Source organism: Mercenaria mercenaria, chromosome 16, assembly GCF_021730395.1.
Source record: "Mercenaria mercenaria strain notata chromosome 16, MADL_Memer_1, whole genome shotgun sequence".
NCBI lineage: Eukaryota > Metazoa > Mollusca > Bivalvia > Venerida > Veneridae > Mercenaria > Mercenaria mercenaria.
The window spans coordinates 34,765,810-34,837,898 of record NC_069376.1 but is presented as its reverse complement, the minus strand read 5'-3'; the positions used below and the strand labels follow the sequence as shown (position 1 = coordinate 34,837,898).

Sequence of the window (72,089 nt, the reverse complement as noted above, 5' to 3'; positions counted from 1 at the left end):
GTGGTCTCTATCGTGTTCACAAGGAAATTGTGACGGACGAACGACGGGCGGAGTAACATCAAAGAAAAAGTACAGTTACCTATTGTTCCTATAGCCACTTAAGTATGCAAATGTGGGCTCGGACGGACGGACGGACGACGAACGGACGACGGACGACAGACGACGGGTGATCACAAATTAAAGCTCCCCCTGTCACTACGTGACAGGTGAACTAATATAAAAAAAAGCTGTGTTGTTTTCACTTCATAAACACTAATATAAAAGCTAGTTAAACTTGATGAAGCCGTGCATCTCTCCATTATTATTATTATTTTTATTTTGGTGGAGGGGTAGGGGTAGCAGAATATATACAAGCATGTTACACGAAGATACATTCGAAAGAGTGTACGCCAGTAAATTTACTTATACATATAGAACCAGGGTTGAATGGTATAATAATACATTCCGAAAATTGATAAAACTTAAATATGAAAAGATTTGTTAAGGCATCGCCACAGTGGCAGCCAATTTACCCAAACTTTTACATGTAAATTTCCATAAAAATAAAAGATGACTAAGTGGTAACAATAGGGTCAATAATTTTGTGGTAATTATGTTCTAATTACCTATGTGAACATATGCAAGTAAACGGATTTGCATTTCACTACCTGTATTATGCCTTTATTCGATATTTTTCTCTGGCCAAAATGACAAAATTTTGCAATTTTACATGTAATCAAACTCAATATATATTCAATCATGTAAACAAAATAATTACAGCCAATTGTAAAGCAGACCGTGAAGAACACAATCTTAGGGAATTTATTTTGAAATTTTACCTGGTTGCTGAATTATACAAAAACACCATCAATTTATCCAATTTGTTTCACATAATTTACAGTTATATTAAGGTGTCGCCTACAACATAACGTGGGTGGGTGGGGGGGGGGGGTGAAAAATAAAAAGGTTAATTTTTCAAATACATCCTTTTTGTTTGATGAAATTTGTGATTGTGCCATTCACTATATTTATAAACTATACACTCCTGTACAAAATGTGTAGATTTGGCATAAAATAATGATAAAAAGTTACTATTTACATCTTCATCTTGTGCTCGTTACACACAAAATACTATATTGTCTTGTCTCAAAAGAAATACATCTATATAGAGTTCATATCTTAATTAACAACATCAGAAAGAGAAAATAAGTATAAAGTCAAACACTAGACTGAAAACACTTACTATATTATCCTAATACCATCCAAAAATAGAAAAAATATCAATAACATTGTGTACAAGAAAGTAGTAAGATTTTAGGTTCAGCGGGCATAATGTGCCACCATGGCCAAAAATTGAGAAAATTATGAAATTTAAAAAAAAGAAGGTAAAAATGCCCTTGCTTAAAAAGTGAACAGATATCTCTCTATATATATAGAATATGAGACAAGTGCATCATTTCAAGTAATTATCAATTTAAATTAAGTAATGAGAAATTACTTCCATTTAACAACCTGAGCTTTGGATACTTGGTCATTCTGATATTTAAAAATTCATACTGAGGAATAAGCATAATGCATAAAAACATCACTTGGTACACTGTTTAATCTTAAAGTATCCTATTAAGTCTACTTGTGCATCCAAGATAAAATTTTAAATGTTGCTTGAAACAGGATGAAAGTATTTACATTGAGAATTAAGCTTTTTTTATAGATTTATACTACACTGCTCATAAGACTTTTTACTATACGGTTCATAAAATTCAATGAAAAATAATGTTCTGATTGAAAACTGTAAAATATAAAAATTTAGTATGGAGTTGTAATTACCTCCCTTTTATTTTTCAAAACAAAAATGTTTTGAAATTTTAGACAAATAAAAATCAGTTTTAATGTAACAGAATTCTTCTTAAGTACAAAATACCTGATATAACTTAAAACCTTTGAAAAAAGTGGACATACAAATAATGTTGAATGTTTTTACAATGGAAAGTAATACACAAAAATGATGTCATAAATAATAAGCACAACCTTGATGTAGGATTACAACTGTAAACAATAACCACAACATGTGTTAAAATTGTTAAAAGACATCTTGAACAATTGAAATTGTCAGAAAATGAAATATTTTTTAAGATAATTTAATTCTATAAAAACACTATGCATCAAACAAATAAAAAATATGCAGCCTTACTTTATATAACAGTGCTAGATGGCAACTTGCAGGTGATTCATTCACTATTTCAGAGATAAATCCCATATTTTATTCTATCAGCAAGTAAAAGTCTAAAGTAAGACAATGAAAGTCTGTGTGTAGGAGAACATATCTGACAGTCACTAATGGTCTGTGTTCACTTATAAAAACTTAGCAGTTTAAATGTAGTAAAAACCTATGTAAAACAACATCTTTTGAAACTACTGATATGCACTGATGTGGAGTCTATATTCTTGATGTGGACTATAGCGTAGAGTCTATACAGTAACTCCTGATGTGGACTAGTGTTGTCTATACTCCTGATATGGACTGTTCCTGAACTGGAATAATGTAAAGTTCATACTCCTGATGTAGACTAGTGTAGTTGATACACCTGATGTGGACTAGTGTAGTTGATACTCCTGATATGGACTGCTCCTGAACTGGAATAATGTAAAGTTCATACTTCTGATGTGGACTAGTGTAAAGTTTATACTAATGGTTTGGACTGGTAGAGTATCAGTATATCTCAGAGATTATCTGAACATCAGTCTGAAATCAAATTATCAACAGTTTGTAAATTGTGTTTGTTGAAATAAGTATTAATAATACATACTGCTATTACATTTGAATTTATAACTTTTAATGTTGAAAATAATAAAAGTTGATAACAAAAGTGGAAAAAATTCTGTAAAATAGAGCCATTCTTTTGCTTGCTTTATACATAACAAAATCAAAATAATTTTACAACTGTTCTTTTATTATATAAAATTTCTTACATTTATTAAAGAGGAATGAAGTAAAATGGTTCAAGCTGAGTATAAAGTCACTTTTCCTTCAATGCAGTGTGTCTGAGCCCTGTTGTAATAATTGATAGTGGCGTAAGGAGGTTATAAAACTAGACTGCTGAATGATGGTGGCTGTACAAAAGGTGCTCATTCTTGTATCAGAAATATGCGAAGTCATTGTGGAGCTTTCTTCTACAGAAACAAGCTCAAAGTGGCTGTATGAACTTAACTGTGAAGGCTACATTAATAGTATCTACCACACTTCTGTCATTTCTAATTTTAGTAAGCATTGTAACTATATCACATACAATTAGGTGCATAGTTTCTTTTCCACAAAAATAGCAGAATAACTGAGCTAAAACTTAACAGGAAGTTGTAAGCACATATCGATGAAGGAGATACAAAAGTTTACTATGTAATTAAGTTACATAAGCTAATTACCACCCAAGAACTTTAATGAACCATCCTTCAGGTCAGCTATCAAATTGTCTACTTCAGTCGCATTTTCTTCATTATCGTACTTCACATCATACACAGCCTTTGGTGATCCATCTTTTCCTAAAAAATATTTAAGCAATGGAATATTTATAATACTGATGTTTGTAGTTTTCTGTATTGCCCATTACTTACTAATTTTAAATAAAAAGTGTTTGTGTCATATACAATGAAAACTACTTTATCATAACCTAAATGAAAAATGGGTTATAAGTTAAGGCTTAAAGCGTAATTCATACAATTGAATGTGTTACTCTGAGCCAGTATCTCATACTAAAACATTGATTAACTATTCTTATATGGAATTGTTTGTAATAATTCTATACTTCCATAACGGAGATTTTATTTCAGGAAGAAAGACTGCATTATAACATGTTATATACGTATCATTTTTACATACAACAATTACCTTTAACTATTCTGAGAACAGTTAAATTGTACCACTGCTTTTCCCCAGTATCCTCATTCACTACCCATTCATGCTGAATTCGTTTTCCAACAAATTTCTGTTTTCTTTTAAACTTCAATCCTTGAGAAGTTGTAGCAGTGTCAACTGTTTTACTGGTACTTGCAGCAGTGTCAACAGATTTACTGGTATCTCTAGTAGTGTCAACAGATTTACTGGTAGTTCCAGTAGTGTCAACAGATTTATGGGAACATCTAGCAGTGTCTACAGTTTTACAGACAGATTTACTGGTAGTTCTAGCGGTATCAACAGATTCACCAGTAGTTCCAGCAATTTCAACAGATTTAGCACTATACTTCTTCTGTCGCTCGGACCGACGAATTCCATGTTCTTCTTTATGTGACTATATCAACTATAGTAAATAAAAAATGTGAAAATTAACAAACAAAAAATCATACTACAGTGAAACACCGGTCGCAAGGGGATGAGCAAAATGCTCGAGTTATCCATGGTTTCGAGCGACCCAAACATTGGCCAACATACGAAGAAAATTGAAGTTCGTTTTACCAACTGTCATCGAGACCATTTGCAGAGGAAATGGTGACACGTAATCATAACACACTCGTGACGTTTTCAAAAAAAACATATTGCAAACGTTATTTATGATAGATCGTAAATGGCACATGTGAAGAAACAGCTAAGACATTTTATTTTCATGTTGTTTTTTATTTTTTTATTTTAAATACTGTAATCGAATTCGCAATTTTCTTTTCCAAACTAAGATCTCATAATTATTGTCTCAATTTTATGAAAAGGCTATCTTATTTCCTTTATTTGCGTGCAAACAACTGTTGAATAAAATATTAAGACCTCATAATTATCTCCTCGATCCCGCAGAAAAAAGTAATAATTAATAACAATTTTGATCAGTAAAATTTTTCTTCCACCTTTCATCAATAATTAATCTCATTATTAGGTCAAATATACCGACAAACATACATTTAAGATAGTCGGGGAATAGACAATGCAATTCTCACGGCGTGCGAAAATTTTAAATTAACCGATACATTCTGACCGCCGAAGGTGTGAAAAATTTTTACACCTCTGCTCGAGTTTGCCATAAGCAACACAGAGTAAATTAATACAGAGGGACCAGGTGTCATGCTCGAGCGATCGAGTTATCGATGCTCGACCCAGCCATGGTAATTTCACACAGAAAATAGAAGGAAATCGGCCGGGACCACATGAATTGCTCGAGCGAGCCCGGGTGCTCGAGTCATCGATGCTCGAGCGAGCGGTGTTTCACTGTATTATAAAGAGCACAAAAATACTCCATATTTCATACCAAAAATAGCAGGCACAGTTTTTCACAAATATTTAAATATTAATATTTAAGTCATAATCACTGTAATGTAGTACTTTAATCCAAATTCAAAAATATAACATGAATGTATCTTTATCATTTTCATTTTCAGGCACATAATGTTTACTGTATTTATTGTATGCAAGAAGGTAATGTTAAGATCTAAATTTGAAGCAGAACAAAATACTAAAATATACTATGGAACATCATGTTCAGTCTACTGTTACAAGCTTTTATTGCAAATTCTAATTTATTAGTAAAACTGGTAATTTTCTATAGAGAAATTGCCAATTAAATTACAAATGAAGAACTAGATAGTTACCTTATAATGTACATTCTAATATGACTGGTTTGATGTCCATTTAAACAAATAAGGAAATCAAACGCTATATTCTGTGATAAACAACAGCTGACGCACCGGTAAGAGTGCATTATTACGTCAATCATGATGTCAAATTGCCACATGATGTCCGATAAATTACTCTTCTGGTAAATGAAATCAGAATAAAAACAATGAAGGTCTTCTTGTAATTTATTTCTAATTTACAATGGTTCATCGTTCAGATGCTTCAGCATTAAACCACTTGGGCTAATGCCCTCATGGTCTAATGCCTACGCATGTGAACTCTGATCCGTGGTAAATCAGACGATAAACCACTCGAAGCTCTACATTAGTTGTTTTAAAAAGTATAAACACTACATAGCTTACCTGGAGGTGATTTGTTTCTGGTGAACTGAATATAGTAATATCTTTGTCCACGTTTCTTGATGAGTGGGCAACTGTAGCACTAGCCAAAGGTGGTACAGTCTGAAATAAAAAATGATGGTATTAAACATTAAAGTTTTCTTAAATAAGGGTAAAGATATAATCATAGTAAGTGACTATAGTATTAATCAGTTCACATTCTGCATTGCATGATTAACTACATGTGTGTCTATAAGACACAGGTGCCCCCCACCCCCTCCTGCCACTGTAACATGGTTTTATGACTCAGGTTCAATAATTTTTAAGATGTTTGCAACACAAACTTTTAAGAACCTTATGTGTATTTTTCACTTAGTTAGCCATAACTCTGGCCTAGCTGAGTAAAATCTTAAAGAGACACTTCACAGGCTATTAAACAATCGTCTAATGTTTTATGATTCTAGTTAAAGTATATTTTAACATACATGTTTCACAAACTTTTCTTTTCTGAGTAAGTCTGGACAAGAAGTCTGGACTTGTGTAATGAAAAAACTTAAAAAACGAAATAAGTCAGGGGCCATAACTCATACACAACTGAATGAATGCGGACGCGAAACCCTAGGTGCACAACTGAACATGCTGACCAACATTCATGTAAAGTTTTGTGACTCTACGTCAAATACCTTTGAAGCTAGGCGCGACACAACATTCTCAGAAGGGCGGACAGACAGAGGACGGAAGGACGGAGGACGGACAAGAGCAAATCTATATACCCCCACCACTCATAGGGGGCACGAAAAGGTAATATGTTTATAATTTCCACGTAACAAAGGTGTGACTAAAATGTATAAATGGTACTGAGGATGTTGGAAAAATGACTACGATTTCCAGGATTTATTTCAAAATGAGTATTATCTTATGCAACATTAGCATTTTTGCTGGATGCAAAACAAGTGCAGTAAGAACTTGGTGTAATTACTCTTATTCAAAGTGCAAATAATTTTGTAAGCAACTTTCATTTCATATGGTACGTTTGTTTTGTATCAAAGTGGCCAATAATCTATTAAAACAAAAAGTGAGTCAAACAGGCTATGACCTTTATTTATAAAATTTACCTGCATGGAAGTTGTCTGAAGAACAAGAAGCTTTCTTTCCACGTGTGCTAACTTTTGGATGACATCGTGATGCCTTGCTACTCACAGAACTGGCCAAGGGTGCTACATACTGAAATTGAAATATTTTCATATAGTACTATGTACACTTCTCAATTTCATATATAACAGGAAATGTTTATTTGTGAAAATCCTTGCTTACTGCTATCTCCATCATATGATGGTGTTAACTTGCAGTTCCAGCTTATTTTCATCATTGATATTAAATATTATAAAGTTACATTTGATAATTTCTACAAATTAAAAAGCTGATCTCATTAAGGTAGTTCTGCACGTTTGGATCGAAATTATTTCTACAATGTAGAATTTGATTAAACACTGATTTTTCAAAACTTCAGAATATACCTAGAAAATTAAGGAAATAAAAAAGATAGGGTCGTGTGCTTGATTTTTTGCTAGACTGATTTGAAAAATAGGGACCTCACGCAATATTTCATAATGGGAGTCTATGGGAAAATCATAACTTTCATAACATTTTCGCGAATAGAAATTTTTCTACAATGTAGATTTTGATGAAACTTCTCACAGTTGTAAATAAAGACATGGCCTATAATTTGATAAATAAAATAAATAGGTCCGTGTTCTAATTTTTGAGATATTTGACCATGATTAAAGTAAACCGGACATTTCACGCTAATTTTAAGACGTTATTTTGAATTATTTAACGAGTGATATGTTTTAATATCATATTTTGACTTTACAATATAGCAACAGTGCCATTGTAATAAATTTACTCACATGTTGCAATTAATTCATAAAATGATTTTCTGTTCCGTACGCCGAATCCAGTCTTTATTCTACGTTTTCCTAAATAATAGCGCTACGCCATCACTTCCGGTTTATCAAACGTGCAGAACTACCTTAACCCTTACCCTGGTAAATTTCTATAATGATTTTATGCAACTTTCAAATTGGACAGTACCACTGACTGTTAAAAGCGGTGCTTACCAAAAAGATACTGAATGAATAGCAAACAGTGCAGATCATGATCAGACTACATGAATGTGTAGACTGATCATGACCTACACTGGTCTTAAAGGCATAATCAATCATGTCCAGAATGTTAAGGGTTAAAAGTAATTTTATACAGATAATTATATTCCAATATTATTATACTATAAAGATCCGGAATAAGATTTATATTCTCCATAATACACGACATATGTTTTCAAATACATATGTCGATAGTTTTAATAATCATTGCGTATAAGTGAAATGAATTAAATCATTTTAAATGTAGATATAATAATGTCAAATTATTCAGTTTGATGTTTTCTCTAAGACTGATCTTCCCCAAAAAGGTCATTTACCTGTTAATAAGGATTTTCTATAAACAAAACTTAGGGGCGAATGATGTTCCTTTATGAGTATCAATAAAACGGCTAATCCTGTACGTCACATGCGGTCTACATATAGCTAAATATATATATCAATCTCCAATAAATATGTGAACAACCTTTGTCACAGGTCATTAAAATGTAAACAAACACTATTAAATTTACTGGTCGGCAAAAAAAGTGAAAACTGTGTTGCTTAAAACATATTCTGATAACAGTGGATCGACCATGTTCTTTTTTGTCTAAACTGACATCTGTCTTTAATAAAATAAGTATCTGCTTTTCTACAAATAAATACCTTTACACCCTTCAGGTGTGGCTTTAAGCTACGAAGAATATATATAACTCTTTTTGACATAACAGCGTAATTCATTTTCCACAGCTATGTCTTCCTTTGCTGTGGCTCACAGATGTTAAAGAAAGATCAATTTAAAAAGTTCTTGTTCATTTAATAGTTAATGATTTATCAAAATGGATCGTTTATTGTTTTCTATAGGTTGAAATATGAAACGTGGATGCGATGCACTGATTAGCTTTATTTGGTTGAGTGCTGTAACATTTGACTGCGGTAAGTTGTTTGCCTTTCAACACTTTGGTTCGAGAGAACAATTAATTGTCAATGATTTGTAATAAACCTGCTCATCAAATATATTATTGGCTTGTATTGAACATGTAAAATATCGTTAATCTATAAAATAGCAAACCTTGTCTATACAAAATCATTAAAATATTCAGGGTCAACATTGATTTGTTTATATCACTGTCGCAGCAATTGGAGGAATAGGATAGATATGTATATATACATGTTGTTGGTTAGAGGCAATATAACATTGATTAATGCTAAACTTACTTAAAATTATTACATATTTGAGTAGGAATAAGCAATATATAAGAACATACATTACTTCTTCTATATAGAAATTGTATAAATTAGTCAATAGCTATTCTCATATTTTATACAGAACTACATTTCGTTCACTCAAGGTAGAAAACAGGTTTCTGGTAAGCACAGTATTCAACAGCAATTCTGTACCAAACACGTTCCATAATTAATTTGTTATATCAATAAAGCAATTAAAATATAAAGGAAGATCATTTGGAAGCATAGAACGCAGGGAAGCAAAACTAAAAGTATCAGACTTGGTTTGATTTAGTCTGTTCATGAGAGGTAATGAAATGTGCAACACCCCTCACGCCCTCCCCACCCACCACTAGCATCGCCCTAAGCGGAACTCTATTATCCATTAACAATGAATGGACTCCGTGATCCCAAGGGTCAGAACATATAACAACACTGAAAGTCGCAAAGTCGCAATCTGTTTACAGAGTCAAACGTGTGCAAATGAAATACGTTTCATGCCAATGAAATGTAAATTGCAATAAAATGCTATAATTAGATCATACACTTCTCTTGAATTTCTAGAAGTGAAATTGTAAAATGAAGTTGTTAGAATCATGTCATTTATAAAGGACCTATTGCAAGACACAAGCTAATTTCTATTGACACCTTATTCTATATATTTTGCCATCGTAATGTAAGTATATGACATTGAACACTTATTGTAGAATAAAAATAACACTTAAAAACAAGGATAAATATCAAACAGGGAATGCCACGTTCCAAAACCGCAGCCTCCCGAAAACGAAACATAAGGTTTTTTTTTGAAAACAATATCTCTAACACAATATTCCAAGTGAGATCATTTCATCTCACATCTCACGCTGTTTGTCTCATACTGGTAACGTAATACTTTTTTTAAATATATCGTTTAAGTTACATTATTGACGCCTTCTTCCTGCTAGCGTTTACTAGAACTAGCATACACAGTGTCAGACAGTCGCGGTTTTACAACGAATAAATCATTATTATGTATAAACCTCATAACTTTCTAAGACAATAGTATTTCGATCTGTTCGATGAATGCCTGTTACATGTTCTTAGTTGAACAATGCAATAATCCGCCTCACAATCTGAGAAAATGTCTAACATCTGGTGTTAAATCATTTTCTTCTCCAAATATCAGAGGCACGGTATATTTTCTTAGTATAAGACGTACAGGCATACAATGGCCGAGCGAGCTTGACAGAAGTTTGGCAAACATCATAATTTATGCACCGTATGCTTAAAGTATTTAACAAACAAAACTGCATTAATTTTTATTTAAAAGCGTTGAAAAAAAATCATTGTATCTTCCCAAGTAGTGAACCATGGTTCATACCGTGCTGGTATTATACACAACTTTCCTCATTTCCCCCTCAATGTCGCGTATGGCAGCCATAAAGTGACATCCCGTACTTGGACTCTGTTTCGTGGTGGCTTTAGAATCAGGGCGCCCATTTGATTTTGCTTTTATGACAATGCCGATGCCAGGGGTGTGTGTGTGTGGGGGGGGTGGGGGGGGGTGCATAGTAGGGGTAGTCTTCGAGATACCGGATCTGTCCGATGTGGTTCTAAGGTAACGTTTATCTGTTCGATCTCGACATACAAATACAAACTAATCTGGTTAATTGACTCTGATAAAGTAGCAGAATGTACAACAACCAGCTGTGTTCAATACCCGCCTTACAAACTCGAAAATATTGAATTTTTCCCTGACACAACCAATTGAGTATTCAGCATGACAGTCAATCCTGTAACATTTAATGCTGATGGACGTGTAATAAAATGTGAAGATGGTTCGGATACTGTGCATGTCACACTGGCAGTGAAAGGTATTTTTTATTTTACATTCAATTTGGTATTTGCCGGGAATTCTTTAAATACGTATTTTCTTCATTTTCTAAGAGTAAACGAACTTACATGTAACTTTATGTATCTCAATTTCCAAACACTTCTTTTCAGTGGTTTCAAAGGCCCCTGAAAAGGCTGTTACCAAGTATGCTGTCAAATATTCAAAGACAGGTCTCAAAGTTTTCTGTATAAATATAAATCATATTGTTTATTTTAGTTTTTCCTAAACAAAGCACAACAACAATTTCCGAATCAAAAGATGACAGCCAGGATATGATCAACATAACAGCGATGTCCGGATGTGTATTTCCTAGTTCAGCAATAACTTTGCAATGGTATTATTACGAGGTAAGAATATATATTGTCCAATAATTGAGTCTTTGCCTACTGGGGTTGTGTAAACATCAAAGCTTTTTCAGATATTACCCATTATTTATTAAAAAACCCTGATTTTCCTCTTACTGTCAATTCAAGTGTAAATATTCATATTCTATAACTTATTTTCCAGATTATATTAACAAAACAAATCATTAGCATGCCTGAATTTAAATAAAAAAGATAATAGACTTTATTAATAACCGCAATAGCAGTCTTAAGAGGCGCGTGGCGATCTTGAAGGCATCCCTGTACTTGGCTCATTTAATATATTTTCGATACTTTTTGATCACTGGGTCTTTATAACAATTGAAGTCTGCTTAAGCCAATGATAGAGGACATGAGGGATGTTGCGCTTGTCATTACTCTTTATGAAAAGACTCGGACAAACAGTGAATGTCTGCTATTAGCTTCTTTGGTTACGTCCTATATTTCGTAAAGATGTAATGATGTTATATTTGGTCATCGTATTTTTAAATTTTATTCTCATAAATAGGTAAATTTTCGTTTTCGCAATTAGTCATTTGGTTGAAGTATCATAAAGAATTTAGATTATTATTTTGTTTTTGGTCGTTTGGCCATGTCCCATCACTCGTGTTTTGGCGTGTTAGAAGACATTTTGATTTCCCAAGATCTCAGAAACTCTTCAAAATTTTCTACTTATTCACTGTGTTTAAGAAAACTGTTATAAATATAAACATACCACATACGGAAAAGACGCAAAGAATGGTTCGTTTTTTAACTACTGAAAATATATAAGCTTATTAAATCTTAACATGTTCCAGACATGTTTAACTGTTTCATTTGTTGTTAGAAAAATAATGTAGAATGATTTCACGAATAATTTGGCCACCACATAACCAATATTTCTTTCCTATGACAGTTTTATTGTGTCCTAAGACATGCTTTATAATGTCTTTTCCATACGGCTACATAAAGCATTTGGCTGCCAAGCCTGTCCTACATCTCGTTGAACTAAACAACTTACTTGTTTCAATAGAACAACCCTTGTGACAAATAAAAATGATAATACTTTTATATATTGTTTTTGACATTTAATCCCAAAAATGACACTGAACCTGGAAGTGACATCACTGTATTAAATGTGTCTATAATTTCTATATTGTACGGACTATTTTTAGTATAGAAGCAATAGGTCAAAGTAGATAACTACTTCTAAATCTTGTACTTATTTGTCCGGGACTGTTTAAGGAAATAAAATGCAAACCTGTACTCTTGTCATTATGTGCAGTCAAATTTCAGTATTACCTTTACTGCTTACTGACAATATACTTTTTTGTAAATATGGCACTTGGTGGCAGTTAGTTAAGTATGAACTAAGATATACCACATATTTAACAGAGATGAATCAGGAATCACGTAAAGTTCATAAAACAAAAGTATTTAATATTATTGAATTAATAACGGGCAAAACCCACTGTTAAATGTATAGTTCAACTATGTATTCAGTACCAAACTTTTGCCATCGTGGACTGCACTGATGTTGTTATGGACCGCTGATTTTACCATAATTGAATTGTTTTAACTTTTTACACAACTAGAGTTAACAATTTTGTAACTATCTTAAATAAACAGGAAACTCAACAACAACACGTGTAGTGTTTGTTTATAGATTATTATTAACTTCCGACGTTTCGGCGTTAAGCCTTCATCAGGGAAGAATAACGATAAAAACAACAGACGTGGTGTCGTTAAAACAACGTCATAAAAAAGGCGGTAAAAGTATACAAGACGGCGATGCGGAGGTCTGCATTATTTACAATGTTAAATGATTCAAAATACGTTTCTATAGCCGAACATGTAAGAATTTAACAAACATAACGAGTAAAAAGTCGGATAGTGTTTATACATAATTTCCTATAGTTATTTATATAAAAAAAAACAGAAATAAGAAAACTCAACGATATACTCTACATTATATTGATTAAAACAAATAGTTAATAGGTCAATTAATACCAAATATAACTTTGGAATTTAAACCATTTGGATAAAGCGTTTTCAGTTTATGTATCCACACAATTTTCTTTACAAAGACGATCAATGTCATTTCTTACAACATCACTAGGCATAAAGGAGAAGTCCTTTAAGCAATGATCTTGTAAATTGAAATGGGATGCAACATTGAGGAAAAAGCAGGGTCAGTAAAACTACTATTATTTTTTGTAACTATATTAAAAAATCTGTGTATTATAGAACTGGTTAATTTATAAAATGTTAGGGTCTAGTTGTAAAAGTCCAAAATTATATATACTATAACAATATTTGTAGATTTTTTGTGTAAATTTTGTAACTATAAACATTCACATTATGACTTAGTCAATCTTATTATGCATACAATCAGGCAGGCCAAACACCTAAACTGTACCAGATGGGTTCGCCAACTGTTAGTGTTTTAACTGTATGCACATCTGGAATTTGCGGCGGAAATGACGTAGTTCAGATGTCAAGTACACTTTCTATACCGGAGGTACAGACTGGCAGGGAATATTATTTTCAAATTGCAATCAATCATGAAGATGCTGACAGTAAAGACATCGTTTTGGTGAACCCAACTCGAAGCTACAAAATAAAACGTAAGTAACATTTAGTAAACAAATGAACAATTTCATTCTTTTCGCTGCTTCCGTCGGTAATATTCATCGATCCGAAGCCAGAATGGCATGAACTTTTCGAAGTTATTTGTCTTCTTGTAAAGCATGTACGCGTTTGAAAGACATTCTGAAGTCTATGATTATATGATTTAAAGAAGTAAATATATAGCAAATCTAGTTTCATTTTCACTTTCATTACTTAGAAATTCCTTCCGAAATCGCCCCGGCGACGGAACTATCAGTCATCGGTACAGTACTTGGAACAGTTGCAGCATTACTAGTCCCGGTTATTTGGTTGTGGTGGTGGCCTTTATAGTAAGGAAAAGTCCGCCTACTTTAAGGTTACTTTACACTTATTTATGTTAAATTCGATAGCCTAACATAATTGAGTAAAATATAAAATGCAATCGATAAAAGTCTTTCAAAATAATTATTACAATGAACTTTACTTACAAGATGTGTGTTGGACTAACAAACTGGACGTCTGAAACAAGCAATGAAAATGGTCAAATGAGGCAGACGTACTTATACGTATTGTTAATTATGTAGTGAAGACATTGCATTGCAAAAGATTTGTCTGAAGGAAAGCTGTGTAATGAACATGGTTATCAAATAGTTATACAGATTGAAATATCTATACGCTCATTTACAAATATAATGCTGCTGTTATGCACAAATATGTAAATATAGTTTATTCATTTTCATCGGTCTTGGATCTGCCTTTTACAAAAGGAACAGGCCGTCTATTACTACCAAAACTTACCATATGGTAAATGAATGTGACAATGCAGAGGAAGCAAGGAATGAGGTGCCGAAATCGCATTGAAAGAAACTGGACAAACACCAGGTAGAGTTTGTTTTCAAATAGTTTACAGACGTTATTTAGTTTTAAATCCGACTGATTTACCTGGACTACAAAGTCATGCATGATTTAACAATTTTCATAAATTAAGGAGTCATCCATTCAACCTTACCTGTATTGTATTTATTTATTTTGTTGGGTTTAACGTCGCACCGACACAATTATTGGTCATATGGCGATGATGGAGGAAAACCCTAAGTGCCCCTCCGTGCATTATTTCATCACGAGCGGGCACCTGGGTAGAACCACCGACCTTCCGTAAGCCAGCTGGAAGGCTTCCTCACATGACGAATTCAACGCCCCGAGTGAGGCTCGGACCCACATCGATGAAGGGCAAGTGATTTGAACTTTATTATAAATCGATATGATTGGGTTTTTAATTGTAGAAAACGAGCCTGCAGATAATCCGGATAAAACAAAAGAAGAGGAAAACAACTAAGATCGCGGTAGCTATTCCTCTTGACATTTTATTTGATTTTAGCAACGAGATAAAGCAGATATGATAAATTTCAAATTATTGGTATGTCAAAGCGTAACAATATCTGTTCGCTCTGACAGTCGGAATTTGTTTCTGACACCATTTTATATGTCATAAAAAAGCAGCAGAAACTAGTAGTAAGCATAAAGTCACTCTTTGTATAACTAAACATAACTACAAGAGAATATATTTAAATCTCATTATTACTCATTTAGTTAACAGCTTGACGCTACGCTTTTCTCTTTAATTGTGTCTGACGGAAAAAGCAGAGGATTCTATGATACGGAGTTCATTAATCCCTCCATGAAGGAGCTATTTTGATATATGTCTAAAAGGTGCCATTAAAACATTTCTGTGTTTTACATACCGTGCCATGTGTTGCCATTGCGGTTACGTGTGTTAGGCATTCATCTGGGGGGCGGGGTTGGGGTTGGGGTTGGGGAAAGGAATGTGACCTTGGAACATGGTGAGCGTAAGAGTGAGATAAGTAGCGCACCATCAACCGGTCTAAACTGATCTAATTTCCACAGACCAGCCCAAGGCAGTATCCCACTCTGTTCTATATTTGTCCGTTTTCTCTTCTTTTTGTTTGTTTTGTCTGAGTGCGTGTGAGGGAGTGTTTGTGTGTAAGCCGTGTGTACGTTCGTATGCTGTGGGTTGCAGTTTGAGGAGGCTGCGTTTTAAGAACGTCGCCTACATTGTTGGATATTCATTCTTGTTTTTTTTTAAACATAATGTTGATGTGTAAGTTCATGATAATCACAAAAAAGAGAAAACTAAGGGCGTTTACACTCAATAAATTAAAAAACGTTCTCACTCATTAATCGTTGGAGTTTTTACATTTTTGGTAAGTAAGATAAAACACTTTTATTTGAAAGCTATGTTGTAGACGCTACAGTAGGCGCGAACTATTATGTATATCGTTTACATATTATCGACATATCATTTAGATAATGATTCGCAGAAAAAAATTAATTGCGTAACTACTTTACTTCACAATAAAATTGTCAAAACATTCAAGCTTTTAGTATGTACACATTAATATTTGTTTCAACATTCCTACATTTTTGGAAACGCTGGGCAGGGGGTGGGGTTGTCAATAACTTACTTTTAAGCTGTATTACAATTGTTGAATAGATTAAAGCTTTGACAAAATGTTTAGGGAATAGTAACTTTCTTTCGAGTTACAGTTTTACATAACAGTTTTCTAAATTATAATGTTTTGCTATAGGCAGTAAAAACGTAACAGGTGCCTTCCGTGCGTACGAGAGAATTGGCGCATACTAAATGTAAGCATGCTTTTACTCTGTTACTTGTTCCAGATGTAAACAATAGTATATTTTACTTCTCTGTATGCATGATTTCAAACAGTGCATAATTTTTTATATATTCGGTTGAACTTCTTTATTCATTCTATTTCAAGTCACAGAACCACATTGAATGTTTATATTTCACACGATTATAAACAGGTTGCAAAAATGGACGCATCGATCATTATTATTATATATCGATTTTGTAGAATTTATATACTTAGAGAAATACATTTATACATTCTTCTTCGAAGCGTAACGTTTGGACTTTAGTGCATTTATTCATGTTATGAAGCATAATTTTTCAAACCTCATCTTAAGTCGAGGACAAACAAAAAAGATAATTATTCTGCTGATTTGATTTTTTTCAAATGAGTCGGATTTTAGATAAAATAACATACTATTAATGCAACGAAACAAACACAAAATAATAGCTCTTTCATATAATATATGTCTTGTCGCGCTGTTTGGTTTAATATATATCAAAGAACTATTGAGCAGCACACTGTTATTAGTTGTTCAAAGATAGATTGTTTGTAAGTAAAAATGCATATAACATGCGATTATTGAAGCCTAATACAGATATAAGAAAACATTTATATAAGTATCTGTCGCTTAGAAATAATCACATTTCTTTATCTTTCAGGCAATAAAACCTAACAAACGTACGAAAACAGGAACTGCAATAAAATAACGTCTACGAGGGAGAATTACGAAAAGATTTAGATAATGGTTATTTAGTGTAACTACTGAATAAAATATTCTATGATAATAAGTTTGCATTTTGCTGTTTGTTTCGGGCTTTAGATCCCTTATGTCTATAATGAACATAGTGAAGCATATTTGTTTGTTTTGGGTTTAACGCCGTTTTCAACAGTATTTCAGTTATGTAACTGCGGGCAGTTAACCTAACCAGTGTTCATGGATTCTGTACCAGTACAAACCTGTTCACTGCCAACTTTCCCATATGAATCAGAGGTGGAGGACGAATGATTTCAGACACAATGTCTTTTATCAAATCGTCACGGAAAACATACGCCTCGCCCAGGGCTCGAACTCACGACCCCGAGATCCGTAGATCTGCGCTCTCCCTATTGAGCTAAGCGGTTGGGCATAGTGATGCATATAGAATTTCACTACATGTGCATTGGAATGGAAATAAGACTATTATGAACAAGTTTAGCTATTATAATTATTACAAAATTAGATGACATATCATAATTAAAAAGATAAAAAAAAAAAAACAACACTTACCGGATCGAAAGGGAGATTAATGATTCTTTCTATTTTCTTATATTTTCTGGTCCTTTTGGATTATGGAGTCCATTCGATATCTATGTAATAAATACAACTTTAGCCGGTACTAGGGGTCTTGGGTGTGTTGCATATTTCATTACCTGTCATGAACAGACTCAATCAAACCGAGTCCACCATTATTTTGCTTGGATGCATACTATGCTCCCAAAGGATCTTCTTATAGATTTTATCGGGAATAATTTCCTTTTATAATAACCTTTCGATTAACTTTTCCATTAAAGAATCATTGAGCTATATTCAGATTTTCTTTTAATCAAAACGTTTTCAATCACAGATTTATTAAAATGGTCACGATGCGGGGCAAAACGAGCACTCTCTGTGATAAAACGTTTCTGTTTCATAATTAATCTTTATGGCCCTGTTTTAGTAACATTTTCTTTTTCTAAAAAGAACATTAACTCATTCAATTGTTTTGTTTTACAAAAATGTCATACTTGTACGCTGGGTCATTCAGCAAGTGTCTTTTTAACGCTATATGCTTGTTAAAGGATCACATTTTGCTGCACGATTTCTTTTGTTCGTAAACGATTAACAACGCACATGTAGATTAAATTTACCTAATTGTATGCAGTTTACCGTTTAACAAGCTAGTATTAAACTATAACTTAAATTATACTAAACAAGAGCTGTCAGGGGACAGCAAAGCTCAACTGTTCAAAATCAATTTCATTAATATACTTAAAAGAAGCAAATCATATATGTATAAGTAAGTACAAAAGGGGCAATTATTTTGAACTTTCACATAACAGCTCAGTCGACGAAAGGCAATTTCAACGAATAACAGAGAGATTTAACGTTTGATTTTTAGATCATATTATCACAGTAAATGGTGTGAGAACTTCAATCAAACTCCGTAAGGTAGTTGACCCGTAAAGACCATCAGCAAATTACACTTTTACGGAAAATTATGTGCAGTTTGAAATACTTTTGTATGCGAAGAATGACGAATTACCTAGTGAGAATAAGTTATCATATGGAAATTGCCGACAGTTATTAAGGGTCGGAGACCTTACTGTGATATATCAGCTTAAGTACAAAACCTAAGCCAAACCCTCTTAGAGGATAACACGTTCATAACTATGAGAAAAAAAGTAAAATTGACTGATGGACCCATGTCAAATGAGATACCAGCTTCCATACAAAACTCTGACCAAAATTGCTATAATGAAATGGGGGCATTCACTAAAAATACCATTGAGGGCTACATAACCGAAGTAAAATGTGAGAACAGAAATTTATGTCTTGCAAAATTGCATATTTTGTCATTCGTAAAAAATTAAAGAAATATAAATCCAGTGGCAATATTTGTTTTTCTTTCAGCATATTACACTACCTTTTAAAAACAGGTTATCTCTATATATCGTTATTATTATGGTATGTCCAACATATTTCTCCAGGTAATCCAAGTTATGCATTTTTTCTAATGAAAAAGAGAGAGTATGATATGCAGCTTTATCAAGTGTACAATATTCGTTACCCGCAGTACCTATATATATGTATGTCAAACACATAATGATATGACCCAATTAATTGTTTTTAAATTTAACTGATTTTGAAAAAGCTGCTTGTTGGAACAATATAATTTAGGTTAAAAAGGTGCAACAATCAAAAGATTTATCGGAGAAAAAAATGCTGACAATTTTCGCATGCTCTTTAATGACAATGAAGTATACTCCGTTTTGACTGGATTTGTAGAAGCAGCTCAGTACAAAAAGGTACAAATGTTCTTGTAATGTTCTAAATCGAAAACGAGTCATATCGTGGGCTGAAGAGGGGCTTACAATTGTCTTCTGCAATAAAGCGAATTACTCGATATGTTCATACAAGACATGGTGGCTGTGAATTGTATTAAATAACTGGAAGACAAAAGGCCAACGCAAATGATTAATTTTAGTTAATGTCATGACGCTAAGGTTTCATTGGATCTTTTATGATGAGAATTATGTACTCGAAGAAGTGCAGAAATATAATTTAAAGCAAATGTGACTTATAACCGACGTATAAGTAAGCTACAATACTTGTTTCACTTCAGAAGTGTCAGTAAACAGGCATTTAACTGTACGTGTATCGTGGTTTACAAATAGTGGTTATGTACCAGATTATAAAAAAGGAGTTGAATTATGATTTGTTACTATTTACTTGAAGTTTTTTAAAGTAATTTCATTTGTAAGGCAATATTTCAATACAACACATACTACTTAGTACGTCAGGCTATATTTTATGGTTCAGCGTGTGCCAGAAAGACCTCAGCATAAATGACATTACACATTCCTTGCGAAACTGTATTGGGGTCTACAATTTTTTGCTATGGCTTGGCATTACAATGTTTTATAAACAAAAATGCAGTCAGAAAGTACTGACTGTGGGAAGACACAATCAAAAGTAATAGAAAGTTTTATGTTACTTGTGTTTTTTATTACCTATGTTTTATATTACTTACATTTTATGCATTTGTGTAAGTTACAATGCATCATGCACTTTTCTTTATATTTAGTTTCCCTGTATTTTGACGGTAACAGTTTGATTTTCTATCTAATTTATTCAGTTTCTCCGCGTATAGGATGTGCGAGTAAATGAAACTCCCGTCTGATAACATCAGCTCCACTGAGTACAAAATACGATCTTTATTTTTCTATAATTCAGTGTTTTGGTTTCTCTGTGTGCTGGTAGTGCAACATGTTCGAAATTTCTAACTATACATTTAAGTTCTCTATGTTAGGACGTACAAGTAAATTAAACTGTCATCGTTAAGTTCTTCTGAGTACAGACTTTGATTCTGACTATTGTATCCGTCACTCTATCTGCCCTGAAACCCCCTATAAGGTAGGCAAAAGCAGTCTTGAAAAAGTAGTTTTTCATTTAATTGGAAATATATCTATAAATTTGGATAACAAAGCACTGACATGGACTGACAACTATTTGGCATTGACGAATATACAACTTTGACCTACGATACTCATTATTATCTAGATGGTCTGAAGAGTTAGTTAAGTTACAAGTGGTAACTTAGGGTTCACGCGCCTAAGTAGCGGACCACGCGTCTTTTTGCTCTTTTCGGTAATTACTTTACTGTAGTTTCTGTACTTGCGTTAAATTTAACCATATTTTTTAAGTCAGCCATGTTGTAAAATGAAATATTGAATGCGAGAATAAAATTTAGAAGAAAATTGTAGTAATTGTAGCTATAAGTGAAACACTAGATACCTACAAAATCTTTTTAATGTTAATAAAACTTACTTTAAAAAAAATAATTTGGGATGTTCCAAAACTCGTTGTTTTGATCACTATTGTAGCTTGCTTTTATATAAAGTTATATTATGCCTTTAAGTTAATTTTATTTGAAAAATGGACGTTTTTATATGCCATACTCTTACCATAAATAGTAACAAAAAACCCATGGCATACGACCATTAATATAAAGCCGCTGATTACGGATTACTAAGCCTCACGCGCCATAATCATAATGGCCCCGGGATCCCTGAACCTCCGCGCGTTCTGACGTCGACATCATGCAGCAACATCATCATGGCTGGAGAATGGCGTTGAAAAGTTTTCAGATTGATATAAATCTAAATAATTAGATATTCATGTTAAATTTCACATCTAGTGGGATAGATAGATTACAGGAGACAGAAGTCAGGTGATCTTGGGTGTCATATTCCTGCAATTCTAATTTCAAGTAAATGTGTAAATGATATGTATCTCAAGAACTTGTTCAATGTCTTACATAAAAATAGTCGTTGACTTCTGAAGTCGTTCGCGTGAATCAAGATATCTTAAAATTATAACAGAGGGTATATGTATTAAATCAGATTTAAAGCAATTAAAACTTGCTAAAATTGGAAATGTAAAGATATCACCGTAAAATTGGTGTGTCATAATCGACACGCAATTTAAAATCAGAGATGTCTTCAAAAAACAGTTACATCCGAAGATAATCTTAGCTTTATCCCAACCGCTAACTGTAAAAACATACAGTCCGTCATTATCATATCAGGCAATATAGATCTGTATCAAGTTCAACCTCACACGAAAAGCGGTGTAATGTATATAGTACGTGCTACATTTGATATCCAGTACTTTATTTGAAGTGTATAATTATCAAAAAAGTTTATGTCATAATGTCCGTTATGTGGTTGGAAGTCTAACACAATACTTGCTATTTTGCAAGTATGGTTTAAATTGCTAAAACTGCTATATTGCAATTTGTATAACTTCTAAGAAATATGTTGACAGTAGTAGCATATCAAAGTTTCAGTAACATTGAACAATGTAATTATATAAATTAATTGAATTTAAGACCTAATCACATTCATCATTTGCAACCATTGTTCTAAATTAAATTAACCTCAAGAAGTATTTTGGGCATTTTAAAGATACTCAATGTCGAATAACCCATATTTCCATAATTCCGTCTGTCTGTCCGTTTTTAATTTTCTTCTTTTTGGACATTATCATATTATTATATCACACACTTCCCAGGTGCTTGTGTCCTACAACGCTGACATCATTATTGTTTGATTATCAAGAAGTACATTGACATTTATCTACCTATCTATATAAATCACAATGCAATGTTTGACTGGTTTCGAGAGGAATGTATAACATACTTTGGACCTTAATTAGATGACATAATTGTATTTTTTAGCTTAAAGTGAAAGAAAAAACTGTCAGAAATTTTAAAGTTCAAATGAGATACAAGTTTATGATATATGTTTCACCGCCAACACAATCTAGATAAATATGTAAGAAATATAAATGAAATTATAATTTACTTTATATTAATTCAAATTTGTTTTTATTGGCAATACAAAATTACCTGCAATGGTTAAACACACAGTATTGTGTGTTTTGAAAACTTTCACCATAATTTCTCAGTTAAAAAGGGGCAAACCTCTTCTTCAGGTAGAGTTAAACATCTTGTGATACTAATGTACCGTGTCACTATGCGCACGTACAGCAAGTTTTAATTAGATAACTAAAGTAATGAAGAAGATATTGGACTTTTATACAAAGTAATTCAATCAAAATTTCTAAGTTAATAAGGGTATAATTCTGGCAAAACAAACTGCATGCAGAGTTACGTAACTTGTCATCACTCGAATAAACATTGTCGCTATGAGTAAATGCAACAAGCTTCAATTACATATCTTGAGTAATTAGAAAATGTTCGACTTCATAAAACCTTCTGGTACAGGGGTCAGTTTTGGTGACAAAACAATGTAAATTGGCCTTTTATTATGCGTATTTGAATGTTAATTAACTAATTTGAATATTCAGTAACAATTTGAAAGAGTTGGTCCTGTCAAACAATAAGGTATCCATGAAAAAAGTCTGGATGTGGATGGTGGTGGTGGTGGGGAGGGGGCGGGAGTGCATCGTAGACGTTGTTGGACACCACCTATTCAACTTCCCACCCTCACATACGCACATGCGTTGCACGAAAATTAATCTAATGATAAATACATGTACGCAATTTCGCCACATATGATCCTCATAATAACTGTGTAGCATAATGAAATTCATATGATTTTGCAAACATTGTAAAATTGCTCAAACTGCAATATTGCAATTTTGAAGGTCACTAGATTGTGATAGGTCTTTAACTGAGAATGTAACAGAGTTTCTGTACCACCACTTTTCGGTATTTAAATCTCATTTGTTTGCAAGGAGATCACGGAAAGACTTTTAACATGTCGTTGATATGGTATTCGTCTTTGAGCAGGCTTAAGAAAACAAGCAACAATTTTTGTTACACCTTCTACACCTGTGGTAATATAGATAATTCTAACACGATCCGATTCATTTTCCTTTTAAACAAAGAAGGCTGGAAACTGTGAATTATTAAACAACAATTAACTGTTCTGACGTCACAACTATTACGTCATAGCGTCAAGCGGCGTAGCGGCGCGCTGGAAAAGAACCCGACTGAAAACGGGCAAATATTTAATGCACGCCGACAATAGTCCTTGATAACGTGTTAGAATCGAAATAATATATCTCATTTAGTGATTTGCTCTTGAATAAATCACTGTTTGTCGTTCAGATGCGTAGCATTATATCACTCGGGCTACGCCCTCGTGATATAATTCCTTCGCATCTGAACTCCAAACAGTGATTTATTCAGCGACAAATCACCGATGAGATATATTATTTCTTAAACATATCCTATAAAAAATGTAGTAATTCGGTCGATCTAAAGCGATGTTATACAGAAGTACATGTACCTGTAATTATATGTTCATTAAAAATATGTTACAATATCATATATCTATATCGTCGCGTAAAATTTATACTTTTTTATGTCTATAGTTACATTTATTATATAATTATATAGGTTACATTTAATACAGTAATGAAACTTAAATAAATAGTTTGCATGTTAATTTTTTAAAACTATTCCCTGTAGTATGTGTATTTTTTATTTTTTATATATTTTTATATAACATGGTATTTTTCGATGTTACAGTAGAGTATATGTATTTTCTTACTGGAGTAAAAGAACGTAGAAATAATGTTGCTTGAAAGCCTCTGCAATCTGGATAGATGATTTTTTTTGCAGGAATTGTCCTGGAAATTCACACGTTTTTGTTAGAAATACTGTTGCACGCATTTCTCTTGATAGTTGATTTTGCTACATTAAAAGTAGAACTACTGTTGCAGAAACGTCTCTGAAAACTTGATGTTGCTATTTTAAACATATAGATACTGTTGTAAAAACTAAAATTTAGGCGAAATACGGCTGACGGTAATAATCAACCGATTTCGACATTTATAAAAGATTTCTTTCAAATTTTAATATTGCTTTTTGTCTTGTTTTGTTGTAGTTCATTTGATTTAAGAAATAATTTATTGCAAAAGAGTGTTTTAACACTATTTATGCACGATGGGCGGTCATACGTCGGGCGTAATAATTTCACTGGGGCGCAGCCCGAGTGAAATTATTTGTACGACGTATTACCGCCCGAGTGTATAAATACTGTTAAAACACTCTTTTGCTATGAATTATTTCGATTCTAATATGCCCTTAATATAAAACAGTAGATAAAATATAGTAGCGCTCTTTCTTGGTCGCAACAAAAACATTGACGTCACCGCACGTTAACGTGACGTCATTGTAGCGTAAGAGTGTTTTAACAGAGAAAAGCATATTAAAATAAGGTGTAAAACACCAAAGCGTTTGACTAGAAAATTGCGACGTACATCTTTTTTTTTTCCTACCGCCAAACTGAAAGGTATCCAGTTTCAGAATTAAAAGGACTGAAAACCGGATTTCACTGATGATCGTCCTAACTTTTTATTAGTTTTCCATACTGATTTTACATTACTTTAATCAATTTTATGTATCATGTAAAAATGACGCAAATTGATCATGTATAATTATAGTACGGATTGTTTAGATAATAAAAGATAAGATAATTTTTGTCATATAAATACGCTATCCGCAGTTACTTAAATGTCATATATATGCGGACTACCTGAAGAAGTGTATTGACAATTCTTAGACCGCGAATAAAGAAGTATTGACTGTAGCACAAATAAAATGGCTGGTAAGTGTTTGAAGTCGCTTTTAAAATGCATAATCATTTCATACTCAATAAAATAAACATAGGGTATAATATTTTTTCATATTTTAGAAATGATACCGATGCTGCTTTCAATGAGATAATAAAATTCATCGTCGATTTTTTGAAGGAAACGAAATATACGAGGGAATAGCTCTCTGAAAAGTGTATTTGTGAATATTTATTTATGAAACTCACCCAATATTAAGGAAATCATATTGGTCATCAGAAAATTACAACAACAACTAACATCAACAATCTTTCTTTGTTATGTTTACATAAATCAATATTAACGAAATTTCGTGTAAACCGGAGTGACTTTTTCATCTTGAAAATCTATCTATTTTGTTGTCAATCGATCATTGTTATTTGACAAACGTTTACAGTTGGAGCGGAGCAAATGAACCGTTTAAGATATTTTTTGAAAGTCGGGAAAAGATATGTTATTTACAATTTTGTATATTATTGTACAAAAACTGCAGGTATACGCTCTGCTGTTATCAGCTTGTCATAGGTGCACGTTAAGATAATAGCCAAGTTGCTTCAAAGTACATGCTTTTTCAGTTTGTGTTTTCTTCGGTTATTGGCTTTTATCACATATAAATGTAAAAGATAATTATTATCTCTAACACTCACCGAATCTTACAGTCATTTCATTTCCAATTGTCAATATCTGCAACTGCTTTCCCAGTATTACACAAGTCTATAGTTAATGTATACCGTGTTAACGCCATGTCGGCACGAAATGCGTAAACCTATTCTAAATTTCTAAAAGCAAGTTCATACAATTTCGCATTAACATAAGCTCTTCCTGGTACGAAAGCAATATAATTTATATTAAACCGGGGGAAGCATGTTGTCCTTTCCTGAATTACTAGACGGGCATCTTCTAGATTTTGAAATTTAAATAATACAAATGATGGCCTGATTAGCGGTCAGTGGTAGCTCTCTCAGATGTAATAAGGCTTTTGTTTTAAACGATATCAACTCCTTGGCAACAAATGTGAGTTCAACTATCTTTTGCTCAAAGGTTTCTGTTGCCTCGACAGAATCAAAATTGCACGGTACAGAGTTTTTGCTTCTCAATAAAAAAAGCTGTGCATGTTTTTTATAATCATTTCTGCAGGTAACTGTCATCTTCTTGAAATTCAAAAAGTTCTCAAATATGTTGTCATCATTTTAGTTAATGTAAAATCTGTCATACATAATTTCATACGTGTACTAGCACCCGTGCAGTAAATTAATGCTACATAAAAAATGTCTGTTAAACATTGACCGATACATTTAAATGTTTCACAAGTTTGCGTGAACATGCACGTCTTCAGTTTGCGAATTACAGAGGACTGCGAAAGATTTCCGCGATTTCGAGGTACGAGCCGTTATTTGTTCGCAAACCGCTCAGGAAAGACAATTGTGCGAGTTCCTCTTCGATTGTGTCTGACGGAACAGGTGAAGGACTCTATGATAGGTAGTTCTTAAATCCCACCAGGACTGAGCTATTTTGATTTCCGTCTTCTGGCCTGTTTCGTCCGGCCCCTTGTTTCTCTGTCTTCTACAAAGGCATTGAGTACATGCGTTTATGGTTCTTACTGATTGCATATATATATATATATACAAGAGCATTTTTGTGTTTTACATTACATGCCCTCTGTTGCCTTTGCGTATGTTAGGGTTTCACCTGGCGGGGATAACGTTTATTTACACTGTCCTGTGACTTTGGAACATGGTGGGGGTAAGAGTGAGGTTAGGTGCACCATAAACCGGTTTAAGCTTCCCAGTGGTGGTTTTGCCACTGACCGTTCCAAGGCGGTGCCCCACTCTGTTCCTTTATTTGTTTGTTTTGTCCTTGTGTGTTTACTTTGTGTGCGTGTGTGTTGGCCGTGTGCGCGTCCGCGTGCTGGGTTTACGTTCGGGGAGGCTGCATTTTTAGAACGTGGCTTTCCCTGTTGGGGACTCATCCTTGTTTTTATTGCGGATACGCAGCGAGAAAACAACGATATCCGTAAAATATCAGTAACCAATTATCAACAAAAAAACCCGTAACATTCCACACATTTATTAATTAAGGCATAAAAATGTATGGTGTAAGTTTAAGTCCTCGATTTACTATGGACTGCTGAATTAAGGGGAAACAAATTTTATTTAAACAAATACTTAACTTGCCTTTCGTGTAAATCTGTCCTAGGTAATTAGGAAGCGCGAGTTGAATTTACGGTGTTTTACACTTTTCTAAAATAAATAATAGTATAATATTACTGACACAAATTAGCATAATAATCTGAGGAGGGAGAATGTTGTGCAATATAGTAGTTTGCTATCTGCGCGGGGCATGAAATGATTATAGTCAGAAAATTGTTAAACGTACTCAATTTAGGCAATTAATCATTTTAGAAAGCTCAAGAATGTAAAAAAGTTAACATTCGAATTTTATTTATGATTTTTAGATTTTTTTAAAAATCTTTCTTCACAGGATTGATATAAATGCACTCAAGTTCACAAATGTTTCAATACAAGAAACAAAACTTATCGTTCAATAAGATCTCGTATGAAATATTCAACGGAAAACGACGACCCCCACTCATACCCCTGTCTCCCACATAAGGTCCGCCCTCTCTCCATTTAAAATCGCTTGTCAAATATATTTCTTATAATTCATTCCGTTTACAAATTAATTATCATGTCCTTAAAATTGTTGTTTTACAAATTTATCATTGTTTTTGTTGGTATTTTCTAAATCTTACGTTTTTTTTTCTTCATTAAAAATATTTGAGGAGTGGGAAAGGGTTTTGCTCGCCTTAGTCAAATCAAACTAAAAGACGGCGAGGGGGAACTACCGGCTCATCTGTCTGCTAAGGGTCTCGACATTTAAAAGAGAATAAAAAGAAAAACTACAAAGAAATAATGAATAAAAAATTATATGTAGTAGTACACTTAAGAAAATCCAATGATATAAAACACTTAGCCTTTTTTGCAATTTTGCAAGCTCGTTAAATTTCGAACATGCGACAGAGTAATAAATTACAATGGTTGATACGTGACCAATATTCGGTCAAACATACGTTCAAAGTGCTGTGCATTGTGCGGTGTTTGCGATCTACGTACAGTCAGAATCGAGGGTCCCCTAATTAGCACATATTAGGCACTAAATCAAAATCAAGTCAAAAACCTTTTATTTCACTCATTTCATGAATACATAAATCAATGAGGTGATTTTTAACAATATATATGAGGCTCATAAGAAAATAATGAAATGATTCAACAAAATAAGATAAGAGTTCTCACACAAACGCCTTTCATATCTAAATGTAATATGTCAAAAAATACATAAATGATGCCCCAATTTGGGCATCGGAGAGTCACAAAATGTATAATTATGGAGATGAAAATATAAAATATCATTTATCTTAACTGTGACAATATTATTTTAACAAACTTGCACAGTTTTAAAAACTCTTTTTTATTTCCAGTATTTATAAGTTGTTCCAGTTTAAACACATTCGGATTTCTGAAGAAGTATGGTTTGATAATTTTTTTCCCGTTCATTTGAAAACAGGTTACACTCGAAAAGATAATGAAACTCATCTCCTAATTTAGTTTCACAGTTGTTGCATGTTCTTTGGTTTAATAATATTCTTGTTCAGTTTCCGGTTTCTACAGGTAACCTATTGTTTCTCGTGCGAAAGTTTATGAAAGAATGCAATAGAGACTTTGGGGTATTGGATAAATATTTTTCTAGGCCAAATGAAGTTTTGAATAATCTATAGAAAGTGCTATTGCTAGAATTTTCAATCAGCGAGTACCATGCGTTTATAAATAAATCATTTAGCTTGAATTAACTTCCATCTTAAGCTATTTGCTATTTGTGAATGTTTGTTGGTCCCATATGTTGTTAAAACCGCATTTAGTTAAAATAGTTTGGACGGCATACAGCCATGGACATTTTTTCTTAAAAGATTCTTGGTTATAATTTCTGCTAATAGCATACATATATTTATAAATAATGGAGGAGAGTTTGATTGGCAAATTATCATTTTCATCTTTGCTTATTCTTGACCGGAAAGATATAATTATTTTGTTCTATATCGATATCTATAGGCATGTAACCTGTCTCGCCATATGCCAGGTAACCCGGTGTTGACCTTTTAAGTTTTAGAACGTACTTTAGAAATTTCAACTGTACACGTTCGATTACGTCATTATTTCCTGCTCCCCAAATTTCAGCACCGTATAATAAAATAGGCTTGATTGTTCTTGAAGCTTGATCTTATCCTCAATAACGGTACCGGTGTTATTTAGAAAGTATTTATATATGTAGTACGTCTTTTATATATGGAAACGAAAAAAAATAATATATCAAGTTATTCTGGGCAAATATTTGTAATAAACGTACTGTTGTTGTTTTCATCAATTCAAAATTTTGGTTATCCTTCCATTTATATTGATGGGCATAATTTTAAGCAATCTGACGAGAAAATAGGAGAACAGATAAAATCTCCCAGGGGCTAACCCTACCCCCTGTTCAATTTGACTCAGGCTGACAAAATACGCCCTTTTATCTTTATCAGTTATATGCTAATGTTAAATTAAATTTATTTAGAAATGTATAATTATCACTATATTTAATATGTAAAATGGGGGTTCTGGTCCATATTGTAAAATAAGGTAAAACACGCCAAAAATTTGACAATTTTGACAGGTTCTGGACCAACACTCATACGTTTTATTAGGATTCTGGACCAGCATTCAAATCTTTTACTTTAGTTTTCAAAATAAGTCATAAAATGCAAAATGATGACGGGTTGTGGATCAAATTGTAAAACCTAAGGTACACAAGCCAATTGTTCAAAAATTTAAATAACTGATGGATGCTAAAATTAACACAAATTGGATTATTCAATACTCTTTGCCTCAATCTATTACATTTAACAATATAAACGTATCTATGTTTTTATCTTGTTTTATCAGCACCACAACCCACACAGACTTAACATTATGCACATGTACCTTTGCCTCATATTATGCATGGTACAACTTTACTTTGTTGTAATCTGTAAAAAAGCTGATTAAAACCTTCACAATGAGATAGTGTACATAACAGTAAGTCAAGTCACATGTTCAAGTGCATTTAATGTCAGATTGTGAGGTTATTGTTATTAGGAAGGTGGTGAAATGTTTATCATTAAAATGTTTACATAGCTATTAAACTAGTAATACTCTACTATCTTATCAACATCAGTGTCTATACATACTGCACTTTGTTCTATCAGTACACATGACTTCTCTTGTTTTATCTGACTTTCATCTTTATGACAGCTGATAGCACTGAAACAAATTTACAAAAATAGAAAACATATCAGGTAGGAAAATATGAACAAAACAGAACAAAACAAATCATACTTTGACGTGAACCATTGGTGCATGGGTTGGTTAGTATGCAATGTTAAAGTTTACAAAAAGTAGAGTTTAATGTTTTGGAAAAAAACTTATTTACAACTAACAAGGCCTCCATTAGTTCAGTTTCCTCATCAGTTTCATGGGCAGATTGAACCGAGGCTTGTAGTTGTTCTTCGCTTGGATGCCCTTTCACCAACGGTATTATGATATTGCCGGTCTGGATCAAGACTAAACTTTAATTTGATTGTACCAGTAGGCACATTTTTAATGTTTATTAATCTAGAGCCGCCAAGTATTGTCCTCCTTCACTGTTGAGATATTTTATAATCTAATTTTATTTTTTAATATCTGCGCAAAGAATAATCCGCAGGAAGTCAGCCTCAGATATGTTAATATAATTGTGAAGGCCACAATGGAAATAAGAGCTTTGTTTTTCTATTTTTGTGTTATCCGTTATGTGATATGTGGTTGACATTTGTCTATTATTATGCTTAAACTTTTAAGATTCTGTATTCCTTGAAATTAAGTGATTAAATCTTCATTTATACATGTATGTTTTAATACATTTATTTAATGTTTCTTTTAGTCATGTATTTGTTCACCTCTCTACCTACCTACCTACCCGCCTTCTTACCTACCTACCTACCTACTTATCTATCTATCTATCTATCTATCTGTCTATCTAATATTATACACTGTACATTTTTAATTTTCTTCCGTGATCAACTCTTGATGAAGAAAGGTATTGGAGAGACTAAGAGATATATAATCATTGCAGTACCTACGGCATTTCGATTAATTGCAAAATATGGAAATGTTTTCACTAAACCTTTGTATTGAGTATTTCAGAAATAGCATATATTAATCAAGACATTTGCAAATATAGTACTCTAGTTCTAACAAAAACATATATCTTACACACGTGCATGCGTATTTTATGGAATAGCATGTTTGCCTGATTGACCATATCAAATGCACAGCTCCATCATAATCAGGTTTCTCGGTGATATCTGTATAAGGAATAAAGTACCTTCAACTTTTTGACACTTCTTCGCGAGATACCAGTAGGAAATGAATTAAAGATTGATAGTTTGTTAGTCGTTTATATCTGCTTGGTTAAAATATATTTTGCCAATATTTTATATTTTAAATATGGCTGAAATCAGCAAAGCTGAAGAATTAGAGAGAAGGAATCAATGTTAATTTAGCATCAATTTATAGGTATGCAAACAACTCCGTTCTATCTTGCTGTTACAGTATTAATTTGTGTGTAGCTCAGTTTGCAAGGTGTGTCTCTTTTTGCTTTAGATGTTCTTAAAGCTTCAAATGTTTCAACTTTATTGTGAAGTCACACCAATATAATGCACTTTATGTCCTAGGTGACATATTTCCGGTTTATGTATAATTTTGTTCAATTTAATGTACTAAGCACGGGATGAATTTGAACGCCATTTAGGTACCGCTTCATAATATTCCTGGTGTTTATTTGTTTTTAATTTTGTTTAGGCATGATTTTAGACATACGATAATGGGAAATTTCAGACATATTACTTCCCATTAAACTGATATGGAGTATATTTGCCTCTATTGTTTTTTCAACTTGTGGCTTCTCGATTTCAGTCTTGTGGTCTTCTAACTAGCTATCAGGGCGGTTTCTAATATTGCAGATCGTCATTAGCATTTAAGGTGTCCATTTGCTATTTACTATATACTAATTGCATAGACAGGAACACATACTGTGCATACCGTTTAAAGTCCTGTTGTGTTGTGTCAAGCCTTTGTGACTGTTATCTTAATATTCTCTTTGGGTAGGTGTAATGTCAGATTTCTTGGGCTTCATGTCCGAAAATGTTCATCGAGATAATGCTGGTTGGTATATTAGGTTGAGTAATTTATCTATAGTGGATTGTTGAATGGTTAAGGTCACTTGCCCCTCATCGCTGTGGATTCGAAACCTCGTTTAGTGTGTAGCATTTTTTCATGGAAGAAAGCCAACCAGGTGACGGAAATTCGTTGGGTAAAACCAAGAGCCCACTCGTGCTTTTAATAATTCATGAAGTGTTGGCACCAGGGGAGTTCGCCCATCATCAAAAAGCTGAAATGTTGCTATATATACATAATATTGTGCCGGCGTGACGTTAAGTCCATGAAAAATAAAAAAGAAAACTTATATGTAACGATAGAATTACTTTAGTTCAATCTCAAGTCCCAACGAAAACAAGTTATGTATCCCCATACACACCGATCCCTTCTGCCTCCTCTGTACTTGTGTCCCCTCATACCACTTTCTTATGTGATTTTATATATTTTCTTACTACACACATAAAACCTCTTTTTACCTACAAATAATTTACCTGAAAGATTATATCATTTATTTCATTCATCTTTCAATATCTCCTTATCATTTCTAAATAACAACTCCGAACAAAGCCCTATTATTCCTTCGTCCCTTTACTTGTTTTGCTTGTACATCCAAAATGTCTCTAAAATTGTCAATTATTGGTCTTTGTTACCTTTGATTGCCCAAACTCTTTGTCCTTCTATGTATATTGCAGTTAAGGCCAAAACATTTATTTATAAGGTTTCCAGGATGAAAATGTTTGTTGTTACATCTGTCCCTGCTCTCCATTTCAATGGAATTATAGAACAGTGTCTTCAGAATATCGTACACACCCATCCCTTTCTTCCGATCCTCATCGTCTTTCACCACCCCTGTTGTACCCCTATCCACCCATTATAAGACAGTGTCTTCAGGATATCGTATACACCCATCCCTTTCTTCCGTTCCTCTTCGTCTTTCACCACCCCATTGTACACTTATCCGCCTCAGGGGCCTCCGTGGTCGAGTGTTTAAGGTCTCTGATTTAGAATCACTTGCACTTCACCGATATTGGTTCAAGCCTCACATGGGGCGTTGAATTCTTCATGTGAGGCAGCCATCCAGCTGGCTTGCGGAAGGTTCGTGGTTTTACCCAGGTGTCCGCTCGAGAATAAATAATGCACGAATGGGCACCTGGGGTCTTCCTCCACCATCAAAGCTGAAAAGTCGCCATATGACCTATAGTTGTGTCGGTGCGACTTTAACCTACCAAAACAAACAAACCTATCTTCCTCATCCAATCTAAAAGTAATTATTTCCTCTTATCACTTACTTATTAGACTCTATTTATCTTCTGAGTTCCTATATACATACTCTTTTTCTGACACCCAAAGATTGGCTCGCTGCCTCGAAATTTATTAAAAGTTTGTTTTCATTTAATTTGTTTCTCTTTCAATATCTTCTGGTCGAATTCCTTATGATTTCTAAGTAATTAATTCGTCCAAACCATATCATCCCTACTATATTCACTTTTCCTCTTATCATTTCTTGTTTTATTGTATTCCCAATACAATCCCATGCCTTCTGCCTGGCATCCTCCCATACCCTACATTACATATTCATTCTCATTCAATAACTTTAGAAACATATAAAGCAACCAAGTTTAATGATAGTAGACTGAGTTTGATTATGTTCATGGAAGTTAATCAAATGTGCAATATCCGCCGTAGGATTCATACTAGAAGTGGTCCTCCTACTTAACACTATAGATACAGATTTCCCTCATGCCCTTAGTACCGGCTTAGGCAAAATTATATTTTGTAAATATATTGAGTAGGCTCCAACCTTACAAAGGACCAGAAGATACATCAAAACTGAGTCCAAGTACAGGTTGACATTTTTCAGGCCGCCACACATCACTTTTAGAGTGATGTTGTGATATTTCATGAGATCTATGAATAAATCATTAAGCAGCATAGAACTCAACCAAGCAGAATAATAACATACTTGGTTTAATTGAGTCTCTTACTGAGATGTAATGAAAAGTGCAACACTCTAAAAAAAACCTCTTTCATATAAATATATTGCATTTAGTGTACGGCATGATCCCAACGGACCAGAAATTACAGCAACGTTAAGTCCAAGAGTAAACCTAGTGTAAAAAGGTACTGGTCAACTGACCTCTTACCATTTTCTGATTTTATTGCAGACTGTTCCTCAACATTTCCCGTACACCTCGTTCTTCACTATTCCCCAGCCTGAAATTTTGTTAAAGATATTTGTTTTCATGTTCAATTTCTTGTGTTCAAACTCCTTATTGTTTCTTAGTAGCCCCAGAATCCCAAACCGTCTTGAGTATGCTTTCATCTTTTTCCTTATAAATTTCATTCTTGCTTTTCATATAATACCGTTTACTTACAAATTATGTGTTGGTATTTCCATAAGCAAACTACTCACGCACGCACACACACACACACACACACACGTACACATCGTACACACACTGGTATAACTTACCATCGAGGTAAAAGATAGGTACATGTTTGTCACACACACAAACACACGCACGCACGCACATTACACGCAAATTCCTTTGATATACATCATAGCTGAGAGCAATGTCCTTCTAACAATTTAACAATGCATTAAACTGAGTTCAAAGCAAAATCACAGCAGATTTAACATTACATTTGTTCACAGTTTTCGAGACTCATTAAAACCTGAATGTTTCTAATAGGCATTTCCAGCATATCCTGATGCTGACTTGGATGTCTTATGCCGATAAAATATCAGGGGTTTTCTCAAATGCATTATAGTATACAAATATAATATAGATACAGGGCTATTTATTTGCAGAGAACACCATACATTGTTTAGGAAATTAGATATATTTAATACTATATCTAATTGAAAACAAACCATTCTTTACTTCTTTACTTATTAATGTCTGCAAACAAGAGACATACGCATATTCACTGTTTCTAGGCTGCCTCAGCATGTGTTTTAAGTTCTGTGCGTTTCAATAATGTTGTACATACATTGTATGCGTTTAAATACATATCAGAAGAAATGCATGTTTTAATGACTTTTATTGTTTTGTATTATTATCGACTTTTAAGGATTCATATATTTATAAAACGAAATCCATTCCTTTTGATTTCAACATAATGTATATTCTGTTCTTCTATTTGTCAGTGGTGAGGCTGCTGAAATAATTCACATTTTCAAACACATTTTGTAACAGCCAGTAAGTTTTATTCTATATATCTAAGTTGCGCTTTCAAGATAGATCAAAGAGAGGTAATAGAAAATTAAGCAATCATTTCTTTTCTAACTACTGAGTAAAACCTATTTTATTATACTTGGGAAATTGGTGATCCTAACGAAGAGTAAACTGAAAAATTGACTCATTTACTCCAAATTCCGAGAGACATTACACTTACTTAATTGAATGTTCAGCTATAACTATCTCGAAATTTCGTTGTTAATCATAATTCCAATTACTTACTCAAAATTACCAATTACGAAATTCGAAAGTTTGCCTTACTAACTCGAAATATTGACTTACGTAATCGAAGTTTTGACTCACTAACAAAGGAATATAAAAAATTAAAAAATGACAGAAATATTGTGGCTGATTTGTACAATTTCGTTATGTCGTTCTGTCGTAGCGCCACAACGACAAACGTGCCGAACGTTGCACCGCAAAACGTTGCCCCACCGAATGTTGATATGGCGCCCCGACAAACGTCGCCCAGCCTAAAGTAGCCCCTACAAATATCTCCCCGCCGTACGTCGTCTGCCAAACGTCACCACCTCGAACGTAACCTCGCCAAACGTCGTTATGGCGCCCCCCGAACGTTGCCTAGCCGAATGTCGCCCCGTCGAACGTCGCCTCACCAAACGTCGTCCCGCCAAGCGTCGTCTTTTCTCCTTCAGGAATGACATGATAGTATCAATTTAAGACTGTGACTGAAAAAAATGATCTGGAGCGTCTGGGATATATTACAGACTCCGGTATATACCGAATTCATATTATACACTGAATGCATGCGGACATGCAATAATTTGCGTATTTTTGCCGTGCAATCCAATGATAATGATTTTGTGACATGCACAGAAATACCGCTCAAGGTCTGGTGAGCAACTTCGTTAATTAAATTAGAGATAAATGGTAGTAATAGTCTGATATTGATTGAATATGTTTAAGTCCGTTATGAAGTATTGCTAACTCTTACCACCATCGCACCTCTATTAAATACCCAACCGACGACCTTAGATAACACATTTTTATCTTGGAAAACAGATAGAGGGCTATACGCATGTTCGCGTGCTTGCGTGCGGGGGTCCGTGCGTGCGTGCGTGCGTGCGTGCGTGCGTCCATCCGCCTTTCCGTCTAATTTGTATCCAGATTATAAATTTGTCGAACATTGGAAAAACACATAATGCTTGCCTCAGTGAGATGAATTGTCGTGCGAGCAAACACCAGATCCCTATCTGAAAGGTCAATACCTGGGTGAGGGGTTGGGCAAGGGTCATGACAGATCTTATCCGATCAGTATCTTTATTACTGGTAGAGAAATCTGTTTTTACTTCCACAATGTTATGGCTACTGATATGCAAAACACAGACCCTAAAGTCAGGCGGGGCGACGTTTTGTAGGGCGACGTTCGGCGTGGAGACATGCAGCGGAGCGACATTCGACGGGGCGAGCTTTGGCGAGGCGGCATTAAGCGGGGCATATTTGGCGGGGCAACGTTAGCCGGGGCGATATTTGTCGGGAAGACGTTCGGCGAGTCAACTTTTGGCGGGGCGCTATAACGACGTCTGGCGGGACGACGTTTAGCGGGACGCTATAACGACCTTTGTCGTTATGTGACTACAACAGAACAAAATAACAAAATGTCAGTAATCAGGTACCTTACAAAAATAATGGTAGATGAGAATAAATAAATAGAGAGATATGTGGAAAAGCATTCCACTTTCCTCATATGTTAAAAACTTTGGAATTTTGAGTATTTAACATCAGTAAATCCAATTTTCGTGTTACTTAATTCGAAATGTCGCGCTAGTAAGACAAAATTTCGAGTAAGGTATCTCAAACCATTCGAAATACAGAGTTAGTCAGGAACGTAACTCGAAATTTCGTGGTACTGACATATTTCATAAAATAACACGTAGCTGGCACTAATGCTCTTCCGTATAATGCAGCCTTTTCATTCTATAGACAAAATACTTTTATCTATTTCACAGTAACGTTTTGAGTTTCTTACCTTTATCTTTGTCCAAGTTACACCAAGGCTGAATTTAAAAAGACTTCCTGTTGATATCTTACATTAATCGAATTCCCATATATGTATCCAGAATAAGATATTAGCCATCAGATCCGTGTAAAATAAATGAATAAAGTCGTGGCATTAATGTTACTCTTACACCATGTTACATCACTTGAATATTTTGAGATGTCCCCTTACACAGGAAAATACGTCCTTAATCCGGTGTACATCTCGTCATTGGGATAGACTAGAAATGCCTTATAGTAACTTCCCGTTCAATATATTATAAACGTATATCTTTATTTTCAGATATATCTGAGAGTGAATTAGCCAAAATACAATCTCAAGGAGAAGAAAGTAAGTTTTTTGAGGTATCTAGTAACAGCAATTGCTCAGTAAACGGAAACCATATAATGACAAATACCTCGTCTCAAAAGAAGTCTCGCAATTCAGTATCAATTTTGTTCTATATTTATAGATGGAAACCCGCTTTGAACTGCTTTTAATTTGTATTTCATACTTCTCATTTTCTTCCTATTTTTCGAATGAAATAAAAGTAAAATTATCTCATCGGTAACAATTTTCATAGAGAAAGAAATCGCCTTAAATGTGATGAAACTAGATAAAGAAGTCATAATCTGAAGTGGTGAGAATTCCTTTACATAGTACAAAGAATCAAAACATGAAATTATTTATATTTGATAAGTGAAACAAATGGTAATGTTTATTCATCACTCTCTATTTTGTCTACAGTAAAACGCCATTCTAAGCATATATTATTATATATTCTTTTAAAAATCCGTACTTTTGTTTTTCATAGAATTAAAACAAAAGAATACAAAATTGTTTCTCATCCTTAATTCAAGGTTCATTTTTCCTTTTTTTCGTCACTCTACCCTTTCCTCTTTCTTTTCCTTTTTTCAACGTATACATACAATTGACATATAAATTGTTGTACCATAATGCAACACATATAAATTATAGTATGTATATGTTTAAGAGGTTTTGGTGGGCACATGAGCCCTGACTAAAAGAATCTTATCTGTATGACAGAATAGTTCTCTTTTATCTACATGTAGCACATACAATATCTTTTATAACTATAGCTATGAAGTCAATAGCATTAACATTTTATTTGGCTTGTGACGCTGTTTGTTTTGCACTTAATATTGTAAAACAACCAGATATGAATGAAAAGGAGAAAAACGGTCGCAATAAGTACTAATAAATTATATTTCATTGCATTTTCAGTTATTAAGATCCGTGGTATACCAGAAGAAATTAAGTATTTGGGAACTTTTTCTAGAAATTATCAATACTTTGTTCTATTCAATTAATCTTTGTTTACAGATTTTCTTATAGATTTGTGATTATGACTGTTTGTACAGATAATGTCGTTATCGCGAGATGTAATATTTAATCGTTATTATGTGAAAGACTATATTTTCCTACGTTAGATGCACCCCGTATAATTTCATCAGAATTGACCTATTTTTCAATTAAATAGTAATGCTTTTCAAAGATATGTCGATTTATAAATTCCATCCTGTTCATGATCATATGTTATGTGTTTATATGTGTTAAAGGCTTTTGAAGTCAGTATTATAATCCTCATTTAGAAATGCGAAATAGCTGTAATGATTTAAATCAAGACCATTTAAAATATTTGTTCTGATTGTTAAAGCCTTCGTTTGAGGTTGGTGTGCATGTATGGAACCCGACAATCATTTATTTCACTTCATTTATCTGGGTGATTATGAACAAATCCTGAACCTGGTATACATGTCACGAATAAATGGAAAATATGCTGATAACACTGGCAACGGAACTTACTTTCGAAAGTTTGAATTTAAAAGTAAAAAATGTAGTGCGTAGAATACTCGAAATAATATTAAAATGAGCTTCAAATTTGGAATCACATTTAATAATAATGTTATTGCACATATCTCAGAAATATTCACACAAATCTGTACATTATTATTTTACGTAAAGACATACCATAGAAGATATAAATACTCTCAGAAGTTTCTTTAAAAACTACAACTTGTGATTATTCCACAGACTGGTGATGAAGTGTTTTTCCGAGGTCCACATTATCAAATTCTTTCCCTGGTTTTAGGTGCAGATGGAAATATCTAGTCGAGAGTAACTTTTTGGTGCTAACTAGGCTCTGTCGATAGAATCTTTTCATCAAAGGCTTTTGATATATTTGAACTGGCATATCATAATAGGTTGTCTACCTTGAAAGTAACCCAATTTCCCGATTAATAAAACTTTGAGCTACAGATAATATAGGGAAATTATTTTCATTGGTTAATTTTAAATATTTCTTTAAGTTTGTGAATGTTTTAGCTGATATGAGATTATGAATCAATTTCTTCTCTTTGATTTGATGTAAAAATATTTATTCTAACTGAATATCTTTTTGCTTCCAATTTTGTTTTTAAAGTATAACTATCATTTACATTGAGCATTTAATGAAAATCACTAAAATTGACAAATTCTTTCACTTTAGGGGCAAGTAAATAATGTGTTCCCAAATATGACAACTATATGCACATATGTAGGTGTTCTTACTTGTATGAACATTATGATAACATGTTTACAACTTTAATAAAGTAAAAGCTTTTGCTCCTATTTAACGTCAAAGTTAATCAAGAAATTTAAAACTGGCGGATTTCTTAAAGCTCTGTTGTAACTTACGCGGTATTAATTTACAATTAAATATACCAACAAATGTGAACTCAATCCAGGGGTATGAAATGATAACGTCATAATAATACGAAAAAGGGAACAGAATATAACAGAACATAATAGAGCTTTTATTTCACCAAGCTGTTTAAGGAAAATACAACCACTGGGTTTGAGAACAATTCTAATAAACATGAATTAATTCCGACAATTCTAAACTATTGACGGTAGGAGAAAATGTAAATAAATAGTCTGATTCTGGAATGTTATCTTATTTGCGATTTCGGCGAAAAGTGAAAGTTGTGAATGGGGAGGTAAATGGTTACATTTTTATAAATAAAAGATAGAACATGAATTCCACAGATGTATATATCAGGGAAAAATAAAAGACGAGAAATAGCATGCCTGTTTAGCGAGACAACGCCCAGCATGAAATAAGCTTCTGGGTCTTATTCCGTCTTACCCTGTAGACTTGTTTCAAGTGTTGAGCTTGACACATTACATGACATGATTTACATGAAAGTGTTCTTATCTCAACATTTTCATTCAAACCATTTAGATTGATGTCTATAAAGTTACAATCACCATTCAGCAAGATGTAGCCAGTTAACTTCCTTCTGTTGAAAGTTAATTTGCTTCATTGTGTATCATTGTATTTGATTTATCACTTTTCTCACTACCTAAAGACTGTTGATACGGCCGCGTTGATAATTTGTGATTGTTCTTGATTCAAATTGATCTACAGTTGACTGAAGTCTATTTTTTGTACTTTCGTTCAACGATTTAGGTCAAACTGAGCTTCCTGTGTGTTTGCTTATACTGTTTGTATCGTTCAATCTGTTCGCTGGAAAGATTCCCTTTAGATACTTATAACTTCATCGCGCAATCGTTCGTAGTTAAGACTTGTATTTTCCATATGATCCTGCTGTTCCTCTCTATCGTTCATTTTCGGAGATGGATTCTGATGCCACAAATGTTTAAATTTTCTGTTTGACCTGATCATTGTAACATCAAATCGAATTGCCCTTTTCAAGAAGGTTATTTTCCAGTCTTTTCAAGATTTCATTTGTGTCAACATTCAAAAATTGTTGAATTCCTTTTCCTTTTATCAAAAGAAAACACTTTGTGTGATAAAGATTGATGAGCTGATTTTTTTCTGTTGATTCTTGGTTTCTACATTGTTTTGGTTTTCTTGTCAATAACGGATGTGCATACCGATTTATTTTTTATTTTTCATAACTTCTGATGTAAATAAATCATGTACCGCGAATTAAAAAAATACATACGTACCGGTGCTCATGCATATTTTCACTCCTGCATACTTTAGCATTCTTGGGTAGGTGTGACTGTCTCCTGGTTTCGTTCAGATATGTCTTGGAATTTAATCTTGCAGGAGGCTGCTTAATGTAAAGATGATTTTTCGCCAAATACTGGCTGAAATTGCTTATTTAGAGCAGTTATGTTTGCAGTTTCATTGGTATATTAAGGATGACAGGGATGCTGAAGTTTTATTTAGGGAAGGCATCAGGCTGCTTTATATTCAAAATATCTTCAAAGTGTTTGATAAGCCTCTTTTATTTTCTTTCAGACTGTTTGTTCAAAGTTAAAGAAATATTTATGAGCAGAAGATTCGTTTGATTTCTTATTTTAAGGCCCTATCACTCCTTCTGATTATCTTCTTTAGACCTTGAGTTACCCAGGGAAGGTGGTTTCCGATGGAAGACATTTTTGCCGGTCCGGAATAAATTCTTCTGATAGGTTGTTTAAAGTAGATTAGAAATTCTCCCATACATCTTTCATTGATAGGATGGAATGTTTGTCGTCCTTAAACAGTTCATGATGGTACTTGCCAAGCGACTGGTTGCTTTCAATATCAAGTGTAATGACACGGTAGCTAGAGAATAGAAACAACATAGACTTCCTTATCCTTTTTACCTTTTAAAGCAATTTTACTACAGGGGCAATTTGCACTTTTACAATAACTTTGAATATAACACAAGAGGCATGGTTGGTAGATTTTTTCCTACAAAAATACATGACATGAACACAAACAAGACAATAGTAGCATTAAACATGTTGAAAATTTACCTGAAAATGAAGTAAATTAATGTAAATATTTGCTTGGAACACAAAGTCGTGAATGGATACCAGTTTTATATTGCGCATGCCCTGCTACTAAAATTAATACATGTGAAACATATCGAGGCAAAGAATACATTTTGCTTTGTTACATATCAATGTCACTTGATGAGAAATTGATGTAATCATTTTGACATTTAAAATGCTATAACCCGTACAATTTATTCATATTGATGTAATTGCACACGAGTTAAAGTAACATTTGGTATTCATTAAAATACCAAGTATGATGCGATGTTACATGCCGCATCCACTAGAATTAAAACTTAAATGTACAAGTTACAGGTCACAGTGAAATTCCCGTTCATAGCTGAAATAGTTCTCATATGTTGCATTTATTTTGAAAATAATATGTTTACAATATAAAACATAATTAGTATTCATAGTCAAATAGAACAAGTGGAAACACCACATGTCGCTCGCACGACAAAAATAAAAATAATGCAGGCTCGGTTTGATTGAGTCTGTAAATGGGCGGTAGTGGGAATGCATGCTACCGTCCACGCCCTCTACGTAGCCCCGGGTTGAGAAGAATTCAACATTTTCACATGTTACAAACAGACCTGGGGTCAATTACTTTAAAATGTAATTAATTAAATTACAATTACATTGAGAAATGTCCAATTAAATTACAATTACATGAAATTTAGCAATGTAATTAATTAAATTACAATTACTTTGCAAATTGTAATTAATTATATTCAACTGCAATACCAATGTGGTGCTTCTTACATGAACACTGTAGCAAAGTTCTTTACTTTGTACTACATATACATGATAATTCACCTGTAAACTGATTTCAGTTATTTCAAAATTGAATTTAAGCTCAAAGTATAATCTGTGTTTGCGGGAGAACATCACTCAGTCTTTAATATTATTGCAAAAGGAGCAAAAAGTCAGCCTTAATTAATAGTTTATATATTGTCAAGCAGAATTCGGTTAGAGAAGATACATGTAAAGTCAGGTATTTCTCTGAGGTCTGAATTTCTCTGAAGTTTATAGGATCATGGTTCTGCAATATGTTTCAAATTTAACTAGTATAGTATTTAATCATTTACATTTTAAACATATATTTAAAGTTTCAATCCTTAACACTGTCACACTACATGTTATCCACAGAAGTAAGTTGTAAAAATATTCATGAGCCATCCTAGAATAACTATGTCACTAAAACTGTAGAATACTCATAATGTCCACAATAATAATTATATTTTTTACATTGTTATAGAACTGTGGTGTCAAATGCTATGTTGTTTGTATAATTTAATACAACGAATTTTATAACAGAAGAAAAACTAAACTAAATGCTAAGCATTTCAATTTTTGCTCCGATAAAAATCTAATAAATAGTGATGCAAATAACAATTTCAAATCATAATTTGATCATTTTCTCCAAAAACATATTGACAAACATCATCAAAGATTATCAGTTGGTTCTAATAAAACAATTATATCCGAACAAAGGAACTGTGTCCAAGTGATTATCACCTACCATAATATTCTATTGTTATTTTTCACAGCTATGAAACGCAAATTAGCATATTAAAGTGAAGTGTCACTGGTAATAAACATAGATATACTATTTGTTCAACAAACTGGACTAGCATGTGCCATGTAATTGGAAAGTAATTGAAATGTAATTGTCAATTACACCCTAAAACTGTTCTGTAATAAATTAAATTACAATTACATGCAATTGATAAATGACCTAATTACAAATTACATTCAAATACTTAAGAAATGTAATTTAATTGCAATTAATTACAATTACATTTTTAATTACCCCAGGTCTGGTTACAAATTACAGGCTCTATCCGAAGACTACAAGTTTCATTTGCAGTGTATTTCAAACTCTGAATAAAGACCACATTTAAATAAAGGTCATGATCTGCTCTAGCAAAGGTTGAGGTGTCCTTTGTAGGCAGGTTTGTCTTTATTGTATTGCTCTTTGAATAAAATGATACTGTATATCATAGTTGCGAGACAGATAGAGAGTGTGAGAGATAGAGAGACAGCCAGGGAGAGAGAGAGAGAGAGAGAGAGAGAGAGAGAGAGAGAGAGAGAGAGAGAGAGAGAGAGAGAGAGGCTCCAATAGAAGCTAATACAATGCAGACAGATGCCTGTCTTCAGTCACCATTACACGGGTATATACAATATTAAAAGTCAGAGCGACATTATAGTTACAGCCATACAGTAGGACTCTATGATATGTAGTTCTTAAATCCCACCAAGACTGAGCTATTTTGATTTCTGTCTTCTGGCCTGTCTCGTCGGGCCCTTTAGGGTGATTCCCTTGTTGCTCTGTCTTCTGCAAAGGCACTGAGTACATGCGTTTTAGGTTCTTAAGGATTGCATTTATATATAAATATATAAATGCAATCCTTAAGAACCTAAAACGCATGTACTCAGTGCCTTTGCAGAAGACAGAGCAACAAGGGAATCTATATATATTTAATGTATCCTCGAGATCCAGTTAACTTTCAGAGAGAGAAAATATAGCTTCTCTGGTCCCAATCAGTTATAAAGACTAAAAAGTCACTACTGATTTGTGAGACATGAAAACAGAGATTTGAGTATATATATGCAAATGTTGAACCAGTACGAATGTGTAGTACAATTCGGGCTCGTATATAAAGCAGTATCGAAACTAATCTTATTGGGTTAGTGGACTTGCTGTGGCATGTGCGTGTTCGTTTGTACTGCTAGGCGCTTTGCCGTAATTGGTCTGGTATATTGTGGTGGTGATTTAGTTCGTATTAATTAATTCTCTCTACTATATAATAATTTATAATGCGAACTTGTATCCTAGCGGATCTCACGTATGGGAAAGTCAACTGTTCTGAATATAATTATATCCCTTAACGCAAATTATCTATATATATTCAATGTATCCTCGAGATCCAGTTAACTTTCAGAGAGAGAAAATATAGCTTCTCTGGTCCCAATCAGTTATAAAGACTAAAAAGTCACTACTGATTTGTGAGACATGAAAACAGAGATTTGAGTATATATATGCAAATGTTGAACCAGTACGAATGTGTAGTACAATTCGGGCTCGTATATAAAGCAGTATCGAAACTAATCTTATTGGGTTAGTGGACTTGCTGTGGCATGTGCGTGTTCGTTTGTACTGCTAGGCGCTTTGCCGTAATTGGTCTGGTATATTGTGGTGGTGATTTAGTTCGTATTAATTAATTCTCTCTACTATATATATATGTACAAGAGCATTTTTGCGCCTTCTGTTTTCTTTGCATTTGTTAGGGTTTCACCTGGCGGGGATAACTTTTATTTACACTGTCCTGTGACTTTGGAACATGGTGGGGGTAAGAGTGAGATTGGGTGCACAATAAACCGGTTTAAGCTCCCCAGTGGTTGTTTTGCCACTGACCGTTCCAAGGCGGCGCCCTACTGTGTTCCTTTGTTTGTTTTGTGTGTGTGTGTGTGTGTGTGTGTGTGTGTGGTCGTGTGCGCGTCCGCGTGCTGGGTTTACGTTTAGGGAGGCTGCGTTTTTAGAACGTGGCTTTCCCTGTTGGATATTCATCCTTGGTTTTTAACAGTCTATCTACAAATTTGCCAAACATAACTTTTAATTTCTTTATCAATGCATGGGTGCCCCCTAAGTTATAATAAAAAATATATTCACTGCAACAAAAAATTCTACAGACAAGTCACGAAGTGATGGCCTTCCAGATGAAAAAGCTTTGTCGAAATACGAAGTGAAAAGAACATTCGAATTCATTAATACTTAAGTACCTAGAGTTGTGACGGACGTAACATTACTCAATATGTGTGTGTGTGTGTGTGTGTGTGTGTATGTGCGTGCGTGCGCGCGCGCGTGTGTGTGTGTGTGTGTGTGATTGTTGTTTCGTAATGCAATGGTTGAATGCACCAAAACAAGGCTTCCTTATAGGCGACATTATAACCCAATAAGACAAGTAGAAATGAGCATTTTCTGCTAATTTAATTTTAAATCTTTGTACAAAAAGCAGTTGCCGGTAAATATCTCTGATGATAAAATGATTAATATGCACCTGTAATATTATAAGAGGGCATGTTCACGTGTCCATGTTTTAAACAGTGAAAGAGTGTTACTTTTTTTTAAACAAGAAGTTGTGAAGTTTTGTTGTACGAAATATATATAGTTGTACAAATGTAATTGCCACAATGCGATATTTCCGTTCGACATCGCTAAATCTCTTAGTGTGTCTCTTAGAAAAGCTCGTGGCATTTACCAAGTCCAGGAATCGCTTCTGATTATATCGTCAATAAATATACAATATAGACACATGGGGGAAGGCACGATGTAAATTAACTATCAGATAATACAGCGAATGTAGCATTTCTTATTGCATTATGACCGAAAAGCAAGATGAATATTATACTCGTGTAGTAATGATCCCGTTCAATGATGAAAACGTTTCAATTTAGGTACATGGCGTCGCTGGCCTGTGGCATATACAGAGCTAGTATCCATTTAAGAGTTAGCATTAGCGTTCGAAGGAAGACAAATCGATCGATTTATGAAAGTTATCGAAACCCGAATGTCAGTTGTCAGATAATGAATATGTAAGGTCAAGTCTATTAGTACAAAGTTTGACAGGTAGATGATTATTTAACGTTTGAATCGGCTATTTTTAATCTATGCTCAGTCCGTTTTAAAATGCTAAAACATATTTGGTAACAGATGATAGGGGCGGATCAGGGGCGGGGAATGGTACTAAAACCAAGACTGTCTTTGAGAATTACAGAAACATCCTCATCTTATAATTCTTATTGCATTTTAGTAACACTGGAATTGACTGACCATGAAGACAGTAAGTACTAATTAACTTATTTTGGAAAATTACTGTTATATGTTTACATAAAGACTATATTTCAAAATATGTTATACGTTTTGGACCTTTCGTTGTTATAATTTGTGGTCCTGCAGTATCATTGAGATTATTCAGTGTAACTTTATATTTTTTGCCTGATGAAAAGCATAGACACCTATTTATACACTATTACATACATATACTGTATGTCTTTTCATCTTAGATATGCAATTCTTGTAATTTCATTGTATGATTCTTGTTTATAAGGTATATTATGCAAAAAAAAAATGAAATTTCAAAACTATACAATTTATGTTGACACAATATTAACCCTAACCTGTCCTAAAAAGACAACATATAGCCATAAGAGCCTTTCCAAGTTCTAACAAATACACAAGTACTCCACTTAGTCAAAAGCATCGGCAAAATGTTGAAACAAACGGATAAAAATGTTCGGCCCGGGTATAAATGTCAACACATTTTCAATTTTTTCGTGTTTTAATATTGCAGAAAATTAAAAGGAAGGCAGCAGACGTCTTTTGAATAGTTGACCATTATCGAACAACTTTAGCCATAAAAAGTCATATTAGGGATAAATTTGTCAAACTCAGAGCCACTATGTCTTAGTATCTTGTTGTATTTTATGCACGGAATTTCAAAATGGTAAATTTAGTAAGGTTACTTAAGATATTTGTTTTTGGAAATAGCTATATCGTAAATATTGACCACTACTTATAACTTACGTGGCAACGTTCGATATGAAAAGAGTCTAAATTCTCGCCACCTACCAGATTATGTAACAAGGAATGGTTTAAATATTTGATAAAGGCGTTTTCCGACCTGCCAAAAAATACGATAGAGATGAACTGGTCTAGGATCTGACTTATTTATAATGTACTTATTGTTGGATTTTTGAAGCAACCCGTCTACAATATTTTTCCGTTATAGCTTCTTTTTGTCATGGGCCTACTTTGCGATGCATGGCCCCATGGCTGTGTTTGGGGTGCTCTGTGCTTCTGAGACAAATCCATCTAGTGTACCTTCTGCAAACATAGCGTGTACGATACAAAAAATAAGTTACAATACTTAAGCTGCTCAAATGGAATGAAACGTTTTCAATGGATTTTTTGTAAAAATATAAAATGTAGGGATAACGCATGTTTTTTCGTGTTATAACGTCTGCAGAATCCCGAGGGATTGGTTGGTGCCCGAGCCCGTAGGGCGAGGGTACCAACGTATCCCGAGGGATTCTGCAGATGTTATAACACGAAATGAACATGCGCTAACGCTATTCTAGCATAAAACGCGGAAAAAATACTAATAAATGAATACATCCTACCTCAACGTCATTAAAGTTCCATGAACTGCGCGGGAATGTCTGAGCTGTTTTTTACGTCGACGTCATTTCGTTTTGAATTATCCGTTTTGGGGCCGAATGACGTTTACGCTTTGCCACGGAACTCGCATATATAAAAAGATGTTATAACAGCACGTGAGCGCGAGAATCTCTCTGTTAACACACGTTTTCTCTCCTGTTAAAACACCCCCGAAATGTGACAATAACAGCAGTTTTATGCTAGAATACATATTAAATATGTTTGTTTTTGTTTGCCGACAATAAGATCATTAAACATGCTTCGTTTTGAAAGACAGAGTTACATTAATTTACATGATTTCTATCAGCTTATATAATTTATATTAAGAAATATATATTCCGATTGAAATTTATACTATTGTGTCGATTATTTTACAAGCAAACAATGATTTATTTATTTTATAGGGTTTAATTTCGCACCTACACAATTATAGGTCATATGGCATATTTCAAGCTTTGATGGTGGAGGAAGACCCAAGGTGCCCCTCCGTGCATTATTTCATCAAGAGCGGGCACCTGGGTAGAGCCACCGGCCTTCTGTAAGCCAACTAGATGAAGCACTCCACGCCACAACTGAGGCTCGAGCCCACATCGATGAAGTGCAAGTAATTTGAAGTCAGCAACCTTAACCACTCGGCCAGGGAGGCCCCGTCAAACAAATAGGAATAAGTCAGAAGGCGTCTAGGATTAGGATTAACATATGCATGTAACGATTTCAAGAAACGTAATCAATATAATTATAAATAAACTTCATCGCTTTTATGTCTGTCTAAAAAATTGTAAAAATCTGTATGAAATGATATATAAATGAATTAATTGTGGATTGTTGTTTAACTGTTAGTTTGCATTATGATTGTTTATTAAAACAATAGAACATATCATGCTTATATACAACATAACAGCATAATTACACCATTTGTTCCCGCGGTATCATAAATAATATATTTCATCAAATGACATTTTTATGAACGATGTTGTTTTAATTTCATACTTTCCTCAATCAGATGCAAAAAAAAAAAATGAATTTAAAAGTTCAAATATGAAACCTTTATTTGACGAATTTCCAAGATAAACAGTGAATATTTGACATATATTTACATTCGCCCTTTTCTTTTCCATTGAAAAATTTGACGCTCAGTTCGTATGAACAGCAAAATTAAAGGCGCGAAAGTTACGTCAACGCTGCTTAGTGATAAGGGGCCGCTGTTTTGACGACGTCCGCGTACAGTCTGGGAGAACGTTCCTTGGATGACGTCGCAGTTGTTCCGTCTGGTAAACAGAATGGCCGGGAAGCTGATTTTGATATTAAATGCAACAAAATGTGTGCAATTTATAATATAATCTTGTTTACAAATGGAAAGGAAGTATAATGTAAATATAAGAAATGAAATGTATTTTTTCGGTGTTCATTACTATTTCTTGAAAAGTCGTTTTTAGAGCTACTTATCGTCATCCCAGGTGTATTTTATAAACAGTTATTATTCTCAAATTTTAATGCTTTTATAGCTCAACATTTAAAAACTGAAATTGTAGCTTTCGCAAACTTTAGCACACGAATAAAATATCAAATCCTGACATGTATTCTAAGTATTTTTCATAAAAGTTTGTTAATTTTACCAAGGACGTTATTTACGTCCTTAATTTTACTTCTTTATGGCATTATTTTTCAAGGTTAAACTTTGCCAATTGGTAATCTGAATAGCCACATTGAATTTTCCTTTCACATTGTGAGTTTCACGCCTCTTTGTCCAACTTACATGAAATCCCATCAGACTATCTGTTTGCCTACGGTCTACAACAAAGACACAAGCATCGTCATATCACCTCCTGTTCTACCAGTACTACATACATTGCTTTGTTTGGCGCGGAGTCTACTTTTGCTGCATCTTGCAGCAACTTTCGTACTTGTAAATGTACTTTATCCGGTCTTATTTTGTGTAATAACGAAACTTTTCTTCCTGATAAGTTCAGTTTGAACCAAATTATTTACATCAATCAACCTTGAATAAAAAACGCTAAAATGCCATTAGACTAATTTATGTCGTTTTGTTGAGCGACCTGTGGAGTTTCCACTTTTACTATTTTGGTCATGGCTTAAAAAGTATATATATTTTGTGTATGTATGATTTGAAGGTTTTGTTACGGATATGGTTTGCTAGCTTAAGAGTTGTTGATTTATTAGATCTGTCAACTTGTCTTTATATAGTAAAGTGGAAGGTCGTCTAAGAAATGCACAATTTGCAGGTTATCAAGTACGGACTTGAGTTGCACAATGTATATTTTCTTCCCATTGTGTAATCCATATTGTGCAACTGAACTTCATTCTCTTCCAAATCAAGAAGTCTATTTATACAGTCATCAATCTTTTTACTCTCCATCACAATTTTTTATTTCCCTTTTTATCTCCTCCAAAACGACATCACTATGATCAATATCACTTTTAGACAATTTGCTTCAACTTTATTATTCTAGCAGTTTTTTTCCGCATTCATTGTTCCTTTTTTTTAACTCTCCTTCTCCATTCAAGCTGTAACTCATATATTTTTCATATCACTGTCATCGCTTTCTTGTATGAACAATTTACGTCTAATCTTTCCTTTTTTGTTATTTACTCGTTTTATACGGACATCTCATTCCACAGTAAAAAATCACATTTAGGTTTTTTATGATCATTTATTAAACCAGTTCTACAACTTATATTAGAACACTCCTGATGTGTCTTGTCTGAGACTCGTGGTTTTTATTATTTTATTCAAGGTAATCTAGATACGTACTTCTTATATAAGAGAAAAGGTAATAAGGTGGTACATATTTTAACATGATATCAAACTAAATGTATTATGTTTATATTCTATTAGCACAAGAATCAAACAGGAGATGGAAAACCAACCTTGAGAAACATCGTAAGTATTCTAGGTAGCACAAAAAATGTAAGAACGGCATAAAATGTATAATTAGTTACTCTGTAACATGGATGCATTCATATATTATACTATGCTGGCCTTTATACTTTTATCTTTTATTTCGGCCTATAAAGTTGATTCTTGTAAAGGGCAAAGCATAACGTATATAAAGGGATTCGCCTAGCAAAAGTAACTTCTATTTACTTTGTCTATGTATGTTTGTGTACATATTTATTATGCTCAATATAAATTCTGCTATAGTACTTCAATTTTAATTGCCTACGTTCTGTGAGTGTTGCTGGTCCAACTGAGACTTTGTCCTTGCTTTTTAACGTATATTATGCAGCTGTGCCACACATCACGACCCTTTTCTTAGACAGATAACAATACAACGAGACAAAGTAAATTTTCTAAATGAATTATTTCTATATAAGTAATACAATAAAAAGGGGCTTATCAACGTTATTTTTTAAATTATAACTTAAGTTAACATTTTTGTTTTGATGGCCTAAAAAATGTACTTTCAACTTTACGGCTTCGATTTAATTTCATTAAAAGAATTGCATGGTGATACTCGTTATTAACTAAACTTTTGAAATATCGACCGTGTTTGATTCTTTTTCTATGTACCTATAATAATGACTAATTAGGCAATATGTGCTCTTAAAAAATTGCGCATTTTAAAACAGTATGTGGTACTGTCGGTGCATTCTTCGTTTGTATAAATTGATTATGTCTGCCAAATATAGGCTTCATAGATACATCTCAACATCATGAGACGTACTGATATTCAAATTAAACGAATATTTCCTATTTCGCACTTAAATTGCATGATCATTGACAAAACGACAAACATATTTGTTTTTTCAACAGGGATTATAAAATATAGACATTCATCTTTTGTCGTACATTTACAACTCAGCCCATCCAACTAAGGACGCACAGTTGAATATTTTATTTATTTAAGGTAAACAAAACCACAAAACAGATTTGACTGGCCTCAATAACATGTAAATATCATTATATCAATACAAAAAGATAATAGGTACTTGTATATTTATGTTTCTTTTGTGTAGAAGTGACCATATTTTAGAATTTACTGTTTCACGTTGTGAAGTTATTACTCTTTGTAAATGGTCGTGGTACATCTTGTTTCGAAACAGTGCAGTGGTATATTTATATGTTAACGCAGCAATAGTTATCATTCTGTTGGATTAAAATATTATTTGCGACAGTGAAAGAAACAAAAACTTTTGGGTAGCTTAAGTCAAGTATGCAACAATTTGTGTGTACTACATCCTATTTTATCGTTTTAGTCTTTTACCTAAAATGTATACAATGGACGCCGTATGGTATTGAAGCATATGAACTGTCTTAGTATCGACTCGCTGATTTGAGACATTTTAATTTGTTTCAGCGCTGTACATGTGACTGAAATTGTTGTCAGTTTTATCAATTTTACGGCGGTCAATTATTACGCAATGTGTTTCTGAGCTCTATTATCTATTGCTCAAGTTAAATAAAACTTTTACAATTTTGCTTTTGATTATCTTTCCACTTTTATTTTTATGACAATAAAACAATGTCTTTAATCTTAATTTTATATCTTTCCCCTATTTAAGTGGTACACCAGGCAACATCTTATTGAATAATGATCTCTTTCAGCTGGGCTATCACAATAAAACTTTACGTTATTCAAACTTGGATTTAAGATTTGAAAGTAACTTGAGAGAATTTTTTGCAAGAAGGTATATCACATGGAAAAATATTTACAAACACCGTAAGATTCTTGATCATGGTAAATTTTAAAACGTTTTAAAATAGAACTCGACTAGTTTGAGACACACCGCACGTTAGTGTCCTTTCCATTTGTACTTGAACGCTAAGCTTTCAATCTTTATTTTGATATTGCCTAACGGATAAGTCCTAGTATAGTCCTAGTACGTGGCGACACATATAATTATAATGTTCAGTTAATACATAACTTTGTCATTTTGTTTTTGGTTATCACCGATTTCCAAAAAGATTTGAGATATATCTATACTGTATTTTGCATATATTTATAATGTACTTGTTGGATTTTTGACAACCCGTTTACAATATTTTTCCGTTACAGCTTCTTTTTGTTGTGGGCCTACTTTGCAATGCATGACTCTATGGCTGTGTTTGGGGAGCTCTGTGCTTCCGGGAAATCTACCCTTATATTTTATCTTTCTTATTAAGATGGTTAACAATGTAATAATTGAATAATCCCAGAAGTTGTCTATCCTGTTTACTGAAGCTTTGAATAATATTAAAAGTATTTAAGCAAATTTTACTTTTTAAAGTCTATTATCTTACTAAATATCTATTATGTATGTCATATATTTCAGTCAAAGTCATAAGGTAACCCTTCAATTTCTTCCTGCGTTATAATGATACATAACCTGTCTAGGCATTGGGCATAAGCTTTGAAATATAAAATCTGCGGATACATTTTACTGCCACAAATTATAAAAATTCATTATTACATTGAAATTTAGCTTGGCTGAGGGACCCACCTGAATGTCTTAAAGTCAAAGAAAGAACAGAAAATATGGGAAAACGGATAAAACAATTGGAGGAGGATGATGAAGTAAGATTTAGTTGTTTTCGTTTCCGGATCCTAGGCTATAACATGATATTCTATAATTAAAGCTTTTACAACAAAATGACCAGAAAATATAATAATACTGTACACAGCCTAAGGTTGTTTAACAATTTTGCCGTCTCTCGGCCTCTCAAGGCTTTTATGACAAATACCTTATTTTTAAATCCTAGTGATTGCTGCTGAAGAAAATGTTTTTGTGCATTACAGATATGAAATATTGCATTTTTAACTAATTCAATGACATAAAATCCTGTCTTATTCAAACAATCATGCAAATATTTTAAAATACTCTATGAAAGTTTCTGAATATCTCAAAGTTATAATGACAAAGTGTAAGACGTTTTATTATTTTAGTTGTAAAAAATGGCGATTCATTTTTCACTTTACCTTTTATGAAAAAGACCAAGACCGTTTGAATATATACATGTAAATAAATATTAGTAAGTTGTGTGCTGATTGTCCAAGAAATACTGCCGCTGAGATATAAGGTATCAAGGAGAAATGTTGCAATTCAGACTAATCCAGGAATAGTAAGACGGAAACTTTGTAGCATTTCTCTTGTTCTACTTTAGGATTTCTTTTTTAAATTTTTAAACGAATATGTTTGTGTTTCACGTATAAGGCCTTTAGTTACCAATTTGTAAGTAAGTGATTCACCTGGCAGGGATAACTTCTATGTACAATGCACTGTAACTTTGAAACATTGTGGGGATAGAGAGTAAGGGTTTGCGCGAAATTAACCGCTTTAAGGTTCCCAGTGGTGTTTTTTGCCAATGACCGTCCCACTACCGTGCCCCATTGTAATCCTTATTTTTTTTTTGTTTTATCTTTGCTGTATATTTGTTATACATACATACGTCGGTGTAAGGTTTTGTTTTGGGAGATTGTGTTCTGAACACTTAGCTATTCCTATTAGATCATTGTCCTTGCAAATTATTTTTAAAGAAAAAAATATCCATAAACTAAGATTGTTTTAGCGACGATTTTTATTCAGGTCGATGACGTTAATGAAAAAAATTCAAATCAATTTAGAATTAAATTTTTGATTTACTTGTAGTTAGTTTACTCTTAAATATAGTTTAGGAAATTAGACGGAAATCGAAAATTCTCATTCACTTTGTAAGATAGTGGTCTAAATTAAGTTGTTACAATGAAAAATCAATGAAGTGTAAAACACAAACAAGCGAGATAGAAGCAGATCTGTTCATCTTTTTGATGTCATTCCAAAATCCATATCAGTCTACTGTTTTGCTGATGACCAAAGAGCAAATAAAAGCTTATCTGCTTCCGTAATCGGACACCTCGAACGGTGCGCATTTACCATCAATGACTGGATGATTAGAACTACTGAAAATGAAGATTTCAAAAACTGAATTTATGTTGCTTGCAGACCTCAATTGAACAAATGTTTTAGAAATTCCATTAACATTGCTGGTGATGATATCAAACGCAAAAGCACGATGCATTTCTTAATGAACCTTGAAGATCATTTTAAAGATCATGTAAATCGCAAATATTTTATAGCCATTTTGAATAACCTACAAATTATGAACATCCGAAAATATTAACCAAAGCAGACACTGAAATTTTAGTTTTATCTCTAGTTATTTCTCATCTGGATTATTGCAATATCACACTGTATGGTACTGCTGACTATGGCATGTCAAAGGTTGCTAAATTATATAATCTATTTTGTTATTATTGTATGTCTGTTATTGTTATTCAATGTCGAGTCATTCATATTCTAAATCTTACCATTGTTATTCTATGTGTCGTTATTTTATTGTATGTTCGACATTCTTATGGTAAAAGTCATTATTGTTTTTCTATATTTCGTTATTGTTATTGTATCTTTGATATTGTTATTCAATGTCGCGTCATTCACATTCTAAGTCTTACCATTGTTATTCTATATGTCGTTATTCTTATTGTATGTTCGATATTCTTATGGTAAAAGTCATTATTGTTATTCTATATTTCGTTATTGTTATTGTATCTTTGATATTGTTATTCAATGTCGTGTCATTCATATTCTAAGTCTTACCATTGTTATTCTATATGTCGTTATTCTTATTGTATGTTCGATATTCTTATGGTAAAAGTCATTATTGTTATTCTATATTTCGTTATTGTTATTGTATCTTTGAAATTGTTATTCAATGTCGTGTCATTCATATCCTAAGTCTTACCATTGTTATTCTATATGTCGTCATTCTTATTGTTTGTTTGATATTCTTATGGTAAAAGTCATAATTGTTGTTCAATATCTGATGATTCTATTTTCAAAACGTGTCATTCCTATTCTATGTTATGTGATTGTACTTGTATATCGTCGCTGTGCTATTTATATCCCTTAGAATGATGTAATTATTTCCCATATTTTGTAAATTGGCTCGTCATCAACGAAAGTAGACCACGTTTCCATTGAGAAATGGAGAGAACATATTCTCTTACTTTTACGGTTTGGTCAGTACCAGATTGTTAAGAATGTTTATCATTGCTGATTTTGTTTTCTTGCCGGTTTGATGCATGTCGGTTTCTAAGAGAAGCGAATTTTTCTATTAATTCTATTTTTAGTAACAATGACCTAGGTGATCTTGACCTGACCCCAGGGATTAGTTTTTAATTCTGTGAGATTTACATTTTATCATTAATATTTCAAGGTTTGTTAATGTATGAAGCCATTGAAAATGTAATTGTATAGAAACAGGCATTTAATAAAAAAAAAATAGTTTCAGTTTCAAATGTAATGAAATATGTAGCAGACACGCCCCAGCTGAACCCTTTGATATCATTATATAATTATGATCAGTAACGAAAGACAATATTTCCACTAGGTTACCAACTACATAAAGTGTTCAATATTTATATCTATAGCTTTTACAAACAACCAAACATACCAGTTTAAACATTTGGCTAGTTTTCAATGTTAAAGATTCCAGAGAGTGACTACAAACATTTACTCAAATTTCTTAAATAAGACATCGCTACGTCTGATTCATATGGACATGAGTGGGCAAATAGAGTTCGTAATCAGTTAATCAAGTGGGTTTTAGGAGTGGTTTGGCTAAAATCGTTTTTCATTTGACACACCAATTTTTTTTTCAAGGACATCAGGAGATACACCGTTTTCGAAAGCCAATGGTTGCAATTTATATTTTACTAATCTGGACTTCAAATTAGAAAAGTATACTCATAATCCAAAAGTATTTTATTTAAGGAGTTACCTATTCGCACAAACATTTCTATGTAATGATTATGCTTTAATCACAAATTTTGATAATTACTCTCGTTCCAAGTGACAAACTGGCATAGTTATTGTGTTTTCTTTATCAGATTTACATGATGAAGGAAGGTGGTAGAAAAATGTGTCTCATTATTGGAAACACAAAGTGCAAAAGCTATGAGGAATTAATGGGATGTGCAAAAGATAATGCGTATCTTTCTGCTTTGTTCAAACAACTAAATTTCGAAGTAACAGTGAAAAACAATCTTACAGCAAAGGTAGTGTAAAGCTGTTTATTTAGAAATTTTGTATTTATCAGATGATATTAAAACTGCAGGTTTAGATTGAATCTGAAAAATTGATTATATTAATAACCAATATTTTACGCTATACGGTAAGGATAATTTTAGTTTTACTTTTGATTTGCAATAGAAAAGAAAGTTTGACTGCTTATACCACAGTTTTGTGTATGTTTATCTGAAATGATAGTGACCAATGTGATTATGATATTTGTGAAAATATTGCATGTTGTGTTCACTCGGCGCAACACATTTCAATAATCAACACATGTATTTTTAATTAAGTCATGGTTTTCGGGATTTGAGAGTGTACCCATTTCTCCCGCACGTACGAGAAAACAAAGTATATGTGATTTCATTTACTCAGCAATTAACTTATACATTTGATTTATATCAATAACCTGAAACTCATGTCGTAAATAAGCTCTTCTTAAAGACGTGTTGACATTTGATTCGGAGTATATGTCCGTTAACAGCAGTTCCGTAAAGTTATGCCTAGTTAGGCCTCTTGCTTCGATTCGAGCTTGTAACAGTTCTACTTTTATCGTGTTGAGTGGCCTGTGGATTTTCCACTGTTTTATTTTATTATCACAGCTGAGTTCTTTGTGCCGTGTTGCGACCGTAAAAGTATCCACGTGCATTCAGTCAGAGCTGTTATATGTCGATCTTTTCAGAATTTTCATCACATTTATGTTGTATTAGTGGAATTGTTTAGTTTTTCAACGTGAACATTTCGGCTTGGGTGTTTGCAGTACTCCCGCTTTAATAGTTTTTGGTATTGTTTAATCACTCCTTGAATATAGAAGAAGAAGAAGAATGTTTTTTGTTTTTACTTAAACTGTACACAGTTTCTCGCCGTACATGAAATATACAAACAATAAATAACATTTTAAACATTGAAATATCAAAGCATATCTACATAATGATAATATCTGACTGTTATATATAGAGGAGCTAATATTCACATGAGGATGGTCTTGTAATACATAATATCATACATGTAGTCCAGCTGTCCAAGCTACATGCAGAAATATATGCTCAAGTTGAATATACTGATCTGTATAATATCAATTTTTACAATAAATGTGTCCAGAAATTTGGCCAGTCATCCACTAATCAACCAGTACAATATTAACGTTTAACAAATGTGTAACTTTACAATTCATAACTGTGGCTAGTTTCTATTCGTAGTAGATTTTCATTGTAGTAATCAATGCCAAATAAGGATAGCCGAGATTCACACCAGCTAGTATCAACCAATCACGTTCCACGCATACGGATTAGTAATATAAATATAGTGTCTGCCTTTTTAATTTTGTCTTTTGACCAGTTTCTGTTATTTGCAGGATCCATATCTAAGATCTAAATTCTGGTTTCTTTAGTTCTGCTCAATGTTTTCTCGTTTAGGGCTAGAACATTATTTTGACCGGGGCCGTTTTTCATAGAATTGCACTCATGGATCTTTGAAGGTTCAATGTGTACCGCCGTATGAACACATCTGCGGATGTTTCTAAATTGTTTTTTTTTTGGTACTTGAAAAAATTGCAGATGTTGAAATCTGTTCAACCTGTGGTAAGATGGCGTGGACATAGCATGCATTTCCACTATCGTCAATGAACAGGCTCAATCAAAGCGAGTCTGCAACATTCTAATTTTCGTAGTGGTTTGAAACCTGTGGAGTTTATTTTGTGTGGCATTATATTAGATTAGAGATGTATCTTTAGACAAAGACAACAATTAGTCAGTTGTTTGCTTTAAAGAAAGAATATCAGTAGTAAAAACACTTATAATGTAAATGCTGGAGTCCTTCGAATATTACTGTTGACAAAGAGGCATATCACTGTAAACTTGAAAATATATGAACTTGGTTTTAGTTCAGTTTAAAGTAAGATACTAATTAAGATATATTTTAACCTTCCATTATTACCAATATGCATACTTTTTAGGTCACCTAAGCACAGAGCGCCCGGGCTGAGCTTTTGTGATCACTCATCCTCCGTTCGTCCGCACACTTTTCTTCACACATCATTTCCTCTGAAATCATGCGGTGAAAGTTGATGAAACTTGGCCTGGATGTTCCTTGAATGGTCTTCTTCCAAAATTGTTCAAACGGTTTTGCTTCATTGTACATAGGGGTTGCAGGAGCTTAAAAAAGGAAAATGATCAAACGAGATCATCTCCTTAAATAATTTTACACAAAGTTCCTTCTGTGACACTCTACTAAGATTGTTCAAATTATTCTGAAATGTCGAAAAGCATGGCCACCAGGGGCCTCGGACACTTTTCCCTTTCACAGAAATGGTCCTAGTGTGACTCACTACCGAAACAATTCAAATTATTCCAATTCGTCAAAAAAAGGCCGCCAGTGGGTGTCGTCACTTTTGCCTACGTGAACTTAGAAATATCAGAAATAGCAGGCCTTTGAAAAACAAATCACAAATGTTCCTTTGATGACCCTCTACAAAAGTTATTCAAATGATACCGTTTCGTCAAAAAACATGGCCGCTAAACGTTTAAAGTGGAAAGTTTTAAAATTTTCTTGTATAAAACTTCTAGACCAATTTTGAAAAAAAAAATCACAGAAATAGTCTTTGCGTGACCGTCTACCAAGATTGTTCAAATAATTCCGATTCATTAAAAACCATGGCCACCAGGGGACGGGGACATGGTTTCTTGTTTTCCCACTATGTATATAATGGAAATTTTAAAATCTCCTTTACAGAAACTGCTTGCCAAATTTTAAAAACAAAATACACAGATGCTTCTTTGGTGACCCGTAACGACGATTTTACATATAATTCCGTTTCAACAAAAACATGGCCGCCAGAGGTTATGGATACTTTTTCCAATATAAATAATAGTGGAAACTTTAAAAATCTTCTTCTTTGATATTGTCTCTTAATAACCTGTGTAATCATTCCCCAAACTTCTTCCCCAATTCACCCCGCCCCTCCCCTCTCTTCCCCACCAACACATACATTACACGCCCGTATTTTTTAATATTCTTTTTAGAAAACACTGGCAATAATTTAAAATAATTGCACAGATATTTTCCTTGCATAACCATCTACCAAAACTGAACAAGCAAGCAATGTAGCTCAGGTGAGCGATCTAGGGCCAGCATCGCCTTTTTTTAGCAAATTTATGTTGCTGTCTTGTCTGGCCAGAGCACTTCACATTTCCGACAAACAATATAAGAATACGCTTACGTTTTCCAAATGCTTCTTTCTTCTTTAATAAATTTTAAGTTTTTGAAGGATAACAACAGATTGTGTTATAAGCTGAAATTATACCTTCCGTATTAAGCTATGCTTACCTATTGATCTGAGTACTATGATGCATGTTCTTATACAATATTAATGCATATACGCAGAATAAGTTCAAATTTCGCAATATCACACTAAACGATTCATACATGCGGTTAAATTCATTTTATTACAATGTGAAGACTAATAATGATCTGTGTCTGATCATATTGTATTTGCTTCAGTTTGCTATTATTACCAGTGATTTCATTTCATATGACAAAATCAACATATGATACAATCCTGAAGAGTTATGTCATATTCACTTTTAATCTTTTAATATGAAATTTTACATTTAAAACAATACTAGTAGTTAATATTTATATTTACAAAAAGGAAATGACGGCATTCCTAAACGAAAAGAAGGAAAACCTTAAAGACGTTGAATGTTTCGTATGCGCAATAACAAGCCATGGAAATCATACAGGAATTCTAGGAACTGATGAAGAAGTGACCTCTTTTCTGGATATTATGAAAATGTTTGATAGAGACAACTGCCGTGAATTGTCAAACAAGCCAAAACTGTTTTTCTTTGATGTCTGTCGAGGACGTAAGTTTTGCTTTTTTGCTAACAACAGCATATTGTTAACGTCACGTGGTGAAATGTATGGTTATTCTAAACAAAAACCTATAAGACTTTCAATGAACAGCCTGTCGTCATATGTATATTACATACTTTATTACAGAAAAACAATAACTGCGACTTTTATAAGGTATTGGGTCTTCTATGTTAACAAAATAATATGAGCCTATTGTGTTGACACTATACATTTTTACCTGGTAAACGGCCTATCTAGGTTAAGAAGCTCAAATGCAGTATACTGCTTTAAGTTTATCATTATGGGGCGGCACATACGAGGCCTGTCAAACTTCAAGAGAAAAACCTGTTAGGCATATATTTCTTCTTATATCCCAACAGGACACGAAGACGTTCCAAAAAACCCGACAGTAGTGAATGAATCAACCGACGCAATGATTCCTCCAATAAAATCCGATATTTTAGTAGCCCATGCAACATCACATGGTGAGTAACATTACTTAATTTCCTTTACAAGAGCGAATAGAAACGTTTTCTATTTTAGTCATATATTTTCTTTTCAATTTTTGTTTGAGTGTGACTTTTCTGATCCTATAAATCTTATGCAGATTATGTTTCATTTTGCCATCCGGAATATGGATCCTGGTTCTGTCGAAGTTTTGTGAAAGTGGTCAGCGAAAACGCTTGCAGATATAACATTTTAGACATGCTTTTAAAGGTAAGTAACTCTAACTATTTCTTCGGGTGTGCGGTGAATATTTTTCTGGCTTTGGTGAAGTTGTCAGTTAAAAATTAATTCTAATGTTAATTTACCAGAGCTCAAAGCTTGACTAATGTGTGTGAACTATATCTCACTCTTTCTTATGAAGGCAAAGTCCGCTAAACATGTCAAGACGAATGTTATCCTTATTTGTTTTTATACCGCAGCAATTTTAGCATCAAAATAACCCATATGTTTCCTTTCGAAACATACAAGTGCTTTGATAACATCCCCACGCCACCTAGCACCAGCCTAAAAGGACCTCTAAAATAAATTTGAGAACCACTTGATTCAAACAGTATCGTGTATGTTATCCCATTTCTCGATGTATGTCCAATGCTTCAGGCATTATAAACTTAACTGGTTTGATAACTGATGTATTTTTTGTAAAGTGTGGTTTTAATTTTGAAAATGTATGGCTTTAAGTCATTAACCATATTTATCATATGAACATATCATCATATCTAAATGGTAAGCCAATTATTTAAGAAATGAAATATATTTTTCGGTGTTCATGCGAAATAAATGACAAAATATCGGCAAATTCATGAATCGCTTTAGCGATTTATGTTTAAATTGCCGATCCTATTCTGTCGTTCATTTCGCATGAACACCGAAAAAAAAAGTTTCATTTCTTATATTTTTACAGTATATTTCCTTTCCATTTGTAGAGAATATTAAATTACAAATGCACTCATTTTGTTGCAATCAACATTAAAATCAGCTTCACGGCCATTCTGTTAACTAGACAGAACAACCGCGACGTCATCTAAGGAACGTTCTCCCTAGCTATACGCGGACGTCGTCAAAACAGTGGCCCAATATCACTAAGCAGCGTTGACGTAACTTTCGCGGTTCATACAAAATAAACGTCATAATTTTCAATGGAAAATAATGGGGCAAATGTAATATAACGGTATAGTGTTCGACGACTACTGATATGGTGCAAACAATGATTTGAATTTCATGTTTGATTCTTCAATAATTGGTACTTATTTCCAAATGACACTTGTAGCAGTTCAAATTTATACTATATTGGTACATGTCCCATACTTTTTGCTATGGCCTGTATTAGACTGAAAGGATTCCAGAAGATAGAGGCAACTGATTACAAAACTCCTTCATCTTGAAATCCCTAAAACTTGTACTGGAAAAAAATATTGCTTACTTCGATGGGAAATAATGCTCATAATGATAATTGGCAATTTACGTGACATTACGTAATTTCCAGATCCTGTTTCGTCATTCTTCGGCTGTTAATGAAATTCTATCATGCAACCAAAAGGAGAATGCCAAACTCCGTTAAGGAGAATAAGTAATCGCACAGAAATTGCTGATATTCATTACGGGTCCATTACCTTAAAACGAAAGGCATAGAAATTGAAACCAAGATCGCCCCAACAATTCTTTAAATGAAATCATTAATTTACACCCATGTATTCAATTCTCGATCGGTGAAAAGGAAACCATTATGTTATTTCTAAACGTTCTTGTAATGAAATTTTGAAATTCAATAATAACGACCTTTGCACTAAACCAACTGACAAACCCAGTTGTCTAACCTTCAAACATTTAAAATCATGAAATCACAAAACGATAAACATTTTCTTAAATTTGGTGACTAGAATTGTTACTATAGCAACACATGAACAATGAAATATCAACTTCGTAAACAAATTTACCCGGACGAGGTTTTAAGTTTCTGCATTTCAAAAACAAATCAAAGGAACCTATAATAAAACTGTGATGCTTAATATCACGGTGGGGCGAATAACTTACCCCGAGTATAAGTAAATACATTTTATCGAAAGTGACACAACTGATGACAATTGGAATAAACAAGAAGAAATATTGGTTAAAATTTTTATCTTAAGAACTGACAAATGTACCTCGGGTAACTCTTCATATAAAAATGCAATAAAAATCAAAATTTGTACGAAGGTGTGCGCAAGTAATACACGTGACTAGACAACTGAACAATCAGGTAAATAACAATAGTAGATTTGAAAGACATAATACAAATTAAAACTTGAAAAAAATATTGGAACTAAGACTATATAAAATTATTATGTTATATAAAGCTTTTAATGAATCTGTTCTTTTTCTACGTATTTTGTTTTTAGATAGTGTTGGTAATAAGTGAACTATATTTAAAGTTGTTTAAGTGTAATATATTCAGTAAATTTAGTGTTGAAATGTTTCATTTAAGGCCACTTGCTAAACAAACTTGAAATAAAGATCTTTATTATATACCTATACAAATTCTGTAAAAAATCGGCTTGTATTTCACAACCAAATATGAACAAGCAAACAAAAATTCCGTATTGTAACTTTTAAATTCCGTATTGTACCTTCCGTATTGTATGCTGCCGGACTATTTTCATTAATATGCATGATCCGACACATTTCTATAAATAGCGCACATAAAAACTTCACTAAGTTCCATTTAATATCGATAAACATTGAAGATTTCGTTTAAGAACAAAATAATAATCAAAATGGTAAAGGTATATAATAAAAGGGTCATTTTAACAGTAGCTAGATCTGGGACTTTGTATTCGGCTCTCGTGGATTTTGCAAGGTCGGATCACACTCGGCGCTTGCGCGCCTCGTGAGATCCGATCTGGCAAATTCCACTCGAGCCGAATACTGCATCCCAGATCAAGCTACCGTTATAATAACCCTATTTACTTTCGCGACTTGTCTAAATTATAACAAAAGAAAATACAAACAGGGCAATAACTCGTAAAACGTTTATGAAGGTATTCTGGTTCTATACATACTTTACCATCTCATGATGATAAATAAATGTACAACGTTTCACAGGTATAGCTCTTATAGTATTAAATAAAAGTTGACTTAAACAAAAAAGCAATATATAATAATTTCCCAAGTACAGTAAGCAGCATTTGAAAAATGAATGTAAACTTATTGATCTGAAAATGTCAATAGTAGTTCGAACCTGTCTCACCAGCATTCAGACTACTAAGAGGATCAGTGTACCTTGATACAATTCCATGTGAAATGAAAATTACTTTGTTAGATAAAGCTGTACCTAATGTACCATATTCTAATTCTTCATTGTTGTATATATTGAAATAAAAGGTCAACAGAAAGGTTGGGGAATTTCAGTCAGCGAAGGGGAGCCTGCAATCTGCACAATTCGATAGTTCTATGCGAAAACAGTTCTTCTTCTCTCAACCGGTAATACCGGAAAGACTTCAGGTAAACATAATTACTTTCTTACAATTTTGAAAGCCGCGTTACTGTCTTTATTAAGACTAATGTTGACAACAGAAATATTTTGATATCAAATACAGTCGAAACTCGGTATCTCAAACTCGCTTACCTCGAAATTCCGCTTAAGTCGAAGAAATTTTCAAGTTCCACCAAAGTTCCTTCTTTATATATGTAATTCAACTCCGGTTACGTCAAAATTTGACTTACCGAGACTCCGGATGTGTCGAAAGGGATTTTCAGTCCCGTCAATAAAATTCAAGTGCATTGTAAGCTCGGTATGTCGAAGTGAGAAAAATATGCGATAAAACTGCACACATCTCATTGTGAATGTGGTTGGTTTTTAACACATGTCCATGTTTATTGCTTAACCAGAAAGCCGGGATGCCGACATATCAAAGATGCAGCGATTATCAAAGTTAAATGATGTCATACTTATTTGCACGTGCCATGATGATAATTGTTTGATGTAAATATTAGATTTCTTTAATAAGCGATCGTTTGTTTTTGAGACGTTATGAAAATTGCTTTTGATTTAAACTAATTAATTAACGTCTTGCGTGAAAGCATCATTTGTTCAAAATGTCAGATCAAAATGCTGTCAAACCTCCGGGAGAAACGTGGTACAAAAAGGAAACCTGACTCAAAAATATTTGAGGTTAGTATCATTTTCATTCTTCGAAAACTGAAAACTTTGATAACACACAAACTGTACGGAATCATGTACGCGTAAAGTGTCGACAGTGTATACAATGTATCAAGGAAACAACTTATTTATCATTTCGTCCATATACGTCCCTCCTCATAACTCGAATTTCGGTTATCTCGAAATAAAAAGCACGGTCCCTTGAAATTCGAGATACCGAGTTTCGACTGTAATTTCAAATCATAACATGAAAGAAGCAGCAAATGTAAGGACTTCCATTGATATTTTGTTGATAGTAAGATGGGACATATACATTTCATTTGGCTATATATTTTAAATAAGGTAAATCTACAATTATGAAAAGTTTAACTAATAATGCAAACATGACAATAAAAGTGCGATTTTCCCATTGTTGAAAACTGCCCGAAGGACAAGTATGTTTACATCGTTCTAACAACATTTCAAGCATAAGACCGTACTATTCCTATCGCCTGAATCCTCTTCTTTGAAAATATGTGGTTTTATAAAATTGTACATTGTACAACAATATTTGTTTCAAACGTGCAGAACTATCTTAATTAATCTTATACCCGTGCCAACATGTAACACAGGTACAATTGAACAAGTATTATTGTACAGTGATATATGGTTTTGCAGCAGTTTTTTGCAACGTCTTGTATAAGGTATTGATCATAATCTAAAACAGTAACATTCATACCAAGTGTTAAAATGAAGCATAAAGAACGTAGTTTTAATGCTAATTATTATATAGTGCTTTGAGACAAAGTTCAAAGGTTTACAAACAGTCAAAACCATTATTACCAAATGCTTGACGTCGTAAAATATAACATAATTGCATCCAGTGTAGTAGTATTTGACATAACGTCGTTTCAAGTATGAATGATGTTAGTCACACTGAATTGGTCTGTGATAGGTGAAGAAAAACAAATATCTCTGAAGGTTTGTATATTTCCATATTGAATTTATTAAACTCGTTCAAAAATAAAGTTAAAATGCTTGGCAGAGCCTCGCGTTTTGTGTCTTATTCAACTTGATTAATAAGACACTGGTGTAATTTCCCCTCCCTATATGTTTTGACTAAGGAAGGATGTCACCGAGTCTTATAACTGTGACCTGCAACAGAATATTAAATTCCAATATAATATAGCAAGGACAAGATACGTCAAAAAATTTATCCAAGAATATATAGATGTCACAATAATAAGCAGGCATTGTTAAAAAAAGGATCTTTAATATTATTAATTAATTAAAAAAGACTTTCGGAATACATCAAAGATATTCAATGGTAAGGATAAAGGGAAACTGAAAGTTCAATGACGCTTCTCCAAATTCTCGAAAAATACTTATATTTTTCACTTAAGTTAGTGTACTTTAGTATTTGTTTATTTTAAAAATTATTTCAGGCGAATGAAAATGCTGCAGGTGAACAAAATGAGTCTCAACCGATGCAAGAGGGTGCAAGTAAATAAACGTTCAGATCGGACTTTACAAAAGGAAGAAAACTATTACCGACATTGTAGCATGTTAGTGTTTTGCCAATGAATGCATGACATATCTTAATATCGAACAGTAACGCATTTTCCTAAAACTGAATAAAAGTTTAATAATTTAATGTAACGGTATTACGTTAATGAAAATGCGTTGAAACCGTGATAATTTGTTTAAATTTTCTAACAAAAAAGTTTTGAAATACATCCATAACCCAACTATTGTGTACTGTATAGTTTAATTATATTGTGAATTCCAGCGTTGCCTGATATAGGTATTCATTGCCACCAAGGAATTTTCGCAAAGATGTAGTCATTATTATATTGATTCCGCGTATACGTATACATTCCTGATTAATTGTAATGATATATGGGTAATCGAAGTGTCTATGTGAACGTTTCTACTAAATTATTTTCTATACGAAATAAATCTAGGCTAGCAAATGATGCTGTCTGTTTTATAATGTTTTCATTCGATTTCTAAAACATTTTGTGTTCTTGAGAAATGGTTCCAGTATTATTTGAAGACATAAAGATTACAAATTTTGGAAATTTAAGCATGAAGTTTTTCTTTAAAAATCAAAACTAAAATTGCCACAAATCATAAAAGGCATTATATTTATCCGGCATGTGTACATGACATTTGCTTGACAATACAACTCTTACCGCTTTACTCACACAAAAGACGACAGGAAATAATTCAACACAAATCGTTCGATAGTACCAGGAACTGTGGAAAGTACGCAGCTTTGACGGTTATTAGATGTGGTAAAGAACTTGTTGATGATGTCATTTTATTGTGCAGAAAATATATTAGTGTTGCTGTTTGCTAGTTAGTGCTGTCATTTTTGTTCTTGGAATATTTATTGTCGTACCGTTCGATAATTATGAAACAACAGTTTTAACTTTGATATATTCTATATTTGCTAATACATTTATACATGTACTATTATTTAAGTTCCCATTTACATTTATTAACAATTTTTGCTGTTGGTAAATTACATTTAAGTAACATTTGATTATATTTTATATTTTGATATGAATATTTTCAAAAAGTGGACTATTTCTTTCGAATTTGTAATAATTATTAATTTTATGAGATTTAACCAATTTGAAACAAAAGAAATATATATATGTTAAATTTATATGATGAACAATTGTATAATATAGCAGAAAAAACATTGAAGGAAATGCTGGTTTTTGGTGTTACATAGTTTTACGTCACTAAACATGCATCATTGAAATAAGATAAGTATATGAAGTTGTTACGTAACATTTTGGTAACTGTAATTTGTGCAAATATTAGTAGTAAATTTTATTCAGCATGCAGAGATGGTTTAAAAAGTTAGATAAAATATGTTTCTTTCATTACCCTAAGGGCAGTGTTATCATCTTTCGGCTATAAAATTGAAAAACATGTGCAATGCAGGTGAAGTGTCTTATAACATTTTGCTCTATGTCTGCATACTTGATGTATGATCGTGTCTGCTTGTGTTATAGGTTGAGCATGAAGTTTCATCCTGTTATTATAGAAGCTTAGGGCATAATTCACAGTTCCCACAGCCACATTTCTTAACTAGGTGATTACGTTTTGTATCCTCAAATTTTGCGCGTTTTAATAATTTCTTTAGATTTGCTGATTTTCGTTTGCTCTTGATTAATTTTTGCGTTGTCTAAAATTTCTATTTTACTGTTTTTAAAATCGACAGATTGTTTTCAATGACCTTAAAACTCTGCATTTCTCAGGTTGTTTGTTGATACGAATAAAGTTACTAGTATTGGGTAATATCTCTTTCCTATGCTTTTCCTAATTCACTTTTTGTAATTATTTGCGGTGTTCTAACATCAGTTTCAATTTATATGATAAAGGGTAATTAAGAAGTATAAAATAGTTGTTTATTGTTTGAAAGTTGGTGAATACGTTGACCGGAAATAAGGCATTTGCTTCAATCTTTTCTCCCGTGAATAAAGGGAGGTGAACATTTTGTCTTGATTTCGAATGATACGAAGCTGTACGCATGCATTATGGTAGTTTGCTTTTACAGTAATACTGAAATAAAGTATGATACCCATTTTGAAGTTACTGATATTTTTTAAATGTTTTCGTTATACGACGTTTAAAATGTTGAAGTATATCATATTTTATTGCCTTCATTACATGGAAATACAATTCAATTTACCAATTTCATAAATGCGTGAGTATGCAAATTATATATGAAAGCTAAATTGTCGGGTTACAAGTTTAAACAACAAACGATGTTTAACCTTTCCATAAATGCATTAAGCTTTAAAAAAAAAAAAGGCAACAAACACATAAGGCTTGGCTTGTAAATTTCACCTATCCCCTTATAATATGAAAACACTTTGTGTTGGGAAAACGGTACAATCTGAAAGTGTTTTTCTAGCATCAGCATAACATTAGGTACACCGGATGATCATTCACCGGGCTGAAATACCAAATGAAAATAGACTGTAATTATTTCGTAAAGTCAATGTATTGGTCTTTCTCTTTCATTGGGTTGAAATCAGTATTCAATTGTTTGTGCGATTTGTATCACTTGTTTAGTTCCCTACCAGTTGAAAACCGGGGAGACCGTAGCATCTATTCGCCAAAATCTATATCCTGAGAACGCTTGGAAAGAATGCAAGGTTTTGTAACGACACTAGATATGGTGATAAATAACTATAAGGAGATTATTCTCGTCCTTGGTGTTGCAATATCAAAAGTACAAGTTGTTATTTGCAACTAATAGGTAGAATTTGACAAAAATATATCGTTAAATTTAACAACTACGCGTTTTTTCATAAAAAAAAACACAAACAAAAAAAAAACATACATAGAAGACAATATAGAAAAAAATCTGCATATTTCTATATTTTATGTTTTATCTGCTTCCTGGTCCGTCTGTATGTCATTCACAAGAGGAGAAAATCACATATCATTAAAAGTACAATATATCTCACATTACAGATAGATAGAAGAAAAAGTAGAGTATATGCTCATGATTTTATTTCGATCATCTGTTCGTCCGTCTGTATGCCTGTCAATTAGCCGTGTTGCATTCCGTACTTGAACACAATGTTGTTATGTTTTCTTGTCCGGGATGTTGCACGATTCAAAACATCTCATGAACTATAGCAATCAAACCGAGCCTACTAATAGTTTATGGCAGTATTATAGATTACGCAGTTTTCATACATATTACGTTACATGTATTTCTGATTGACTGAAGGACATTTATGGGTTAATCTTTTTCTCGCGTCTTAAGTATTTTGATGTCACGATTTATTAACACATAAAAACGATTTCACATATGACACTTAATACGAATTTTATATTTATAATGCATGACTGTAAGTCCTGGAACGAACTCGCAGTCGTCCGGTGATATTATTACGGGAAAGGGCATTACGTCAAAATCACTCCGGAAGAACTACGTTCTAACGTAAGTCATGTCTCAACGGTATCATGTGACAAAATCTCAACGGCGGCTGGTTATGGTATCGCTCAGTATTTCACGGCTGATATAATTTTCATATATAATAATTACTTTGATTACATTTACTTGTGTCTTTGCATGAACATGTATTCAGATTCTGAAAGTAATCGCATAAATTGATTAAAACATTTTAATTTTAAAAACATTCTTCTGTTATTGAGTGAAAAGAAGTATTTTGCTATTTTCCAGAATAAAAACATATATAACACGTTTTCAAAAACAAAAGTTATAGACAGTCAATGATCAATTAAATGCAATGCCATTTTTAATCTTAGAAATATATTTCTGCAACTGCTTTATAAAAAAACACTCAATATTTATCTAATATCATGCTCCTTACTCTAACCGATAATGTGACAAACTC

The 72,089-nt window shown here is 33.2% G+C and overlaps 1 protein-coding gene across 3 annotated transcripts; it reads left to right on the top strand.

Moving 5' to 3' along the window:
- The first annotated feature begins 25,570 nt into the window (after nucleotides 1-25,570).
- LOC128549619 (caspase-3-like) lies at nucleotides 25,571-70,304 on the top strand. Of its 3 annotated transcripts, none has more exons than XM_053526687.1 (11): nucleotides 25,571-25,651; nucleotides 38,465-38,512; nucleotides 47,770-47,799; nucleotides 52,033-52,077; nucleotides 54,600-54,691; nucleotides 58,043-58,210; nucleotides 61,873-62,086; nucleotides 62,456-62,560; nucleotides 62,683-62,792; nucleotides 65,940-66,059; nucleotides 66,661-67,019. In XM_053526687.1, exons 1-11 carry the CDS (start codon nucleotides 25,645-25,647, stop codon nucleotides 66,802-66,804), a joined length of 1,083 nt encoding a protein of 360 aa, XP_053382662.1. In that variant the 5' UTR covers nucleotides 25,571-25,644; the 3' UTR covers nucleotides 66,805-67,019. The 3 variants fall into 3 exon arrangements, with proteins under 3 accessions (XP_053382662.1, XP_053382664.1, XP_053382665.1); XM_053526690.1 differs by lacking the exon at nucleotides 66,661-67,019 and adding an exon at nucleotides 68,142-70,304 and having other exon boundaries at nucleotides 25,573-25,651; XM_053526689.1 differs by lacking the exon at nucleotides 47,770-47,799.
- The last annotated feature ends 1,785 nt before the right edge of the window (nucleotides 70,305-72,089 follow it).

Excerpts from the sequence above, each read along its gene's own strand:
- LOC128549619 (XM_053526687.1), top strand. Across the intron at positions 52,078-54,599 it reads AACCAACCTTGAGAAACATC|CTTGGCTGAGGGACCCACCT; the intron begins GTAAGTATTCTA and ends ATTGAAATTTAG. Across the intron at positions 58,211-61,872 it reads AAAACAATCTTACAGCAAAG|GAAATGACGGCATTCCTAAA; the intron begins GTAGTGTAAAGC and ends ATTTACAAAAAG.